Source organism: Coregonus lavaretus (genome assembly GCF_964263955.1).
Source record: "Coregonus lavaretus genome assembly, chromosome: 16".
NCBI classification, from domain to species: Eukaryota; Metazoa; Chordata; class Actinopteri; order Salmoniformes; family Salmonidae; genus Coregonus; species Coregonus lavaretus.
The window spans coordinates 7,685,586-7,757,674 of NC_140003.1; the positions used below are offsets into that span (position 1 = coordinate 7,685,586).

At 43.5% G+C, this 72,089-nt stretch overlaps 1 protein-coding gene across 1 annotated transcript; it reads left to right on the forward strand.

Annotated features, from left to right (window-relative positions):
- Positions 1-4,431: 4,431 nt before the first annotated feature.
- On the forward strand, positions 4,432-59,191 carry LOC311143338 (E3 ubiquitin-protein ligase HECW2-like; the record flags this gene model as incomplete). Its single annotated transcript, XM_084179180.1, has 29 exons — positions 4,432-4,825; positions 9,638-9,745; positions 16,893-16,987; positions 17,078-17,147; positions 19,294-19,463; positions 19,827-19,966; positions 20,190-20,290; positions 20,423-21,258; positions 22,201-22,501; positions 22,761-22,853; positions 23,614-23,764; positions 24,051-24,157; positions 24,328-24,452; positions 24,826-25,011; positions 25,185-25,319; positions 25,873-25,975; positions 26,064-26,160; positions 26,299-26,382; positions 26,555-26,640; positions 26,982-27,102; positions 27,243-27,356; positions 27,801-27,953; positions 28,154-28,252; positions 28,618-28,747; positions 51,936-52,082; positions 56,511-56,625; positions 56,873-56,958; positions 57,281-57,393; positions 59,080-59,191. The coding sequence occupies 29 exons, from the start codon at positions 4,432-4,434 to the stop codon at positions 59,189-59,191; spliced, it is 4,572 nt and encodes a 1,523-aa protein (XP_084035306.1).
- Positions 59,192-72,089: the final 12,898 nt, after the last annotated feature.

Here is a 72,089-nt window from a genome sequence, read left to right on the forward strand (position 1 = left end):
GGCCTTTCTACTGACTCTGAAAAACACCAAAAGAAAGATGCCCAGGGTCCCTGCTCATCTGCGTGAATGTGCTTTAGGCATGCGGCAAGGAGGCATGAGGACTGCAGATGTGGCCAGGGCAATAAGTTGCAATGTCCGTACTGTGAGATGCCTAAGACAGTGCTACAGGGAGACAGGATGGACAGCTGATCATCCTTGCAGTGGCAGACCACGTGTAACAACACCTGCACAGGATCGGTACATCCGAACATCACACCTGCGGGACAGGTACAGGATGGCAACAACAACTGCCCGAGTTACACCAGGAACGCACAATCCCTCCATCAGTGCTCAGACTGTCCGCAATAGGCTGAGAGAGGCTGGACTGAGGGCTTGTAGGCCTGTTGTAAGGAAGGTCCTCACCAGACATCACTGGCAACAACGTCGCCAATGGGCACAAACCCACAGTCGCTGGACCAGACAGGACTGGCAAAAAGTGCTCTTCACTGACGAGTTGCGGTTTTGTCTCACCAGGGGTGATGGTCGGATTCGCGTTTATCATCGAAGGAATGAGCATTACAACAAGGCCTGTACTCTGGAGCGGGATTGATTTGGAGGTGGAGGGTCCGTCATGGTCTGGGGCGTTGTGTCACAGCATCATCGGACTGAGCTTGTTGTCATTGCAGGCAATCTCAATGCTGTGCGTTACAGGGAAGACATCCTCATCCCTCATGTGATACCCTTCCTGCAGGCTCATCCTGACATGACAATGCCACCAACCATACTGCTCGTTCTGTGCGTGATTTCCTGCAAGACAGGAATGTCAGTGTTTTGCCATGGCCAGTGAAGAGCCCGGATCTCAATCCTATTAAGCATTTCTGGGACCTGTTGGATTGGAGGGTGATGGCTAGGGCCATTCCCCCCAGAAATGTCAGGGAACTTGCAGGTGCCTTGGTGGAAGAGTGGGGTAACATCTCACAGCAAGAACTGGCACATCTGGTGCAATCCATGAGGAGGATATGCACTGCAGGTCTTAATGCAGCTGGTGGCCACACCAGATACTGACTGTTACTTTTGATTTTGACCCCCCCCCTTTGTTCAGGGTCACATTATTCAATTTCTGTTAGTCACACGTCTGTGGAACTTATTCAGTTTATGTCTCAGTTGTCGAATCTTGTTATGATCATACAAATATTTACATGTTAAGTTTGCTGAAAGTAAACGCAGTTGACAGTGAGAGGACGTTTCTTTTTTTGCTGAGTTTAGTTGATATCAACAAAAATTTGAACCATGCCATTGGATTTAGGTTCAAAGTTGACTGAGAAAAAGTCAAACATTTTCAAAAATATTTTACGTTGATGACTGCTTTCAAATACAATCGTTTTCTATGGCTTTACAATAAGCTTGCTGTCCAATGAGCTCAAAATTGAACTAATTATTTATTTATAGGCCTAATAATACACTATGTTTCATGCATTTATAACCAGAATGTCAAGGCACCAGATGGAATCTGTGGGTCCCACTACATAAGAACATCCTTTTATTTTACCAACCTTTCGAACCTGCAATTTGTCCTAAACAGAAATGGCTACCATGGCCTTGTTATGCTCCTTTGAAAATGAATCCTTGCTTCCTTCTTTTCTTCTTAGACTTCAATAAAGCACATATCTCACATGACATGATGGATGAAAGCAGTGTAGTGGAAGCCTAGCTTTCACCTATCCAGTCATGTTAGATCAGTAATTATTTCAAGGAAGGGAAGAAGGATTTTCAGGTCAAGGCCCTGTGTGTAGAGGCAGTGAACAGACTCCTTCTCCCGTTAGCTCAGTGAGAAAGACAACCCAGACTTCTCCCACTCAAATCAGTGAAAACAATGGAACACAGACATGGAAAGAATTTGAGGACTGACCTCAAGAACAGTTAGATAACTACCATGCAAGTGTACAGACTTTTCTCTGTCTCTGTTTGTTTACTGATAATGCTCCTCTTTCCACAAGTGTGTTTGTTTGTGTGTGTGTGTGTACATGTAGCTGTGCACACATCTATTTGTGCCTGCGTGTGTGTCTGCCCCAATTGTATAGTCTGGTTGACTCAGGGACATCCATGCAGGCATCCCTTTCTCCAGTTTCAGCATCAGTCTGGAAGCACAGGCAATCATCACACACACACACACATATATATATATAGCATGCTTCTGTTATAGGAATGTCCAGGTGAATAAAAAGGAGAGCAGTCATAGGTAAAGTCAATCAAAAATCACTTGGTGTATTACAAACTGCATCAGGGAGACAACACCCAGCACAGAAGCAGAGAAAAAGTATATCTGGCTTTCTCTAAACAGGCCTTTAAATCCCAATCAGACAGGAAACTGTTTTGTCAGCATTAGCCCTAGGGGCTTGTAGGAAACCCAGTGTAGCAGTGACCTTTGTCTCCTGCTACATAGTTATAAACATCAGCTACAACAGAATACAGTAAGAGAGCGATCACAGTAGTCGGACGATCATCGGTAATCAATGACATCAAAGGGCAGTCATAAAGTAATCAGATCATCAAACAGTGTCCACATAATGTCATCAATACAATACAACAGTGAATAATCAGTGTGTCCTCGGTCCTTGTACTGGGACCTTCAGTAACTTGCTCTGGCGTCAATCACTACTTACAGATATGAGAACAATCTATAACATTAGGGCATCAAGTCTAGTGACCATCAACCCACACCCTAAGTGTCACAAATAGAACACTGGAAATCATGTGTACTACAGAAACATTACAGAAACATTCTGTTCATCACTCTAAACTAAAATGAACTTTAGTGATCATAAATTAATGTACCCATCACAGCTTCACTCTGCTACAACGTAGCTGCGGGGACAAGAACAGCAGAAAAGTTTAGCCTCACACTTCACACTCGTACTTCTTGCGGACTTTGGCCTGCTGTTTCATTTGTGCATTGCTGACTCTGATGAAGGCTGTCGACCTGGCTCCTAACATTACATGTTTTCTTTCAGATAGTTTAGGTGCTTGATTTAGCTCGCACCCCTTAAGCTCATCAAAGATCACCTCAATTTACAGAGGAGCTACAATACTATGCAATGGTCTGCATCACCCAGAACAGCTTAGTTGGCTAGAATAGTGCTGACCAGCCGATGAGACGAGCCCAGCATAGATCAGCCCAAATCAAAAATGACTTGCGCTAGCATTAGCTCAAATTATACCCAAGCCTCCAAAAAGCCTTGGTTATTGCTCAGCACATCTAAAATAAGCTCCCGTTGAATCATAGAGTCGCATGTCCCCCTTTTTCCTACTAAACGGCTGTGGTTCAGAATCGGACAGCCAATCAGACAGTCCTCCCTCCTGATATCCCCCTGCGGCCTTTGCTGATTTAGGAGCTTCCAGAGAGGCAGTTAAAGCTGTCGGTCTCTACTGGGTCTCCACTTGCCTTTTCTGGGGCAGTCAATCTGACAGACAGAGATTTCCTGATTCATTTGGAAGGTTGATTAAGAAGGAGAGAATGACACGGTGTGTAAATTGGAATGGCTAGGCCTAGTACTGCATTGGTGACTGGTTGCTTGATGACTCAAACTGAATTCTTCTGCTGCTCTTATCGTTCGCTACATACTTCAGTCTGAGGCTGCCATCATTGAAGTTGTTTGTGGTGGTGTCAAAATGAGGGTTGTTGTACAAAACAAAGTAATCAGTGATTGGATCATCTCTAACCAATCAGAGTATCAAAGCAAATGATTAATTTTCAAAACACTGCTTTACCCACATGTGGAACCAATCAGATGGTCTAGAATAGATTTCCATTCTAGATATTGTTGGAGAGGTACTCAGATCCAGACACATTGCGGAGAAGAAGGTAATGTCCGTGTGCGTGGCATAGCGTTTGGGGAGCCAGGCAAGGTGACTCGATCTTTGACAACACACCTGCTGGTGACAAATGCTTGTTCAGGGATCTCTTGATTGCATTTCACTGAAACTTGTCCAGTGTCCACTGCTTTTGCTGTGTGTGTGTGTGTAGTGAATCGGTTAAGAGTACTGACGTGTTTGTTTCTTTGTGTCTCTTCATCTGTCTGCCTCTGTCCCTCATTTTCCCCTCCATCTTGCCTTGTTCTCCTCTTTCCTAGCCTCGAGGTCTCTCTCTTGATCTTTGCTTGTCGGACAACGTCAATTTGGAGTAACGTAGTGGACAATGCTGGCTGTGTCTTCAACCCGTCTTTACTCCTGGATAAGGTCTGCAGCCTCCACATCAAACACTACTGCCACCACCATCAGAAAGCTAAAGCTGTAGCAAGCTACTATAGTTATTAAGTGGCCGAAGTAGACCACATCTTTGAAGCCTAACCCAACCACTAAGACCAAGGGTTTCCGGTTATCTGACCCCTTGCCAGCTCCCGTAACCCCGCCAAACGTTCCATTTCCTGCTTTGTCCCCTTCCCCGCAGCCACCATGCGTCCCTCACTCGCGGTCCTTCCCAGGACCCGTAACCATCCCCACACAGCCCACCCCCACAATGCACACGGATTGTCCGCACACGTCGGGCGGGACCACCTGTCGGCACCGCGGAGGCGCAGCCCACACCTGCGACACACGCTCAGCCCGGAGAACCTGCGGAGCCTGGCAGAGCGAGGCAATGCCGCCAGGGACACGGCTTCCGTGGTGAGCAGCCCCATGGGCCTCCCGAGGGCCAACAGCGACACAGACCTGGTGACGTCGCAGAGCCGCTCGTCGCTGACTGCGTCCACACTGGAGTTCACGCTGGGGAGGGGCCAGAACCTGGTCATCTCCTGGGACATCAAGGAGGAGGTGGACGCCACCGACTGGATCGGCCTGTATCACATCGGTGAGACACTCCGTATATTCATTTCATAATGGTGTAGTTCGTAACTAGGAAAGTTTAAAGTAGAAAACCTGTACTGGTTGCCCCCAGGGATACACAGTAATGTTATAGTCCTGCATTAACACAACCTGTTTCAACTACTCAACTAATAATATAGCCATTGATTTGTTGAATCAGGAGTGTTAGTACAGGCCTAAACAAAAATTAACTGGAGTTTAGAAACATTGTCTATTTACTGGTGGAGCATGGAATCAAAGGTTGAAAGAAATGTTAAACATTTATTGATTATATGACAGTAAAGTGTTTCTTTGAATTGTACAGACAAGGCTAACTTTTTAACTAATTGCACTGATCTGACTGAACTGATAGCTGCTCTGTAGGACTGGCTGATTCTAACTTGTAGAGCGCAAGTCTTTGGTGCAGGAGACTCCAGAGTCAATACTGAAACTGAAGCTGTTGAAGTTCCACAGAAGGGAAGCCTGAGTCAACATCAATACTTCTGTCTTGGTGTACTTTAAAGGCGCCGCATACTAGGTTCAGTTTGCTCCTAGCAGAACTCGGCTAGGTGAAGCGAACGTCTGTGCCTCGCATACCCCCCTAAAAGACCTACGCTTGAAAAACTAGAAAATAAGCAACAATATTACTGTTTGTCCCTCTTGAGATGCCATAGCAACAATATAGCAGGTATACACCTCCTCATATAGTCAGAATTAATCTAAGATAAATCAAGAAATCGTATTTATATTTTATTTTGCAGATTGTAATTGTCTGCATCACTTCCAATCCTTCGTTTTCTTTTCTCACAAATACTGTATATACGTATATACAGTGGGGAGAACAAGTATTTGATACACTGCCGATTTTGCAGGTTTTCCTACTTACAAAGCATGTAGAGGTCTGTAATTGTTATCATAGGTACACTTCAACTGTGAGAGACAGAATCTAAAACAAAAATCAAGAAAATCACATTGTATGATTTTTAAGTATTTCATTTGCATTTTATTGCATGACATAAGTATTTGATCACCTACCAACCAGTAAGAATTCTGGCTCTCACAGACCTGTTAGTTTTTCTTTAAGAAGTCCTCCTGTTCTCCACTCGTTACCTGTATAGATACACGCAATTATTAGAAAATGGATGAAGTTCAAGATGATGGTCAATCACCCTCGGTCTGGGGCTCCATGCAAGATCTCACCTTGTGGGGCATCGATGATCATGAGGAAGGTGAGGGATCATCCCAGAACTACACGGCAGGACCTGGTCCATGACCTGAAGAGAGCTGGGACCACAGTCTCAAAGAAAACCATTAGTAACACACTACGCCGTCATGGATTAAAATCCTGCAGCGCACGCAAGGTCCCCCTGCTCAAGCCAGCGCATGTCCAGGCCCGTCTGAAGTTTGCCAATGACCATCTGGATGATCCAGAGGAGGAATGGGAGAAGGTCATGTGATCTGATGAGACAAAAATTGAGCTTTTTGGTCTAAACTCCACTCGCCGTGTTTGGAGGAAGAAGAAGGATGAGTACAACCCCAAGAACACCATCCCAACCATGAAGCATGGAGGTGGAAACATCATTCTTTGGGGATGCTTTTCTGCAAAGGGGACAGGACGACTGCACTGTATTGAGGGGAGGATGGATGGGGCCATGTATCGTGAGATCTTGGCCAACAACCTCCTTCCCTCAGTAAGAGCATTGAAGATGGGTCGTGGCTGGGTCTTCCAGCATGACAATGACCCGAAACACACAGCCAGGGCAACTAAGGAGTGGCTCCATAAGAAGCATCTCAAGGTCCTGGAGTGGCCTAGCCAGTCTCCAGACCTGAACCCAATAGAAAATCTTTGGAGGGAGCTGAAAGTCCATATTACCCAGCGACAGCCCTGAAACCTGAAGGATCTGGAGAAGGTCTGTATGGAGGAGTGGGCCAAAATCCCTGCTGCAGTGTGTGCAAACCTGGTCAAGACCTACAGGAAACGTATGATCTCTGTAATTGCAAAGAAAGGTTTCTGTACCAAATATTAAGTTCTGCTTTTCTGATGTATCAAATACTTTATGTCATGCAATAAAATGCAAATGAATTACTTAAAAATCATACAATGTGATTTTCTGGATTATTGTTTTAGATTCCGTCTCTCACAGTTGAATGTTCCTATGATAAAAATTACAGACCTCTACATGCTTTGTAAGTAGGAAAACCTGCAAAATCGGCAGTGTATCAAATACTTGTTCTCTCCACTGTAGTTAACTTACAGCAGGGCCATAAAACAAATGGGGACTTCTCTTTGGTGTATGGGTTGCTCAGGTCTAGGATATAGGGTTGGGGACCGTTCCATCATGATAGGACAATAAAATAATAGATTAGATGTATACTTTATTTTTAAATGTATATCCCTCATCTGCACAAAATTGAAAGCTCTCTCTCACAACCCCTGCTCACAGACACACGTTGGTTCTGGGATATGCAACCATTTCCTTTCTCACTCACTTAACGCCACACTTTTCCAAACACAAAAATGCACACCACACCTTCCATCACAATACATCCACACATACCCACATACTGTGCCTTCTATGTCTTCTGTTTGCTATGTTTTTATCTCCACTATGTTGATTGAGTACTTGTGTTCTAATTAGTTATATTTGAAGATGTATTATTTAGCTTGTTATCCTTTCTTGTAATACCGTCTTATCCCTTTATAAAATAATATAAATACTATAAATGTGTTTTATTATTACAATCCCTTCCATGGCTAGTATTGGGTGTTCCATTATTCGACTCCTCTATTAGAACTTTCAGAATAGCCATGGAGTAGTCTTTGTGTCGCGGAACATTTGGTTGTCAGTCCCATGTAGCTCAGTTGGTAAAGCATGGCGCTTGTAACGCCAGGGTTGTGGGTTCATTTCCCACGGGGGACCAGTATGAAAATGGATGCACTCATTAACTGTAAGTCGCTCTGCATAAGAGCGTCTGCTAAATGACTAAAATGTAAAATGTAAAAATGTTTATCAACTACGAGAGCAACACACTTCCCTTTTATTCTATTTTCCTTGAAGATTGGGTACAGAACTTTGCGCGGTTCTTCAATCTCCCTCGGAAACTGATCATTCATGCCTATTTTCATGCCAGCAAGTCTTTTACCTAGGCTTTGAACCATTACTTTATCCTTAAAGAAAGCTAATTTGGCAACGATTGGACGCTCATATCTCTGTCCTCTTTGTCCGAAACGGTGTACACGTTCGAGTTGGATTTTATCGACAGCATCAAGTGGGATTTGAAGCGCTGTAAGAAAGTAGTTCTTCACCCTTTTTTTCGGTAACGTCTCCTTCTTTTTCTTGGATACCCGTAAGTACTAGATTTTCTCTCATCGATCTAGTCTCTGTCTAGTAAGGCTTCATTGAACAATCCCGTCCATAGTTCCCACTCCTACTAGCAGTAGTACTGTTGACCAATCAACGATGAAGGGGCGTAGACTTCGGCTACCAAATTTCAACTTGACTCAAGAAAATATGCTGTGCACACAAACAGCCGAAAAAAAAAAACTGCCGAACACCAAAATGAAGAAAAACGTCACACAAATGGTCATAATATATGCGCAAACTGTTTTGACTGGGAAGCATGCGATAGACTTTACACACATGCCATTACATATACCATGTACACCTAGACTATCCTGGGTGGTCTCCAACATGATAGCCCTGCTTAGTCAGGACTTTGATTGTAAACTATATTAAGCGGTACACTGCATAAGGCTACTAAGCCTAAATGTTGCAGTGAAAAGCAACTTATCTAACATATTCATATTTGTTCATAATATGAACCACATATTGTTTTGAAACTACAGTATGACCAATTTGGTTCTATGCAAGTATGCATACCCACTAGAGACATTCAGCCAACAAACTCTATAGTATTTATCTAACAGAAAGCTATAGCAACCACATTATGATTGACTCTAATACTCTCTAATACTAATTTACCGGTTTACCAATATACCAATTGGCTGTTGGATGAGTCAGTCGACCTCTAGAAGCTTCTGAATCCTCTATCCACCCGCCCCTTGACCTCTCTGGACTTCCCCCCTTCCTCATTTAAGGAAGAAGGATCCCAATGGTTCACTGTAAGGTAAAAATATGAGAGGCGGTAGAAAGCAGAGAAAGCATGCAGGGAGGGCACCAGGCCATGTGGCTATCGATCACGAGGCCATCATGCTCTTCATTACTAGCGTCAGGGTCTTTATCCCCCCCCGGGGTGCTCCGTCCTCTCCCACTTTCCTCGACTAAGCAGACATTCAATGATATCACCCACCTCCTCCTTCTCTCTCCCCCCTCATCGTGCTGCTTCGTGCTTGTTCAGTTCAGCCTGAAGTGGGGGGGGGGGGGGAGAGGTCACGAAAGTGCTACGTACAGCGGAATTCCCTGAGTTTTAACACCGTGGTAGGTTACAATTTCTTGTCCTTTGTGTTAGAGGTTGTAGAGAATGTATGTTAGGCATTACATTTACGGATTAAAGGAAAATTGTTTGAAGTATCTGTCATGGTTATATGACATGAGGCAAAACAGACATTATACATGGAACAACAGCTGTGATAAGGCTGCAATGTGGAGCGTAGATAAATGCTGTTCAATAAGCATCTGACCATAACATTATAATGTTATTTGGGGTCAACCATTTTCAAGGTTAGACAATAGTCCAGAAGTTTGTCTGTCACTGTCATGTCTTCATTGAACACAACACACACACTCACTCATTTAGAACCACACACACAAACTGAATGGACTGACGAAGCTTTCTCTCTGTTCCCCGGCCGGCCCAGATGAAACCAGCCCATCCAATGTGTGGGACTGTAAGAACCGTGGGGTGAATGGGACACAGAGGGGCCAGATCATCTGGAGGCTGGAGCCTGGGCCTTACTTCATGGACGGTGAGTGGAAGGAGAAGGAGAGGAGAGGATAGGAAAGGAGGGAGGGAGGAAAGGAGGGAGAGGATGGAGAGGAGAGAAATGAGAGGGAAGGAAAGAAAGAATCAGTGGGATTTATACAATGAGAAATATGATCAAGTATGATGTGGAAACTACGTTTCAAAAGGTCTTTGAGTAATGAGTGTGGTCCAATGGGACAGGATTAAGAAAGGGGGAGATGCAATACTTAATAATTGACATGGGTTTCGTTCCAAATGGCACCCTATTCCCTATGTAGTGCACTACTTTAAACTCTACTGAGTTTAAATGTATTTGGCTAAGGTGTATGTAAACTTCCGACTTCAACTGTGTATGTATGTGTATATATATATATATATATATATATATATATATATATATATATATATATATATATATATATATATATATATATATATATATATACATACACAGTTGAAGTCGGAAGTTTACATACACCTTAGCCAAATACATTTAAACTCAGTTTTTCACAATTCCTGACATTTAATCCAAGTAAAGATTCACTGTCTTAGGTCAGTTAGGATCACCACTTTATTTTTAGAATGTGAAATGTCAGAATAATAGGAGAGAGAATTATGTATTTCAGCTTTTATTTCTTTCATCACATTCCCAGTGGGTCAGAAGTTTACATACACTCAGTTAGTATTTGGAAGCATTGCCTTTAAATTGTTTAACTTGGGTCAAACGTTTTGGGTAGCCTTCCACAAGCTTTCCACAATAAATTGGGTGAATTTTGGCCCATTCCTCCTGACAGAGCTGGTGTAACTGAGTCAGGTTTGTAGGCCTCCTTGCTTGCATATGCTTTTTCAGTTCTGCCCACAAATGTTCTATAGGATTGAGGTCAGGGCTTTGTGATGGCCACTCCAATACCTTGACTTTGTTGTCCTTAAGCCATTTTGCCACAACTTTGGAAGTATGCTTGGGGTACAGTATATATATGTGTGTGTGTGTGTGTGTGTGATATATCTTTGTATACATACACACATACATATGTATGTGTGTATACAGTGGGGAGAACAAGTATTTGATACACTGCCGATTTTGCAGGTTTTCCTACTTACAAAGCATGTAGAGGTCTGTAATTTTTATCATAGGTACACTTCAACTGTGAGAGACGGAATCTAAAACAAAAATCCAGAAAATCACATTGTATGATTTTTAAGTAATTAATTTGCATTTTATTGCATGACATAAGTATTTGATACATCAGAAAAGCAGAACTTAATATTTGGTACAGAAACCTTTGTTTGCAATTACAGAGATCATACGTTTCCTGTAGGTCTTGACCAGGTTTGCACACACTGCAGCAGGGATTTTGGCCCACTCCTCCATACAGACCTTCTCCAGATCCTTTAGGTTTCGGGGCTGTCGCTGGGCAATACGGACTTTGAGCTCCCTCCAAAGATTTTCTATTGGGTTCAGGTCTGGAGACTGGCTAGGCCACTCCAGGACCTTGAGATGCTTCTTACGGAGCCACTCCTTAGTTGCCCTGGCATTGTGTTTCGGGTCGTTGTCATGCTGGAAGACCCAGCCACGACCCATCTTCAATGCGGCAGGTAGCTTAGGGCGGCAGGTAGCTTAGTGGGTAAGAGCGTTGTGCCAGTAACCGAAAGGTCGCTGGTTCTAATCCCCGAGCCGACTAGGTGAAAAATCTGTCGATGTGCCCTTGAGCAAGGCACTTAACCCTAATTTGCTCCTGTAAGTCGCTCTGGATAAGAGCGTCTGCTAAATGACAAAAAAAAAAAAAAAAAAAAAAATGCTCTTACTGAGGGAAGGAGGTTGTTGGCCAAGATCTCACGATACATGGCCCCATCCATCCTCCCCTCAATACGGTGCAGTCGTCCTGTCCCCTTTACAGAAAAGCATCCCCAAAGAATGATGTTTCCACAACCATGCTTCACGGTTGGGATGGTGTTCTTGGGGTTGTACTCATCCTTCTTCTTCCTCCAAACACGGCGAGTGGAGTTTAGACCAAAAACCTATATTTTTGTCTCATCGGACCACATGACCTTCTCCCATTCCTCCTCTGGATCATCCAGATGGTCATTGGCAAACTTCAGACGGGCCTGGACATGCGCTGGCTTGAGCAGGGGGACCTTGCATGCGCTGCAGGATTTTAATCCATGACGGCGTAGTGTGTTACTAATGGTTTTCTTTGAGACTGTGGTCCCAGCTCTCTTCAGGTCATTGACCAGGTCCTGCCGTGTAGTTCTGGGCTGATTCCTCACCTTCCTCATGATCATTGATGCCCCACGAGGTGAGATCTTGCATGGAGCCCCAGACCGAGGGTGATTGACCGTCATCTTGAACTTCTTCCATTTTCTAATAATTGTGCCAACAGTTGTTGCCTTCTCACCAAGCTGCTTGCCTATTGTCCTGTAGCCCATCCCAGCCTTGTGCAGGTCTACAATTTTATCCCTGATGTCCTTACACAGCTCTCTGGTCTTGGCCATTGTGGAGAGGTTGGAGTCTGTTTGATTGAGTGTGTGGACAGGTGTCTTTTATATAGGTAACGAGTTCAAACAGGTGCAGTTAATACAGGTAATGAGTGGAGAACAGGAGGGCTTCTCAAAGAAAAACTAACAGGTCTGTGAGAGCCGGAATTCTTACTGGTTGGTAGGTGATCAAATACTTATGTCATGCAATAAAATGCAAATTAATTACTTAAAAATCATACAATATGATTTTCTGGATTTTTGTTTTAGATTCCGTCTCTCACAGTTGAAGTGTACCTATGATAAAAATTACAGACCTCTACATGCTTTGTAAGTAGGAAAACCTGCAAAATCGGCAGTGTATCAAATACTTGTTCTCCCCACTGTATATATGTATAGATATATATGTATACATATATATATGTATGTGTGTGTATATATATATATATATATATATATATGTATATTTATATGTATATTTATATGTATATTTATATGTATGTATGTGTATACATACAGTGGGGGAAAAAAGTATTTAGTCAGCCACCAATTGTGCAAGTTCTCCCACTTAAAAAGATGAGAGAGGCCTGTAATTTTCATCATAGGTACACGTCAACAATGACAGACAAAATGAGATTTTTTTTTCAAGAAAATCACATTGTAGCATTTTTAATGAATTTATTTGCAAATTATGGTGGAAAATAAGTATTTGGTCAATAACAAAAGTTTCTCAAGACTTTGTTATATACCCTTTGTTGGCAATGACACAGGTCAAACATTTTCTGTAAGTATTCACAAGGTTTTCACACACTGTTGCTGGTATTTTGGGCCATTCCTCCATGCAGATCTCCTCTAGAGCAGTGATGTTTTGGGGCTGTCGCTGGGCAACACGGACTTTCAACTCCCTCCAAAGATTTTTTATGGGGTTGAGATCTGGAGACTGGCTAGGTCACTCCAGGACCTTGAAATGCTTCTTACGAAGCCACTCCTTCATTGCCTGGGCGGTGTGTTTGGGATCATTGTGATGCTGAATGACCCAGCCACGTTTCATCTTCAATGCCCTTGCTGATGGAAGGAGGTTTTCACTCAAAATCTCACGATACATGGCCCCATTCATTCTTTCCTTTACACGGATCAGTCGTCCTGGTCCCTTTGCAGAAAAACAGTCCCAAAGCATGATGTTTCCACTCCCATGCTTCACAATAGGTATGGTGTTCTTTGGATGCAACTCAGCATCCTTTGTCCTCCAAACACGACGAGTTGAGTTTTTACCAAAAAGTTCTATTTTGGTTTCATCTGACCATATGACATTCTCCCAATCCTCTTCTGGATCATCCAAATGCACTCTAGCAAACTTCATACGGGCCTGGACATGTACTGGCTTAAGCAAGGGGACACGTCTGGCACTGCAGGATTTGATTCCCTGGCGGCGTAGTGTGTTACTGATGGTAGGCTTTGTTACTTTGGTTCCCAGCTCTCTGCAGGTCATTCACTAGGTCCCGCCGTGTGGTTCTGGGATTTTTGTTCACCGTTCTTGTGATCATTTTGATCCCACGGGGTGAGATCTTGCGTGGAGCCCCAGATCGAGGGAGATTATCAGTGGTCTTGTATGTCTTCCATTTCCTAATAATTGCTCCCACAGTTGATTTATTCAAACCAAGCTGCTTACCTATTGCAGATTCAGTCTTCCCAGCCTGGTGCAGGTCTACAATTTTGTTTCTGGTGTCCTTTGACAGCTCTTTGGTCTTGGCCATTGTGGAGTTTGGAGTGTGACTGTTTGAGGTTGTGTACAGGTGTCTTTTATACTGATAACAAGTTCAAACAGGTGCCATTAATACAGGTAACGAGTGGAGGACAGATGAGCCTCTTAAAGAATAAGTTACAGGTCTGTGAGAGCCAGAAATCTTGCTTGTTTGTAGGTGACCAAATACTTATTTTCCACCATAATTTGCAAATAAATTCATTAAAAATCCTACAATGTGAATTTCTGGAGAAAAAAAATCTCAATTTGTCTGTCATAGTTGACGTGTACCTATGATGAAAATTACAGGCCTCTCATCTTTTTAAGTGGGAGAACTTGCAAAATTGGTGGCTGACTAAATACTTTTTATTTTTTGTATGTATGTGTGTGTGTGTGTATATATGTACAGTGAGGGGAAAAAAGTATTTGATCCCCTGCTGATTTTGTACGTTTGCCCACTGACAAAGAAATGATCAGTCTATCATTTTAATGGTAGGTTTATTTGAACAGTGAGAGACAGAATAACAACAAAAAAATCCAGAAAAACGCATGGCAAAAATGTTATAAATTGATTTGCATTTTAATGAGGGAAATAAGTATTTGACCCCCTCTCAATCAGAAAGATTTCTGGCTCCCAGGTGTCTTTTATACAGGTAACGAGCTGAGATTAGGAGCACACTCTTAAAGGGAGTACTCCTAATCTCAGCTTGTTACCTGTATAAAAGACACCTGTCCACAGAAGCAATCAATCAATCATATTCCAAACTCTCCACCATGGCCAAGACCAAATAGCTCTCCAAGGATGTCAGGGACAAGATTGTAGACCTACACAAGGCTGGAATGGGCTACAAGACCATCGCCAAGCAGCTTGGTGAGAAGGTGACAACAGTTGGTGCGATTATTCGCAAATGGAAGAAACACAAAATAACTGTCAATCTCCCTCGGCCTGGGGCTCCATGCAAGATCTCACCTCGTGGAGTTGCAATGATCATGAAAATGGTGAGGAATCAGCCCAGAACTACACAGGAGGATCTTGTCAATGATCTCAAGGCAGCTGGGACCATAGTCACCAAGAAAACAATTGGTAACACACTACGCCGTGAAGGACTGAAATCCTGCAGCGCCCGCAAGGTCCCCCTGCTCAAGAAAGCACATATACAGGCCCGTCTGATGTTTGCCAGTGAATATCTGAATGATTTAGAGGAGAACTGGGTGAAAGTGTTGTGGTCAGATGAGACCAAAATCAAGCTCTTTGGCATCAACTCAACTCGCCGTGTTTGGAGGAGGAGGAATGCTGCCTATGACCCCAAGAACACCATCCCCACCGTCAAACATGGAGGTGGAAACATTATGCTTTGGGGGTGTTTTTCTGCTAAGGGGACAGGACAACTTCTCTGCATCAAAGGGACGATGTACAGGGCCATGTACCGTCAAATCTTGGGTGAGAACCTCTTTCCCTCAGCCAGGGCATTGAAAATGGGTCGTGGATGGGTATTCCAGCATGACAATGACACAAAACACATGGCCAAGGCAACAAAGGAGTGGCTCAAGAAGAAGCACATTAAGGTCCTGGAGTGGCCTAGCCAGTCTCCAGACCTTAATCCCATAGAAAATCTGTGGTGGGAGCTGAAGGTTCAAGTTGCCAAACATCAGGCTCGAAACCTTAATGACTTGGACAAGATCTGCAAAGAGGAGTGGGACAAAATCCCTCCTGAGATGTGTGCAAACCTGGTGGCCAACTACAAGAAACGTCTGACCTCTGTGATTGCCAACAAGGGTTTTGCCAACAAGTACTAAGTCATGTTTTGCAGAGGGGTCAAATACTTATTTCCCTCATTAAAATGCAAATCAATTCATAACATTTTTGACATGCGTTTTTCTGGATTTCTTTGTTGTTATTCTTTCTCTCACTGTTCAAATAAACCTACCCTTAAAATTATAGACTGATCCTGTCTTTGTCAGTGGGCAAACTTACAGAATCAGCAGGGGATCAAATACTTTTTTCCCTCACTGTGTGTGTGTTTGTGTGTGTGTGTGTGTGTGTGTGTGTGTGTGTGTGTGTGTGTGTGTGTATGTATATGTATGTATATATGTATGTATATACATATGTGTATGTATGTGTATATATAATGTGTGTGTGTGGATATATATATCCCCAATATCAAATTGGTAGTTAGTCTTTTCCCATCGCTGCAACTCCTGTACGGACTTGGGTTAGGCGAAGGTCGAGAGCCATGCGTCCTCCGAAACACGACCTTGCCAAGCCACACTGCTTCTTGACACACTGCTCGCTTAACCCGGAAGCCAGCCGCACCAATTTTTTCGGAGGAAACACCATACAGCTGGCGACCAAAGTCAGCGTGCATGTGCCCGGCCGCCACAAGGAGTCGCTAGAGCGCGACGGGACAAGGACATCCCAGCCGTCCCAACCCTCCCCTAACCCGGACTACGCTGGGCCAATTATGCGCCGCCTCATGGGTCTCCTGGTTGCGGCCGGCTGCAACACAGCCGGGGATCGAACCCGGATCGGTAGTGACGCCTCTAGCACTGCGATGCAGTGCCTTAGACCGCTGCGACCCTCGGGAGTCCCGGTAGTGCACTACTTTTGAGCAGGGCCCATAGGGAACACAACCATAGTGCCATTATTATATGGGTAACTAATGGGAAGGTAATAACACTGCAATTACGTAGTACACTACTTTTAATTGAATTGTTTATTCTGTAATGCATGTAAATACAAGTAATTGTAAGCAAGATTTGTATGTTTTGCATTACTCCGTGTACGCACTTCCCTCTTACATAAGACTATATAACGAAAAGCATTTATTGAATATTAGAAGTCACGTCTCACAATTGAGATGCAGCCAGCCAAAGAGTGGGTGAAGAGGGAAAAAGAGGGATGATGTTCATCATGCATCTCTCTGTTTTCCCATAGCTGAGACCAAGATCTGCTTCAAGTACTATCACGGTGTCAGTGGAGCCCTGAGAGCAACCACCCCCTGCATCACTGTGAAGAACCCTGGAGTCCTGGTGTGTCTGTGTGTGTTTATGGTTTGTTGTGTGTGTGTGTGTGTGTGTGTGTGTGTGTGTGTTTACATTCAACTTCTCTGTGTCTCTCAGGGAGAAGGTCAAAGTGAGGGGCAGTCATCCACAGATCATCCTCGCACACTAATCAGCTTTACTTTGACAGGTGAGGTGTGGTTTGGCTAAAACCAGGAACATGTCCTCATTGACTCTGACTTTGAAAAGGTGCTCTCTCTAGTTCCGATTCAAATGATTTAATAGAAAATCATCTAAGTTTTCCATTATTGATTAACTTATTATTCTAATCTACAACTACCTCTTCTTTATTTGACCATTTATTTACATGTGTTATTCCCACTTGAAAATAAGTGGTTCTAACTTTGCAGTGCTCCTAACATCCGACATGCAAGCTGTTATACAGTCAGCCTCAATCATTGACTAAAGTTTCTTCCAATTGGCCTCAAAATTAACAAAAGCACTGATTTCTATTACAAAAGTAGAACCAACTTAGTATGTATGTATGTATGTATGTATGTCTGTATGTACAGTACCAGTCAAGAGTTTGGACACACCTATTCATTCAAGGGTTTTCCTTTATTTTTATTATTTTCTACATTGTAGAATAATAGATAAGACATCAAAACTAAAAATTAACACTTTTTTTTTAACAAATCAAAATACATTTTATATTTGAGATTCTTCAAATAGCCACCCTTTGCCTTGATGACAGCGTTGCACACTCTTGGCATTCTCTCAACCAGCTTCACCTAGAATGCTTTTCCAACAGTATTGAAGGAGTTCCCACACATGCTGAGCACTTGTTGGCTGCTTTTCCTTCACTCTGCGGTCCGACTCATCCCAAACCATCCCAAACCAGCCCTTACACAGCCTGGAGGTGTTTTGGGTCATTGTCCTGTTGAAAAACAAATGATAGTCCCACTATGCCCAAACCAGATGGGATTGCATATCGCTTCAGAATGCTGTGGTAACCATGCTGATTGTGTCTTGAAATCTAAATAAATCACAGACAGTGTCACCAGCAAAGCACCCCCACACCATAACACCTCCTCCTCCATGCTTTACGGTGGGAAATACACATGCTGTGATCATCTGTTCACCCACACCGCTTCTCACAAAGACACAGCGGTTGGAACCAAAAATCTCCAATTTGGACTCCAGACCAAAGGACAAATTTCCAACGGTCTAATGTCCATTGCTCGTGTTTCTTGGCCCAATCAGGTCTCTTCTTCTTATTGGTGACCTTTAGTAGTGGTTTCTTTGCAGCAATTTGATCATGAAGGCCTGATTCACACAGTCTCCTCTGAACAGTTGATGTTGAGATGTTTCTGTTACTTGAACTCTGTAAAGCATTTTTTTGGGCTGCAATTTCTGAGGCTGGTAACTCTAATGAACTTATCCTCTGCAGCAGAGGTAACTCTGGGTCTTCCATTCCTGTGGCAGTCCTCATGAGAGACAGTTTCATCATAGCGCTTGATGGTTTTTGCGACTGCACTTTAAGAAACTTTTTCGTATTGATTGACCTTCATGTCTTGAAGTAATGATGGACTGTTGTTTCTCTTTGCTTATTTGAGCTGTTCTTGCCATAATATGGACTTTGTCTTTGACCAAATAGGGCTATCTTCTGTATACCCCCCTTACCTTGTCACAACTCAACTGATTGGCTCAAACGCATTAAGAAGGAAAGAAATTCCACAAATTAACTTTTAAGAAGGCACACCTGTTAATTGAAATGCATTCCAGGTGACTACCTCATGAAGCTGGTTGAGAGAATGCCACGCGTCTGCAAAGCTGTCATCAAGGCAAAGGGTGGCTATTTGAAGAATCTTTGATTTGTTTAACACTTTTTTGGTTACTACATGATTCCATATGTGTCATTTCATATTTTTGATGTCTTCACTATTAATCTACAATATAACAAATAATAAAAATAAAGAAAAACCCTTGAATGAGTAGGTGTTTCCAAACTTTTTACTGGTAGTGTATGTATATCATCCTTCCCTTGCAATAAAAAAAGCAGAAGTTTCTGTTCACTCTCTGATTGCAATACGAGTTCAAATGGTAAGCTGCTCTCCACCCAATGGCCTCCTCTGGTTGGCAGTTTAGCCTCCAATTTTGTTTGGTCAAAGCCTCAGACGATGCACAGTGAAGCAGGATATGGGTCTGTCCTCCCCTGTCCATGTAGTCTTATTCATTGTGAGCTAAAAAGCTAAACTGATCCTGGGTCAGCAAGCCTACTCGGAGACTCTTGATAGATACAGCCCCTGATTTGATGACGGTCTTCCTCTGTGTAGATATGCGTGCAGTGGGGCTGAAGAAGGGTATGTTCTTCAACCCGGATCCCTACCTGAAGATGTCCATCCACCCTGGGAAGAGAAGCGGCTTCCCCACCTTCAGCCACCACGGACAGGAGAGACGCTCAGCCATCATCGCCAATACCACCAACCCTAAGTGGCACGGAGAGGTGATCTATATGCATGCATGTGCGCACACACACACACACACTTACACACGTGCACACACATACACACACTCATTCCACTCATAGATCACTGGTTCACTATAAATGTGTTCCCTATTATTTACAATATTGTAACGATTAAAGTTTGAAATCAATATGGCTGAAGAGTCTAGCTAAATATAGAGTTCATGGGGAGCCGAGCGAGCCTTTCCCTCTAGGCTTCTCCTGGTGCTGAACTTCAGACTTCCAATTAAGTTGCTGCCCACTTAAATTGGTGCTGATTCTCTGATCGCCGCAAATCCCTTTTACTTAGCTAAGCACCATCTGACCATCTTTCTAATAGTCTGTTTCTCCCTCTCTCTGTAGAAATACACGTTTGTAGCACTGATGACAGACATTCTGAACATCGAGGTGAAGGACAAGTTTGCCAAAAGTCGACCAATCATCAAGCGCTTCCTTGGTCAGCTGACCATTCCTGTGCAGAGGCTGATTGAGAAAATACCTGGGTAGGTAACGTAGAAAACGGACGCATGCACACACACACACACACACACACACACACAAAATGTGCTTTAAAACAAACAAACAATTTATACACACTCAAAGACGTATCTTACTGCTACTCAAGTAGACCCATGCTCATAATTATTGATTTTTCACTACACTTTATCATTGCGTGTTAACTATAGTTGAGTAATTGCATTTGGTTGTTTGTTTGTCTGTCCTCAGTGTCCAGCCTCTGAGCTTCTCTCTGTGTCGACGGTTGCCCACTGAGCACGTGAGTGGCCAGATGCAGTTCAGAGTGGAGCTCACATCCACTGGACCTGACGGTGAGGGCTATTGCCTGTCATTTATTGTGTTTGTAAACAACAATACATAATTAAAGTACACACTGATGAATTGTAATGGAATAAAAATCAAGGTATTACAAAATGATTCATCTTTATCTCGTTCATGCTCAGGGGCCTCTCCAGACTCTATCATTGGTGTGCCCAATAACGGGGCCCCGGGGACTCCGTCAGATGACGAGGATCTGCCCCACCTACTCCTGGGGGTGGTCACTGGAGGCCCCTCCCCTACTGGCTCCCTGGGCTCACAGAGGTCCTGGGAAGGCGGGGCCACAGCCTATCCAGTCTCAGACTACAGGGACTTCAGCGGTACAGAGAGCAGAACCACAGAGGGCGAATCCTACTCTGGCCCTCAACGGTTGCTGAGGTCCCTTAGCGAAGGCCTGGATGCCATCGAGGCCCCCAAGGGCCCCGGAGAGAGGCCCCTGGGCGCTGCCTCACCGAAGCTGCGCTCTAGCTTCCCCACTCATACACGCCTCAGTGCCATGCTGCACATTGACTCAGACGAAGATGAGGAGCGCTCGGGGCCCACCGACATCTATCCGGTGCCCGGGTCACCCCTGCTGCTCAACGGGGGTCCCGAGGGGCCTGAAGAAGAAGACGTCTTCCCTGAGCAGCTGGAACCTAGGGTGGAGGGGGATGAACAGGAGGTGGTAACGGGGGAAGACTGTGCCTGTGGTGGTGAATCCGATGTGGCCCCTGAGTTAGACCTGGCCCTCGACTTGGAGGACTCCTCAGAGCCTGATGTTTTCTCGGAGGTGGAGGAAGTTCCTTTCTTCTCAGAGGCGCTGTCCCAGAGTATTTTGGCTGAGGGCCTGGAGGGGCCAGAGGAGGGCCAGGGGCCCTCTGACGACCCCTTGTCGGAGATTGACACCTGCTTCATGGCAATGGCCCCACAGACAGTCTTCTCTTCCTCAGAGAGTTGCCCAATCACAATGTCTGCGGCTCAGGTGAGTGACTGGTGGTGCAGTAAGTAGATCTTACCTGTGGTTAAAAGTTATCTATACAATAATAAAATAGCCTCTAATATACAATATCTGTAGTAGTAAGTCAAGGAACAATCATGGAAACCCAGAACTAAAATCTTGCGGGATTGTGTCAGATGCTCGATTAAGTTCTGGGGGCAGACGTGTTAGAAAATATACTAGAATGAGGAGCGGAAGCAGGGCAGTAGCTCCACCCCCCTCTCTTTGCAAGTTACAGGCAAGTCTATGGGCCAAATGTCCCCTCCCCGTCTGAAATCAGAAAAATGCAAAATCAGGATTTGTCCAAATGATAATTGACAAAGAATCTGCGCACCGGAACAAAGTTCCTCGTTAATCGTCGCGTCCCACAGTCTGTTTACAGATGCTAGGATACCAGTTATGTTATGTGCGTCTGTCCATGAGATTAGTAAAGGAATAATTGAGTTAAAGGATTTAAAGCTATAAAGATGCTTGTTCACTGGTGAGTGGTCTTCCTGTTTCAGGATTGGTTCTCATTCTCAGAGGTTGAAAACAGAAATAATATAACACTACCTCAAAAACATCAAACAATGTTTCTAGCCAGGACCTTACTTTGTTTCAACAAACAAAATCCTCACAAAGAAAGGTATGAAAATAAAAAGCTGCAGCTCTAAAGCAATGAACCACAACCCGCCAATGGGTCCTAACCAGAGATGTAGTAGTGGTTAAAAAAAAGTGGGTAAACATGAACGCCTTTCGAGATGATGCTGGCAAATCCTAACAATGTCATTTTAGTGTAATAGGCGTGCACCAAAGCAAATAAGGGTGTGTTAACATCATTTATATTAATGCTCCACTACATCCCTGGTCCTGACCCATCATTTGGGAAACACTGTTCTGACCTCATTGAGCCCTCCTCATGTTGTCAGATGTCTTTGGGCTTTGTAGGAGTTAGAGGAGAGGGCAGAAGCTGCCATTGACCCAGGGGGAGACACCTTCACTGACAATCCACCCACCCACCAGCATGTAGACGACGAGGGGGGCGGGCAGACGCCAGCCATTGAGGTTGAAGGAGACGCTCCGTCAGCCAATGAGCTGGAGCCAGGGGAGGAGATTAGTGAACGGATGCGGAGCTTGCAGGTATCTGGGGGTGTTCCCCAGGATGAGGAGGCGGAGGAGCCAAGACCCGCAGGGGTGGCGGTATCTGTTGATTCAGATGCAGTTGACATGGAGACAGATGGAGAAGACGGTGTGTAACTACCACCTTTAAAATAATTACTTAATGCTTTATTTAACAGTCTAATATTTACGTTGTATTATCTTTGAAATTACATGGTGAAATTATAACTACATTTTTCTTCCTTGGGATTCATTAAAGCATCCACGTACTTCCCTACCTGAAATTATCATTAAATATTATTAATTAATTCATCCAGTCATGTAGAAACTAATAATGAATGACTATAAAAAGGCTAATGTGTTCTTCCTTTTCCTGAATGTATGCTCAGGTGCTCAAGTGAACGGTCACCCCGTGCACTCCCTCCCATCAGTGCGCCATGACATTCACCGATACCAACGAGTGGACGAACCCTTACCTCCTAGTAAGTGTCTGTCTGTACATACTACATCTGGATGTATTTGAGGTGAAGGAAGATGACAAAAAGGAGAGAAAGAAAGCTGCTTGATACAATGTGTGTATTTGTCTCCATAGAGGCTGATAGAGGGGGCTTATTTGTATATGTGCCTTAATGGCTTCTGTGACAGCATGGGCAGTGCCATTGAAGGCTTTCTCTAAGTATTCTTCTTCTTCTATTACTTCTATAAGTATCTAGACAAACTGAAAGGGTGCATACTGCCGCCTGGAGTGTGTTGTCTGAACATGTATAAAACAAAGGTTGGTGATTTACTGCCACATGCAGATATGGAATGTTTGATCAGGATTATAATTAATTGGCTGATCCTTTCCTTATGACCTGGATGTCTACTTCAAAATGGTGACAGTTTTCAATGGCACTGCCCATGCTAAAACAAGCTTTGGGGCACTAGAGCTGTCTATCTAAGTCTATGATTTGTCTTACATTTCTAACTGCTATGTACACAATGGTATACTATTTGACATACTGAATGTTTATGCTATTTCAAGGTGTCATGGTTGTGTGTCAGAACGCATCTGTGCATGTCAACCATGTGTGAATTTAGTTTGACTGTGGTTGTATCCCAAATGGCACCCTATTCCCTATGGCCTTTGGTCAAAAGTAGTGTACTATAAAGGAAATAGGGTGCCATTTGGGACAAAGCCTCTGACTCAAATGTTAAGTGTGTGTTTGCGACTGTAAAGCCATGTGTTTGTTCTCCTCACAGACTGGGAGGCGAGGATCGATAGTCACGGTCGTATTTTCTTTGTCGATCATGTGAACCGGACCACCACGTGGCAGCGCCCCACGGGACCCCCCGCCCCCCAGGGCCTGACCCGCTCCAACTCCATCCAACAGATGGAGCAGCTCAACCGCAGGTCTGTATCATGTAGAGACACACAGGCACACACACACGTACATACACACCATACGCTCATACACATATACACACACACTCGCACACATATATGTACGTACATATACACTCACACGTTCTCTCTCACTCACACACACACACAGACACACACGCACACACACACATGCACACACTTTTGTAACTTCAGTCCTCTACGTTTCCTCTTCTCTCCTTCACCCTTCACACCCTTCCTCTCTTTCTCTCTCACACTGTCCTTCTTTCCCTTTATTTCTATTTCTGTCTGTCAGATATCAGAGCATCAGGAGGACGATGACCAGTGAGAGGTCTGAGGAGAACACAGTTGACCTCCCGCCAGAGCCCACAGAGAGTGACCTTCTGCCCCAGACCATCCCTGGTGTGCTAGTACACTAACATACACACACACACTGATAACACTCACGAGATATGCACACACACACACTTGCGCGCATACAAGCGCACACGCACAAGCACACACACACACAAACACACACATCCTTCCCAACATATATTTAACTCTAACAGTTTGTGTTTTGTCTGTTGTAGAGTACAGGAGAGAGAGTGCGTTGGGTCACTCCAGCTCTCGGTCGCGTCTCTCTCTGCTGCTCCAGTCCCCAAGTGCAAAGTTCCTGTGCAGCCCAGACTTCTTCACCGTGCTGCATTCTAACCCTGTGAGTCTGGCTGCACAGGTGCTCAACTCTCACCTTTCACCTTCTTATGGATCACCTTTGATCCCTCAAGGTCTCACTTACCACGTCACATCTCTCAGTAGTTGATAATGATCTGCAAAGGTGTGTGGTAAGGGAATAGCTTTTTGGAATGAAATGCTATTTTCTAGTGTAAGTCAAATGTTGCCTTCATCAGGTTAATTGAAATATAACTACGAGCTATGCTACCTGTGTTTTCATTTTTGACAGAAATTCATAATTCTCACTTAATATGTGTTTGCTCAAAGTAATGACAACCCCATTTACAGAAGAGCCCAGCATTTCATATGTCCCTCTTTGATGTCCTCATCAGTCTGTTCCCTCCCTACCTCCCCAGAGTGCCTACAGCATGTTTACGAGCAACACTTGCCTGAAGCACATGATCAGTAAGGTGCGTCGGGACGCCCACCACTATGAGCGTTACCAGCACAATCGGGACCTGGTAGCCTTCCTCAACATGTTCACCAACAAACAGCTGGAGCTACCCAGGGGCTGGGAGATGAAGCACGACCAGACCGGCAAGGTCTGGACCACAGTATGTGGGGGGGAGGGAGTAGGGGTGTGTGTGAAGTGGGGTTGGGTGTAAGAGCAGCGTGTGTGTGTGTGTGTGTGTGTGGATATATGCACAGTACACCTTTATAAACTGTAGTTTGTTTATCTATCTTACTGTAAGTGTCTGGCTGTGTGTCTCCACAGCCCTTCTTTGTGGATCACAACTGTCGCTCCACGACCTTCATCGACCCGCGACTCCCCCTCCAGAGTGCACGCTCCACTAGCCTGCTAGCCCACCGCCAGCACCTTAGCCGCCAACGCAGCCACAGCGCAGGCGAGGTGAGAGACTACTGCTAAGTTCACATAGGCGAATCAAAAAAAGGTCAGACCAGACTGCATGACGGCATGCAAGCTAGTGGACTACCCTACAGTACATGTGGCTTGGCAGTTTGCCTGGCTAGCTGGTTTGAAGAACATGCTAGCTTACACATCCAAAATAGAAAATACCACCACAGTGGATGGTATTTTCAGTCAGCCTCAACGGAATTTGCCGTCATAGTCTCAGTGAAAACATGTAGATTAATCTTGCCGGATTCAGTCGCTTATGTGAACGCAGGAAACTACTGTACTACTGCACCACTAGTACAGGCCCGAGGTCAGCTCTAAATACAGTCTACTGCACCCACTGCACCACTGACACACTGGCCTGAGATCAGCACTAAATCTAGTCTATTATACCCACTGACACACTGGAATACAGGCCAGAGATCAGCACTAAGACGTTACATAAGCTGCTTTAACAAGACCAATATCAATCATAATGCTTATAGCAAAACAAATAATAATGCAGGTTAATGGAATGGACTAAAATGAGTGTCCCCTTCTGTTGCAGGTGGTAGATGACACAAGACACTCCAGCCCACCTGTCATGCCCCGTCCCTCCAGCACCTTCAGTGGGTCCACTCGCAATCAGTACCTGGACCTGGTGCCTGTGGGTGAGTACACTGGCTTATACACACACACACACACACACATGCAGTTACAGACCCAGGAATGTTGATATTGACACAGGTTTCTCCCCAGCCTACAATGACAAGATTGTGGCATTTCTACGGCAACCCAACATCATTGAGATCCTACAGGAGAGGCAGCCAGAGCTTGTCAGGAACCACTCACTCAAGTAGGTCACCCCAATCACCATGGGAACCCTTTAACCAGATATTTAACCTTTAATCCTAACCCTCTAAGTGTATTATGTTTGTGCCAAACAGCAGTATCACGAATGTTAACCTGTGTGTGTGTGTGTGTGTGTCTGCAGGGAAAGGTTACAGTTCATTCGCAGTGAGGGTGTTTCTGGGCTTGCTCGTCTCTCTAGCGATGCTGACCTAGTCATTTTGCTCAGGTGTGTCTTTAGGGGTTAATGTCTGTTTGTGATTAGTGTGTGTTTGTGTGTGCGAGATGGTATTGAGTGTGTGTGTGTCAGTGTGTGTGACTGTGTGTGTTTATGTATGTATGTATGTTTGTGAGTATTGTGTTTGTGAGTGTGTATTATTAAGCACCCCTCTCTCCCTCAGCCTGTTTGAAGAGGAGGTGATGTCTTATGTGCCACCTCATGCCTTACTGCACCCCAGCTACTGCTCCTCCCCTCAGAGCTCCCCCGGTGAGAGCACACACACACACGCGCAAAGCCGCACGCGTGCACACACACACTTTCCTCTCATCTTCTCCTCACGCCCTTCTTCTTCTTCCCATAGCCTTGCTTCTAATCCAAACTATCCATCCAAAGCAGGGCAAGATAATGAGATAAAGCCTTGAGTGGTAAAAGTTGCTTAGCGCACTCAATCAGTAAAGTTTAGTGTTTTATCTGAACTAATTATATTCTAATGAAAGTTGTAATAATGAGATACACGTTACTTATCATAAACGTATGTATTTGTTGTATATTTTTCATCCCCCTCTTCCTCCTTTCTGCTCTTCCTCCTTCTTCCGCCCCTCTCTCAGGTACTCAGCGAGCTAATGCACGCGCCCCTGCCCCTTACAAACGTGACTTTGAGGCCAAACTGAGAAACTTCTATCGCAAGCTGGAGACGAAAGGCTACGGCCAGGGACCTGGGAAAGTCAAGTGAGTACTGTTGCTGTTTGATGACGTCATTCAAAAGGTTGAGAGAACAGCTAAATATCAGCCATACCCTGTATTGTTTAATCCTAACCTGTGTGTGTGGTGTGCGCATTCGTGACTGTCTGTGTTTCTCCTTCTTCCAGATTGATCATTCGTAGAGATCACCTATTGGAGGATGCCTTCAATCAGATCATGTGCTACTCCCGCAAAGACCTGCAGAGGAGTAAGCTCTATGTCAGCTTTGTGGGCGAGGAAGGGTGAGTGTTGCCGTTGGGGTTTAGGTCTTTCATATATGCTACACATTTCCTTAAAGTTTGCTCATATGTATCGGCTGTTATGTCAAGGTCAGATACGTGGGTGCTTATATTTGTCCTGTTCCACACACACAAGTGTTTTACAAGTGTGTTGGTGTGAAATGGAAATATGTTTTTTGCATTTCCCAGCTCCCCCTGAGACACCTTCGGAGAGTGGGGTCACGGCCAGGGATCAGCCATTATTGACGGTGACCCTGGAGCAATTAGGGTTGAGTGCCTTGCTCAAGGGCCGATTGACAGATCACCTTGTCGGCTCTGGGATTCGAACCAGCAACCTTTCGGTTACTGGCCCAACGCTCTAAGTGCTAGCATACCGCTGTGTACGTTATGTGTATATTTTCCATAATCTTAATACATGGTTTACAAAAATGTGTGTGTGTGTTATAGACTGGACTACAGCGGCCCCTCAAGGGAGTTCTTCTTCCTGGTGTCGAGGGAGTTGTTTAACCCTTACTATGGCCTGTTTGAGTACTCAGCCAACGACACCTACACTGTGCAGATAAGCCCCATGTCTGCCTTCGTGGACAACCATCACGAGTGGTGAGTGACAAGTTTACATTACCATGATTAGGATGGATGGGTTGTGGGTGGGTGGATGGATGGAAGGACGGATGGACGAATTTAGGAGGACAGACAGACATGCTGTAGATCAAACAAAGAACAAAGACCCAGAAAATCTGACTTGTCATCATAAACATACTGTACTGTACACCTAGCAGTGATGTTGCTCTGTGTTCAAGGTTTCGTTTCAGTGGGCGTATCCTAGGCCTGGCTCTGATCCACCAGTATCTGCTGGATGCCTTCTTTACCCGCCCCTTCTACAAGGGCCTGCTGCGCATGTGAGTGTCTCAATCAGGCCCTCTCAGCCAGCAGCTGGCTAGGGCTCCTATTGTCACGAACACTGCATTGTTAATAGGTTTGGGAACACAACCACCATGGCAAATAGCCAGTTATGCTTTAACGTAAATATTTTATATAAAACTACTGAACTGGTGGAAGCTGAACTGACAGGAATTGTTGAAATGGATTTGACTTTAGTTATTCAGTTACCATGCTTTCATTAAGTGGTTGATATACACTCTGGAGAAGAACATTCTAAATGACTAAAATGCCAACGTAAGACTTAGTCATTGTAGAGTTATGAGTTCTATCTTTGACCTCTATTTACCCTTGTTGTCCTCTTGTTGACCTTTGTCCCCTGCAGCCCGTGTGACCTGAGTGACCTGGAGTTCCTGGATGAGGAGTTTCACCAGAGTTTACAGTGGATGAAGGACAACGACATCGAGGACATGCTGGACCTCACCTTCACCGTCAACGAGGAGGTCTTCGGACAGGTATGTGTGTGTGCGTGCATGTATGCATGATTGTGTTTTGAATAATGAATATATTATATGTATCTTCAATGGTTTTTAGACTATATACTATTGCAATGTGCTGTCCTTGTGGCTGAATCCTAACTTCCACTTAAGTCAAATTTTTACTTAGTCATGCATTGATGTCAATGGGAAGGTAGGATTCACCTAGCCTGGGTATCAGTTTTTTTAGCTAACATTCCACTCCTTGCCACTCCTGTCATTTGCCAACGAGACTGGCCTTTCGGCAATCTCAACGTGCAGCTTGATTTCCGCAGGAGTTGCTCGTTGGTTGTTGGAAATATGTCTTGAGGAGTTCCCACATATGCTGAGCACTTGTTGGCTGCTTTTCCTTCACTCTGCAGTCCAACTCATCCCAAACCATCTCAATTGGGTTGAGGTCGGGTGATTGCGGAGGCCAGGTCATCTGATGCAGCACTCCATCACTCTTCTTCTTGGTCAAATAGCGCTTACACAGCCTGGAGGTGTGTTTTTGGTCATTTTCCTGTTGAAAAACAAATGCTAGTCCCACTATGTGCAAACCAGATGGGATGGCGTATTGCTGCAGAATGCTGTGGTAGCCATGCTGGTTAAGTGTGCCTTGAATTCTAAATAAATCACAGACAGTGTCACCAGCAAACCACCCCCACACCATAACACCTCCTCCTCCATGCTTTACGGTGGAAATACACATGCGGAGATCATCCGTTCACCCACACCGCGTCTCATAAAGACACGGCGATTGGAACCAAAAATCTCAAATTTGGACTCCTGAACAAAGGACACATTTACATTTTACATTTTACATTTTAGTCATTTAGCAGACGCTCTTATCCAGAGCGACTTACAGGAGCAATTAGGGTTAAGTGCCTTGCTCAAGGGCACATTAACGTCATTTAGCAGACGCTCTTAGCCAGAGCGACTCGCAAATTGGTGCGTTCACCCTATAGCCAGTGGGATAACCACTTTACAATTTGGGGGGGTTAGAAGGAACACTTTATCCTATCCCAGGTATTCCTTAAAGAGGTGGGGTTTCAAATGTCTCCGGAAGGTGGTGAGTGACTCCGCTGTCCTGGCGTCGTGAGGGAGCTTGTTCCACCATTGGGGTGCCAGAGCAGCGAACAGTTTTGCCTGGGCTGAGCGGGAGCTATGCTTCCGCAGAGGAAGGGGAGCCAGCAGGCCAGAGGTGGATGAACGCAATGCCCTCGTTTGGGTGTAGGGACTGATCAGAGCCTGAAGGTACAGAGGTGCCGTTCCCCTCACTGCTCCATAGGCAAGCACCATGGTCTTGTAGCGGATGCGAGCTTCAACTGGAAGCCAGTGGAGTGTGCGGAGGAGGGGGGTGACGTGAGAGAACTTGGGAAGGTTGAACACCAGACGGGCTGCGGCATTCTGGATGAGTTGTAGGGGTTTAATGGCACAGGCAGGGAGGCCAGCCAACAGCGAGTTGCAGTAGTCCAGACGGGAGATGACAAGTGCCTGGATTAGGACCTGTGCCGCTTCCTGTGTAAGGCAGGGTCGTACTCTCCGAATGTTGTAGAGCATGAACCTGCAGGAGCGGGTCACCGCCTTGATGTTGGCGGAGAACGACAGGGTGTTGTCCAGGGTCACGCCTAGGCTCTTCGCACTCTGGGAGGAGGACACAGCGGAGTTGTCAACCGTGATGGCGAGATCATGGAACGGGCAGTCCTTCCCCGGGAGGAAGAGCAGCTCCTTCTTGCCAGGGTTCAGCTTGAGGTGGTGATCCGTCATCCATACTGATATGTCTGCCAGACATGCAGAGATGCGATTCGCCACCTGGTTATCAGAAGGGGGAAAGGAGAAGATTAGTTGTGTATCGTCAGCGTAGCAATGATAGGAAAGGCCATGTGAGGATATGACAGAGCCAAGTGACTTGGCTCTGTCATATGGAAGACTTGCTCGTGTTTCTTGGCCCAAGCAAGTCTCTTCTTATTATTGGTGTCCTTTAGTAGTGGTTTATTTGCAGCAATTTGATCATGAAGGCCCCTTACACTTCAGTGTAGTGACGCAACAATTCTAGCAAAATGCATAGCGCATAAAATTAAAATGATATTGTCGGATATTATTCATCCTAATCAGATATATTATCTCCAATGTATCATCCATGTAAATAACCTAACACAAGTACTGGAAACTATAGAACATTATGAATAATCTGGGAAACCAGGCCTGGTATTCATAGCAGACTTTGAAAATGCTTTTGATAAAGAATGACTGGAATTTATATACAGTGGGGAAAAAAAGTATTTAGTCAGCCACCAATTGTGCAAGTTCTCCCACTTAAAAAGATGAGAGAGGCATGTAATTTTCATCATAGGTACACGTCAACTATGACAGACAAAATGAGAAAAAAAAATCCAGAAAATCACATTGTAGGATTTTTAATGAATTTATTTGCAAATTATGGTGGAAAATAAGTATTTGGTCAATGACAAAAGTTTCTCAATACTTTGTTATATACCCTTTGTTGGCAATGACACAGGTCAAACGTTTTCTGTAAGTCTTCACAAGGTTTTCACACACTTTTGCTGGTATTTTGGCCCATTCCTCCATGCAGATCTTCTCTAGAGCAGTGATGTTTTGGGGCTGTCGCTGGGCAACACGGACTTTCAACTCCCTCCAAAGATTTTCTATGGGGTTGAGATCTGGAGACTGGCTAGGCCACTCCAGGACCTTGAAATGCTTCTTACGAAGCCACTCCTTCGTTGCCCGGGCGGTGTGTTTGGGATCATTGTCATGCTGAAAGACCCAGCCACGTTTCATCTTCAATGCCCTTGCTGATGGAAGGAGGTTTTCACTCAAAATCTCACGATACATGGCCCCATTCATTCTTTCCTTTACACGGATCAGTCGTCCTGGTCCCTTTGCAGAAAAACAGCCCCAAAGCATGATGTTTCCACCCCCATGCTTCACAGTAGGTATGGTGTTCTTTGGATGCAACTCAGCATTCTTTGTCCTCCAAACACGACGAGTTGAGTTTTTACCAAAAAGTTATATTTTGGTTTCATCTGACCATATGACATTCTCCCAATCCTCTTCTGGATCATCCAAATGCACTCTAGCAAACTTCAGACGGGCCTGGACATGCACTGGCTTAAGCAGGGGGACACGTCTAGCACTGCAGGATTTGAGTCCCTGGCGGCGTAGTGTGTTACTGATGGTAGGATTTGTTACTTTGGTCCCAGCTCTCTGCAGGTCATTCACTAGGTCCCCCCGTGTGGTTCTGGGATTTTTGCTCACTGTTCTTGTGATCATTTTGACCCCACGGGGTGAGATCTTTCGTGGAGCCCCAGATCGAGGGAGATTATCAGTGGTCTTGTATGTCTTCCATTTCCTAATAATTGCTCCCACAGTTGATTTCTTCAAACCAAGCTGCTTACCTATTGCAGATTCAGTCTTCCCAGCCTGGTGCAGGTCTACAATTTTGTTTCTGGTGTCCTTTGACAGCTCTTTGGTCTTGGCCATAGTGGAGTTTGGAGTGTGACTGTTTGAGGTTGTGGACAGGTGTCTTTTATACTGATAACAAGTTCAAACAGGTGCCATTAATACAGGTAACGAGTGGAGGACAGAGGAGCCTCTTAAAGAAGAAGTTACAGGTCTGTGAGAGCCAGAAATCTTGCTTGTTTGTAGGTGACCAAATACTTATTTTCCACCATAATTTGCAAATAAATTCATAAAAAATCCTACAATGTGATTTTCTGGAATTTTTTTCCTCAATTAGTCTGTCATAGTTGACGTGTACATATGATGAAAATTACAGGCCTCTCGCCTCTTTTTAAGTGGGAGAACTTGCACAATTGGTGGCTGACTAAATACTTTTTTTCCCCACTGTATAAATGCCTGGAATATTTCAATTTTGGAGAATCTCTTATACAATAGGTTAAAGTTATGTGTAGTAACCCTAGGTGTACAATAGTAAATAATGGCTACTTCCCAGAAAGTATTAAACTGTCAAGAGGAGTAAAAAAAGGTTTTCCTCTATCGGCATATTTATTTATTATGGCCATCGAAATATTAGCTATTAAAATCAGATCCAACAATAATATCAAGAAGCTAGAAATCCAGGGCTTAAAAACAAAGGTGTCATTGTATGCTGATGATTCATGTTTTCTTTTAAATCCACAATTTGGATCCCTCCACAGCCTCATAGAGGATCTAGATAATTTTTCTAACCTCTCTGGATTACAACAACATTTTTATAAATGTACTATATTACGTATTGGCTCACCAAAAAATACAACTTTTACATTCCCATGTAGTTTACCAATAAAACAGTCTGACGGTGAAGTAGACATACTCTGTATTCATATCCCGAAAGAAAGAAATGATCTCAATACAATACATTTTAATCAAAAGTTAGCAAAAATAGATAAGATCTTGCTACCATTGAAAGGAAAATACCTGTCTATTTGTGGAAAAATCACCCTGATTAACTCTTTTGTCATATCCCAGTTCGACAAAAAAAAAAAAAAAAAAGTATTATATGAGCAAAAAATATTAGATTTTATTTGGAATGGCAAGCCAGACAAAATGTTATATAATGAATATGATTTCAGAGGGCAGAAATAAAATATTAAAGCATTAGACCTCTCACTAAAGGCTTCAGTCATACAAAACTGTACTTAAATCCTAACTGGTTCTCTTGCAGATTAGTAAGAATGGCTCACCCCGTGTTCTAGAACGGCCTTTTTCCATTTATTCAGATTACAACCTCACTTTAGGTTATTTTAAAATATCTCAATTTTTTTTTTTTATATATATATATTTTTTTTAAGCCATAGAAGGTTGGTTGCAATTTCAGTTTAATCCACCAGAAAAGACAGAACAAATATTATGGTTAAACTCAAATATACTAATTGATAAAAAAGTTTATTTTTGTAAAAATAAATGAATGAGCCATTCACAGTATTATTGTACCAGCCATGTAAAAAAAATTGGTGAAAAAAATTGTGATAAATAAAAAAGTATACCAGTTTCATTTAAGGACCAAAAAATTGACAGCTGTGCCATATAGATTGCAAAATAGCTGGGAAGACTGATGCACAAAACGATGCCTTATTCTAAACTTTGTTTTTCAATTTAAATTATTATACAAAATTCTTGCAACCAATACAATGTTAAATACAGTGCATTCCGAAAGTATTCAGACCCCTTCACTTTTTCCACATTTTGTTACATTACAGCCTTATTCTAAAATGGATATTCTAAAATTGATTAAATTGTTGTTTTTTCCTCATCAATCTACACACAATACCCCATAATTTGCAAATGTATAAAAAAGCAACAACTTCAATATTACATTTACATAAATATTCAGACCCTTTACTCAGTCCTTTGTTGAAGCACCTTTGGCAGCGATTACAGCCTCGTCTTCTTGGGTATGACGCTACAAGCTTGGCACACCTGTACATTTTACATTTACATTTTAGTCATTTAGCAGACGCTCTTATCCAGAGCGACTTACAGGAGCAATTAGGGTTAAGTGCCTTGCTCAAGGGCACATTTACGTCATTTCATTCTTCTCTGCAGATCCTCTCAAGCTCTGTCTGTCTGGTTGGATAGGGCGCGTCGCTGCACAGCTATTTTCAGGTCTCTCCAGAGATGTTAGATCGGGTTCAAGTCCGGGCTCTGGCTGGGCCACTCAAGGACATTCAGACATTCAGAGACTTGTCCCGAAGCTACTCCTGCATTGTCTTGACTGTTTGCTTAGGGTCATTGTCCTATTGGAAGGTGAACCTTCGCCCCAGCCTGAGCTCCTGAGCGCTCTGGAGCAGGTTTTCATAAATTATCTCTCTGTACTTTGCTCCGTTCATCTTTCCCTCAATCCTGACTAGTCTTCCAGTCCCTGCCGCTGAAAAACATCCCCACAGCATGATGCTGCCACCACCATGCTTCAGCGTAGGGATGGTGCCAGGTTTCTTCCAGACGTGACGCTTGACATTCAGGCCAAAGAGCTCAATCTTGTTTCTCATGGTCTGAGAGTCCTTTAGGTGCCTTCCGTCTGGCCACTCTACCATAAAGGCCTGATTGGTGGAGTGCTGCAGATATTGTTGTCCATCTGGAAGGTTCTCCCATCTCCACAGAGGAACTCTAGAGCTCTGTCAGAGTGACCATCGGGTTGTTGGTCACCTCCCTGACCAAGCCCCTTCTCCCCCGATTGCTCAGTTTGGCCGGGTGGCCAGCTCTAGGAAGAGTCTTGGTGGTTCCAAATTTCATCCATTTAAGAATGATGGAGGCCACTGTGTTCCTGGGGACCTTCAATGCTGCAGACATTATTTGGTACCCTTCCCCATATAGACAGGTGTGTGCCTTTCCAAATCATGTCCAATCAATTGAATTTACCACAGGTGGACTCCAATCAAGTTGTAGAAACATCACAAGGATGATGGATGGAAACAGGATGCACCTGAGCTCAATTTTTAGTCTCATAGCAAAGGGTCTGAATACTTATGTAAATAAGGTATTTCTGTTTTTAATTTTGTATACATTTGAAAACATTTCTACAAACCTGTTTTCACTTTGTCATTATGGGGTATTGTGTGTAGATTGATGAGGAAAAACATTTATTTAATCCATTTTAGGATAAGGCTGTAACGTAATAAAATGTGGAAAAAGTCAAGGGGTCTGAATACTTTCCGAAAGCACTGTAGATGGGAGGGGTTGAGGGAGCTGACTTACTGGACTAAAAACAAACAAAAGATAACTAATGTAAAATATACTGTGTCCGTAAAATGGATATAATATGTATAAGCTGGAAGTAGAATCCTAAGTGTTGTAGTCCATTAGTTTACTCCAATAAGGGGGGGGGGGAAATATATACAAAAACTGAACAAAAATACATGTAAAATGTTAAGTGTTGATCCCATGTTTCATGACCAGAAATGTTCCATATGCACAAAATACGTATTTCTCTCAAATTATGGTGCACAAATTTGTTTACATACCTGTTAGTGAGCATTTGTCCTTTGCCAAGATAGTCCATCCACCTGACAGGTGTGGCATATCAAGAAGTTGATTAAACAGCTTGATCATTACACAGGTGCACCTTGTGCTGGGGACAATAAAAGGCCACTCTAAAAGGTGCAGTTTTGTCACAAAACACAATGCCACAGATGTCTCAAGTTTTGAGGGATTGTGCAATTGGCATGCTGACTACAGGAATGTCCACCAGAGCTGTTGCCAGAGAAGTTAATGTTAATTTCTCTACCATAAGCCGCCTCCAACGTCTTTTCAGTGAATTTGGCAGTATGTCCAACCGGCCTCACAACCGCAGACCATGTGTAACCACGCCAGCCCAGGACCTCCACATCCGGCTTCTTCACATGTGGGATCGTCTGAGACCTGCCACCCGGACAGCTGATGAAACTGAGGAGTATTTATGTCTGTAATAAAGCCCTTTTGTGGGGAAAAACTCATTCTGATTGGCTGAGCCTGGCTCCCCAGTGGGTCAGCCTGGCTCCCAAGTGGGTGGGCTTTTGCCCTCCCAGGCCCACCCATGGCTGCGCCCCTGTCCAGTCATGTGAAATCCATAGACTAGGGCCTAATGGTTTTATTTTATTTCACTACTTTTCTAATAAGAACCTTAACTCAGTAAAATCGTTGAAATTCTCACGTTGTACTTGTCTCATCGCGCTCTAGCGACTCCTTGTGGGGAGCCGGGCGCATGCACGCTGACTTCGGTCACCAGTTGTACGGCATTTCCTCCGACACATTGGTGTGGCTGGCTTCCAGGTTAAGCGAGACGTGTGTCAAGAAGCAGTGCGGCTTGGCAGGGTCGTGTTTCGGAGGATGCATGGCTCTCGACCTTCACCTCTCCCGAGTCCGTACGGGAGTTGCAGCGATGGGACAAGACTGTAACTACTAATTGGATATCACGAAATTGGGGGGAAAAAAGTGGGGGGAAGTACACAAAAAAAATGGCATTCTCACATGTTGCGTTTATATTTTTGATCAGTGTATATATTTATTTAAAAAATATATATGGGGGATTGGAAATGATGCAGACAATTACATTAAATTAAGCCACAATCTATTCGCAATATTAAACCTGATCCACCCCCTAAAGAAAAAAAATATATAAAACATTTATAGGTAGATATATTAAACTTTTTATCGCATTACTCAACAATATGAAAGCAGATCTATTTAAATGGAACAATTTTCCTATAAATCTTACAGGTAGAATAAACCTCTTCAGAATAGCATGGCTCCCTGTCACACCCTGGCTCGGGGACTCATTATGTTGAGCCAGGGTGTGTTCATTCTATGTTTTCCGTTTCTTTGGTGGGTGTTCTAGGTTGTCTATTTTCTATGTTTGCCGGTGTGACTCCCAATCAGAGGCAACGAGTGTCAGCTGTCGGCTGGTTGTCTCTGATTGGGAGCCATATTTAATCTGTCTGTTTTTCTTTCGGGTTGTGGGATTTTGTTCGTGTGTGTTCGTGTTGTACCATAGACGTCACGCATTCGTTGTTTATTTGTTTTGGTTCGTGTGATCATTTAAATAAATAGAATATGTTCACTCGCAACGCTGCGCCTTGGTCTCCCTCATTAGACGATCGTGACAGAAAATCCCACCTAAACCAGACCAAGCAGCGTGAAGAGGAGAGAGGAAGGACCTTGGATCAGGGGAGTAGGAGTTTCGGCTGGGCCACGCTAAGTGAAGAGGAGAGAGGCTGGTCTATGAAGCAATGGATCGAGAGTCTGGCGAGAGCTAGGGAGGCCTGGTCCACGGGGAGGAGAGAACCCCAGAAATTTTTTAGGGGGGGGCTCACGACGTGGACGACGGGGCAGCAGGAGGCCGCGATGGAGCGGTCCAGCGGGTGTGAAGAGGAGGCCGCCAGGTTAAGGGGGCCACTGGTCACAGAGGAGAGGGAAAGTGTGGAGGCACGGCGAGAGGTACTGGGGTGTGTTACCAGTCCGGTCCGGCCCGTTCCTGATCCCTGCGTAGGGCCAGTGGTGTGTGTCCCCAGTACGGTCCGGCCTGTTCCTGTTCCTCGCATCGAGCCTGTGGTGCGTGTCGTCAGCCCGGCCCGGCCTGTTCCTGCTTCCCGCATCGAGTCTGTGGTGCGCGTCGCCAGCCCGGCCCGGCCTGTTCCTGCCCCCTGCACCAAACCTGTGGTAAGCGTCGCCAGCCCGGTCCGGCCCGTTCCTGCTCTCCGCACCAAGTCTGTGGTGCGCGTCGCCAGCCCGGCCCGGCCTGTTCCTGCTCCCCGCACCAAACCTGTGGTGCGCGTCGCCAGCCCGGCCCGGCCTGTTCCTGCTCCCCGCACCAAACCTGTGGTGCGCGTCGCCAGCCCGGCTCGGCCCGCTCCTGCTTCCCACACCAAGCCAGTGGTGTGCGTCGTCAGTCCGGCACGGCCCGTGCCTGTTCCCCGCACCAGGTCGGGGGTGCGCTTCGACGGCCCGGCTCGGCCCGCTCCTGCTCCCCACACCAAGCCAGTGGTGTGCGTCGTCAGTCCGGCACGGCCCGTGCCTGTTCCACCGGTGGCTGGTCCGGCACCGGTCAGAGGCTTCACGTCGGAGCTAGAGCAATCCGCTCCACCAGTGTTCAGTCCAGCTCCGGCCAGCAGGGCCAGACCGGACCAGGGGTACTTTGGGGGGTTCGAGAAGGAGTCGGGGTCAAGCCCGGAGCCGGAGCCGCCGCCGAGGAGGAATGCCCACCCAGCCCTCCCCTGTTTTTGCTCTTATTTAGGCGCGGTCGCAGTCCGCGCCTTTAGGGGGGGGTACTGTCACACCCTGGCTCGGGGACTCATTATGTTGAGCCAGGGTGTGTTCATTCTATGTTTTCTGTTTCTTTGGTGGGTGTTCTAGGTTGTCTATTTTCTATGTTTGCCGGTGTGACTCCCAATCAGAGGCAACGAGTGTCAGCTGTCGGCTGGTTGTCTCTGATTGGGAGCCATATTTAATCTGTCTGTTTTTCTTTCGGGTTGTGGGATTTTGTTCGTGTGTGTTCGTGTTGTACCATAGACGTCACGCATTCGTTGTTTATTTGTTTTGGTTCGTGTGATCATTTAAATAAATAGAATATGTTCACTCGCAACGCTGCGCCTTGGTCTCCCTCATTAGACGATCATGACACTCCCAAAGTTTTTATATTTATTCCCGGTAATACCAATTACCCCACAGAAGACATTCTTTAAAAAAGAAACAGACTTTATATGGGAAAATAAAACTCATAGAATAAAAAGGAAAGTTTTACATCTCCCTAAGTCTGAGGGTGGTTTTAACTTCCCAGACTTGGAATTGTATCAACTCGCCACCCAAGGCTTTTACTTAAATGCACTGAAGAGAGAGTATGAAAAATGTATGCACTCACTAACTGTAAGTCGCTCTGGATAAGAGCGTCTGCTAAATGACTAAAATGTAAATGTAAGAGGAACAATGGATCATTATTGAAGATGCGGATGCTCACCCCCAGAATCTTTTCGCGTGTCTATTTTCAAAGGATAAAGCTAAGAACATTAACAACTTCATAGTTAAGAACACTATAACAATATGGAAGAAAATTCAACAGATTCTACAAGAACCAATATCACTCCTAAAAAAGAAAACCAATGGAAAATTAAAGGTATAGAAACCGTAAATGAATTGGTAATAGGAAAAAAAAAAAATCCATGAAATAATTCAAAAGCAATTTTGGACTGACCAATGTAGATATTTTCAAATAAATATCAAATTCATATCATAAAATGTCGATTTGAAATATTTTGGACATCGGAGCAATCTTACAATACAAATGTAATTGTATTAATTATGAATCCCCATTGGCAGCAGCTACACTTCCTGGGGTGCAGCAAAATTAAGTCAGTTATACAATTTTTTAAACATTACAATACATTCACAACAGATTTCACAACACATTAAGTGTATGCCTTCAGGCCCCTACTCTACTACCACATATCCACAACACAAAATCCATGTGTACGTGTGTGTATAGTGCATATGTTATCGTGTGTTTGTATGCATGTGTCCATGTTTGTGTTGCTTCACAGTTCCCGCTGTTCCATAAGGTGTATTTTTATCTGTTTTTTAAATCTAATTTTACTGCTTGCATGAGTTACTTGATGTGGAATAGAGTTCCATGTAGTCATGGCTGTATGTAGTACTGTGCACCTCCCATAGTCTGTTCTGGACTTGGGAACTGTGAAGAGACCTCTGGTGTCATGTCTTGTTGGGTATGCATGGGTGTCTGAGCTGTGTGCCAGTAGTTCAAACAGACAGCTCTGTGCATTCCACATGTCAATACCTCTCACAAATACAAGTAGTGATGAAGTCAATCTGTCTTCCAATCTGTCTTGAGCCAGGTGGGATTGACGTGCATATTATTAATGTTAGCTCTATGTGTACATCTAAGGGCCAGCCATGCTGCCCTGTTCTGAGCCAATTGCAATTTTCCTAGTTCCCTCTTTGTGGCACCTGACCACACAACTGAACAATAGTCCAGGTGTGACAAAACTAGGGCCTGTAGGACCTGCCTTGTTAATAGTGCTGTTAAGAATGCAGAAAAGCGCTTTATTATGGACAGACTTCTCCCCATCTTAGCTACTGTTGTATCAATATGGTATACTCCAAGCAATTTAGTCACCTAAATTTGCTCAATTTCCACATTATTTATTTCAAGATTTAGTTGAGGTTTAGGGTTTAGTGAATGATTTGTCCCAAATACAATGCTTTTAGTTTTTGAAATATTTAGGACTAATTTATTCCTTGCCACCCATTCTAAAACTAACTGTAGCTCTTTAAGTGTTGCAGTCATTTCAGTCGCTGTAGTAGCTGATGTGTATAGTGTTGAGTCATCCGCATACATAGACACACTGGCTTTACTCAAAGCCAGTGGTCCTCTGTAGCTCAGCTGGTAGAGCACGGTGCTTGTAACGCCAAGGTAGTGGGTTCGATCCCCGGGACCACCCGTACACAAAAAAATGTATGCACGCATGACTGTAAGTCGCTTTGGATAAAAGCGTCTGCTAAATGGCATATTATTATTATTATTATTATTATTATTATTATTATTATTATTATGTTGTTAGTAAAGACTGAAAATAGTAAAGGGCCTAGACAGCTGCCCTGGGGAATTCCTGATTCTACCTGGATTATTTTGGAGAGGCTTCCATTAAAGAACACCCTCTGTGTTCTGTTAGACAGGTAACTCTTCATCCACAATATAGCAGGGTGTAAAGCCGTAACACATATGTTTTTCCAGCAGCAGACTAACAAAACAGCCCCCACAATCTTTTATCATCAATTTCTCTCAGCCAATCATCAGCCATTTGTGTAAGTGCTTGTTGAAGGTCCTTCCCTATAAGCGTGCTGAAAGTCTGTCCATTTGTTTACTGTAAAATAGCATTGTATCTGGTCAAACACAATTTTTTCCAAAAGTTTACTATGGGTTGGTAACAGGCTGATTGGTCGACTATTTACTATTCTTAGGTAGGGGAATGACTTTTGCTTCCCTCCAGGCCTGAGGGCACACACTTTCTAGTAGGCTTAAGTTGAAGATATGGCAAATATGACTGGCAATAACGTCCTTTATTATCCTCAGTAACTTTCCATCCAAATTGTCAGACCCCGGTGGCTTGTCATTGTTGATAGACAATACTTTTTTCACCTCTTCCACACTCACTTAATGGAATTCAAAATTACAATGATTGTCTGTCATAATTTGGTCAGATATACTTGAGTCTGTAGTGTCAGCGTTTGTTGTTGGCACGTCATGCCTAAATTTGCTAATCTTGCCAATGAAAAAATTATTAAAGTAGTTAGCAATTTCAGTGGATTTTGTGATGAATGAGCCATCTGATTCAATGAATGATGGAGCGGAGTTTGCCCTTTTTCCCAAAATTTCATTTAAGGTGCTCCAAAGCTTTTTACTATCATTATTTATGTTATTTATCTTATCAACATACTAAAAAACAATTTTAGAAAGTTATTCGTTATCATCTTATCTCATAGATACATTTTCACCGGGCCTCCCGAGTGGCGCAAGGCACTGCATCGCAGTGCTTGAGGCGTCACTACAGACCCAGGTTCGATCCCAGGCTGTGTCACAGCCAGCCGTGAACGGGAGACCATTGAGGCAGCGCACAGTTGGCCCAGCGTCGTCCGGGTTAGGGGAGGGTTTGACCAGCCAGGATTTCCTTGTCCCATCGCGCTCTAGTGACTCCTTGTGGCGGGCATGGCACCTGGACGGTGTTTGGTGCGGCTGGCTTCCGGGTTAAGCAAGCAGTGTGTCAAGAAGCAGTGCAGCTTGGCAGGGTCGTGTTTCGGAGGACGCATGGCTCTCGACCTTCGCCTCTCCCGAGTCCTTAGGGGAGTTGCAGCGATGGGACAAGACTGTAACTACCAATTGGGGAGAAAAAGGGGTAAAAGTAAAAAAATAAGATTGATTTTCATCATGTAATTCTCAACCTATCCCTAAAAACAGCACGTTACAATGTTTCCCTTTCTTTACACTGTGTGAACGTTCGTTGGTCCTGTCACCATGACTACGACAGGCTAGCTTGACTGGAGCTAACTTTAGCCAACGTTAGCTTCTATACTAACGGACTTATAAATTAATTAAACTATCAAAACATCATTAAAAGAAACAGCTATTATATCATTACACTCTGCTGCTTAACTTGGTGTTTCATATCTTTCATATATAGCTTTATAACTCGCTCACCGGGAAGATAACGTTTAAAATATGTTGTTTATCTGGTACTTCTCTCTTCTGTTGGCGCTCTCATTCAACTGACTCACTTACTAGGTAGGTTAGTGAGAGAGCGTGAAGCAACCACTAGAGCGAACGGATCCCTCAGCGGGCCAAACCAAGCGCAACAGCCCTTGACTATAAATAATGTAAATTACAAAATGCCAAAGATTAAGCTACCATATAAATTATATTACATTCTACCACATTTCAGGTTGGCAACAAAGGGAACCGAAACATGAGCAAAAAACTGTACTATTAATACAGGAAGTATGACCTATTTTTTACAGCATCTATTCCCCTTTTTCTTTGATGTTACAGATTGTTGGTTTGAGGTTTTATTTATTCGCACCAAAGAAAATAAGTGAAAGACAAAACAGAATAGAAAAATAAATAAAAAGAAACGGTGTGCAGGTGAGGTTGGAAGCCCAAAAGGGCTTATATGAAAACCACACCACAAATATAAGTACCAAACATTTTTTTTGCAATCAGTTAAACAAAGCATTAGAATTGTACATGGTATATTCAGTATACAAGAAAAAACATGTTTGATTATGTGCGTATGAGTGTGAGAGGTAGGCTACATGGAGGGGAATATTGGGTAGTTTGGTTCATCAGGCTGACCCCCAGTCTTTGCTTGAAGTTATTGAGGGATGATGAGGTGTTGGCAATGTTAAGATAAGAATTCCAGAGTATGGTACCTCTGTATCAATTCTGTAGAGAATTGACTGTGAGGTGCTGCAGTGGGGAGGGTGAAGGTTACCATAGTGTCTTGTGTCTTGTGTTATATAGATGGATTTCAGAATTAACCTGGAAGAATCCACTGAAGGGTTTAGGTAAACTGTCTGGGAGGTATGAGTATTTGTAGATGAAAGTGCATAATTGGCATACATTAATGTCATAAATAGACAAGATATTGAGTTTCTTAAACAAAGGTGCAGATGGAGCCAGGTAATTAGAGGAGGTGGCTAGTATTGCACATTTATTTTGTATGATGAGTAATTTGTGTAGGTAGGAGGCATATGTACTGGCCCAGACAATATTACAGTTAATGAGATATGGGTAAATTAAGCTATAGTATAGAGTTAGGAAGCAAGCCTGATGAAACAAACCACTAATCTTTCTGATGATACCAACAGATTTCATCACTTTGCTACAGAGAAATGTAACAGGATCTTTCCAGGATAACTTTTCATCAATTAGAACTCAGAGGAATCTAGTGGATGTGACTTGTTCCATTTCATTCCCACCAACTGACACTTTGGCTCTTAATTAATATTTTTAAAATGTATTTGTAAAATATTTTGTAGTCTTAAAGTTGGATTTTTTTTACATGTAAAAATAATTGGTTTATCTGAAACCATTCAGAAAATTTGGCCATACCAGAGTTGGCTTCATTAATTAGTGAATCAACATTTATTGTGTCATTGTCACGCTCTGGCTCCGGGACTTTGTATGTTGAGCCAGGGTGTGTTCGTTTCGTGGTGTTCTGTTTGGTTGGGTTGTTCTATGTGGTTGTATTTCTTTGTGTGAATGAGTGACTCCCAATCAGAGGTAACGAGTGTCAGCTGTTGGCTCGTTGTCTCTGATTGGGAGCCATATTTATACTGTCTGTTTTCACCTTGGGGTTGTGGGTTTTTGTTCCGTGTTCGGTCAGTGTAACCGTTTGGACTTCACGAGTCGTGTTTTGTTTGTTTGTTAGAAACTTTAATATAATAAAGTCATGTTTCTTTCACACGCTGCGCCTTGGTCTACTTCGCTACTAGACGTTCGTGACAGAAAAACCCACCATACAACGACCAAGCAGCGTGTCCAGGAACACACGCAGGAGGTGACTCTGGTGGATGTCCTCCTCGGTTGGGGGCAGATTACCGAGGAGGAGGCCGTCCGGTACCGGAGGGCAATGAAGGGGGAGACCCAGGCAGGAGAGGAGCAGCGGCGTCAGCAGTGCCATCGTCGGATGGACGAGAGGCACCCCCAATAATTTTTTAGGGGGGGTCACACGGCATGGGCGACTGGGCAGCAGGAGGCTGCCACAGGGCGAAATAGGAGAAGAGGAGAGAAGGCCACCGGGTTTTGGGGGCCAGAAGGCAGGTTGGCGGAGCCTGGATGGAGAGCAGAGCCAACTCCCCGTACTCAGGCATGGCAGCATGAGACTGGGCAGGTTCCGCGGTATGCGGAGCTGCGCACTGTGCCACGAGTGGTCCGGCATAGTCCGGTACGTCCTGTGCGAGCATCCCGCACGTGTTGTGCGAAGGTGGGCATGCAGCCAGGACGGAGTGTGCCGGCTCAGCGCTCGGGGCCTCCAGTGCCTCTCCTCGGTCCCGGATATCCTGCGCCAGTATCACGTGCAGTTATGCAAGTACGGGTACACAGCCCTGTACGTCCTGTGCTGATGCCTCACACAGAGTGTGTGAAGGTAGGCATTCAGCCAGGACGGGTTGTGGCAGCTCTTCACTCCAGGTCTCCTATCCGTCTCCATAGCCCAGTCCGGCCTGTCCCTGCTCCACGCACTAAGCCTACGGTGTGCGTCGTCAGCCCAGTCCGGCCTGTCCCTGCTCCACGCACCAAGCCTACGGTGTGCGTCGCCAGCCCTGCCCGGCCTGTCCCTGCTCCACGCACCAAGCCTACGGTGTGGGTCGACAGCCCAGCCCGGCCTGTTCCTGCTCCACGCACCAAGCCTACGGTGTGCGTTGCCAGCCCTGCCCGGCCTGTCCCTGCTCCACGCACCAAGCCTACGGTGTGTGTCGTCAGCCCAGCCCGGCCTGTCCCTGCTCCACGCACTAAGCCTACGGTGTGCGTCGTCAGCCCAGCCCGGCCTGTCCCTGCTCCACGCACTAAGCCTACGGTGTGCGTCGACAGCCCTGCCCGGCCTGTTCCTGCTCCACGCATCAAACCTACGGTGTGCGTCGCCAGCCCTGCCCGGCCTGTTCCTGCTCCTCGCACCAAGTCTACGGTGTGCGTCGACAGCCCTGCCCGGCCTGTTCCTGCTCCACGCACAAAGTCTACGGTGTGCGTCGACAGCCCTGCCCGGCCTGTTCCTGCTCCTCGCACCAAGTCTACGGTGTGCGTCGACAGCCCTGCCCGGCCTGTTCCTGCTCCACACACCAAGTCTACGGTGTGCGTCGACAGCCCTGCCCGGCCTGTTCCTGCTCCACGCACCAAGTCTACGGTGTGCGTCGACAGCCCTGCCCGGCCTGTTCCTGCTCCACGCACCAAGTCTACGGTGTGCGTCGACAGCCCTGCCCGGCCTGTTCCTGCTCCACGCACCAAGTCTACGGTTTGCGTCGACAGCCCTGCCCGGCCTGTTCCTGCTCCACGCACCAAGCCTACGGGGTGCGTCGTCGGCCTGGTCCAGCTCGTTCCTGCTACTCGCACCAAGCCAAGGGTGCGAGTCGTCAGCCTGATCCAGCCCATTCCTGCTACTCGCACCAAGCCAAGGATGCGAGTCGTCAGCCTGGTGAGGTCCGTTCCGGCTCCACGCACCAAGCCAAGGGTGCGTATCGTCAGCCAGGTCCGGTCCGTGCCTGCCTCACGCGCCAAGCCAGGGGTGCGCGTCGTCAGTCCGCTGCCTGATCAGGTCAGCTACTCCACTACGGAGTTTGAGCAATCCGCTCCGTCTATGTCCGGTCCAGATCCAGCCAGCGGGGTCAGACCGGACCGGGGGCGCTACGGGGGGATTGTGGAAGGGTGGTGGTCAAGCCCGGAGCCGGAGCCGCCTCCGAGGAGAAATGCCCACCCAGCCCTCCCCTGTTTGGGGTTTTGAGGCGCGGTCGCAGTCCGCGCCTTTAGGGGGGGGTACTGTCACGCTCTGGCTCCGGGACTTTGTATGTTGAGCCAGGGTGTGTTCGTTTCGTGGTGTTCTGTTTGGTTGGGTTGTTCTATGTGGTTGTATTTCTTTGTTTGAATGAGTGACTCCCAATCAGAGGTAACGAGTGTCAGCTGTCGGCTCGTTATCTCTGATTGGGAGCCATATTTATACTGTCTGTTTTCACCTTGGGGTTGTGGGTTTTTGTTCCGTGTTCGGTCAGTGTAACCGTTTGGACTTCACGAGTCGTGTTTTGTTTGTTTGTTAGAAACTTTAATATAATATAAAGTCATGTTTCTTTCACACGCTGCGCCTTGGTCTACTTCGCTACTAGACGTTCGTGACAGTCATAAAATCAAATTGGTATCATCAGCAAAGAGAATGGGAAGTATGGTAGAAGACACAGCAGCAAGGTCATTGATATATATTAGGAAAAACAAAGGTCCAATTATCAAACCCTGTGGCGCATCACAGGATACCTTGGCCCTGTAGATGCACAGCTATTTGCATAAACAAATTGTTCTCTATCGTAAACATAACTATATAACCAATTATATGTATAATCATGAAAACCGTAATAATTCAATTTAGAGAGTATATTTTATGATCAACTGTGTCAAATGCTTTGGATGAATCTAAAAAGATAACAAGAGCGTATTCATTGTTGTTAAGGGCTGTAAAGATTTTATCCGCAAGTCGCAAAAGAGCCGTATCTGTGGAGTAGTTTTTACACAAACCATATTGGTGATCATATAGAATACAGTGTTGATTTAAATGTTTCAACTTTCTCTTATACACCAATTTTTCTAGGATTTTAGAAAAACATGGTAGTACCGATATTGGGCAATAATTTGTAAAAGATCTTGGATCCCCAGATTTATAGAGGGGGATAACTTTGGCAATATTCAAATTTTTAGGAATGATACCTGTTTGCATAGATTTGGTGAAGATCTGCGTTAGAGGCTCATTAATCGACGAAGAAACTTATTTCACCAAAGAGGCACCAATCTCATCATGACCTGCTATCTTTGTTACCAATTTCATCCATTACAGCAGGACGATCAAACTGAAGCAGAGAAGGGAAATGTCCCTTAATGTAATCCAAGGGATTCCCATCAGTTTTCTCAATATTCTTTGACAGAGAGGAACCCACATTCACAAAAAATATATTAAATTCACATGAAATAACATCAGGATCACTATTGGACTTATTTCCAACAATAAATTGAGATGGAATAGTTGTAGATAGCTTTTTCTTATTCAACAGTTGACGTTATATTATTTAAGGATTCTTGGAATTTGTTAGTAAAATACATTTTTTGGGATATCCGAAGTAGGTGAGTAAATTTGTTCTTCTACTTTTTGTAATTTGCAGAATTCAGGAGAGGGATTTGTGAGAAACATTTTATACAACTTGTTTTCTTATTACAGAGGTTTTTTTTAGGTTTCCAGAACCCTTCTGCTGCTTTCTTATGTGGTTTAACTAAGGGAAAGGAGAATAACTAAGACCAACAATAGTAGCCTGCCTCTGTCTTTATCAGAAACTTGCTCATACTGATATATAAATTCATCAGTATAATACCAATTAACCAGTGGCGTGTATTCATGGACGACAAGGGAAGCCAGGCTTCCCCAAAAATTGTAACTTAAAAATAAAATCAAAGTCTTATAATAATTGATCTTTCATCTCTGTATTTCATAATTTTCCTTACATTCCGCCTCTTGGGAATTTATCTCACAGTAGAAAGCATCCGAGCGAGCGAAACAGCACCCCTCTGTCTCTCTAAGTGTAGGCCATATACAGTGGGGGAAAAAAGTATTTAGTCAGCCACCAATTGTACAAGTTCTCCCACTTAAAAAGATGAGAGAGGCCTGTAATTTTCATCATAGGTACACGTCAACTATGACAGACAAATTTAGAAAAAAAAATCCAGAAAATCACATTGTAGGATATTTAATGAATTTATTTGCAAATTATGGTGGAAAATAAGTATTTGGTCAACTACAAACAAGCAAGATTTCTGGCTCTCACAGACCTGTAACTTCTTCTTTAAGAGGCTCTTCTGTCCTCCACTCGTTACCTGTATTAATGGCACCTGTTTGAACTTGTTATCAGTATAAAAGACACCTGTCCACAACCTCAAACAGTCACACTCCAAACTCCACTATGGCCAAGACCAAAGAGCTGTCAAAGGACACCAGAAACAAAATTGTAGACCTGCACCAGGCTGGGAAGACTGAATATGCAATAGGTAAGCAGCTTGGTTTGAAGAAATCAACTGTGGGAGCAATTATTAGGAAATGGAAGACATACAAGACCACTGATAATCTCCCTCGATCTGGGGCTCCACGCAAGATCTCACCCCGTGGGGTCAAAATGATCACAAGAACGGTGAACGAAAATCCCAGAACCACACGGGGGGACCTAGTGAATGACCTGCAGAGAGCTGGGACCAAAGTAACAAAGCCTACCATCAGTAACACACTACGCCGCCAGGGACTCAAATCCTGCAGTGCCAGACGTGTCCCCCTGCTTAAGCCAGTACATGTCCAGGCCCGTCTGAAGTTTGCTAGAGTGCATTTGGATGATCCAGAAGAGGATTGGGAGAATGTCATATGGTCAGATGAAACCAAAATATAACTTTTTGGTAAAAACTCAACTCGTCGTGTTTGGAGGACAAAGAATGCTGAGTTGCATCCAAAGAACACCATACCTACTGTGAAGCATGGGGGTGGAAACATCATGCTTTGGGGCTGTTTTTCTGCAAAGGGACCTGGACGACTGATCCGTGTAAAGGAAAGAATGAATGGGGCCATGTATCGTGAATTTTTTAGTGAAAACCTCCTTCCATCAGCAAGGGCATTGAAGATGAAACGGGGCTGGGTCTTTCAGCATGACAATGATCCCAAACACACCGCCCGGGCAACGAAGGAGTGGCTTCGTAAGAATCATTTCAAGGTCCTGGAGTGACCTAGCCAGTCTCCAGATCTCAACCCCATAGAAAATCTTTGGAGGGAGTTGAAAGTCCGTGTTGCCCAGCGACAGCCCCAAAACATCACTGCTATAGAGGAGATCTGCATGGAGGAATGGGCCAAAATACCATCAACAGTGTGTTGAAAACCTTGTGAAGACTTACAGAAAACGTTTGACCTGTGTCATTGCCAACAAAGGGTATATAACAAAGTATTGAGAAACTTTTGTTATTGACCAAATACTTATTTTCCACCATAATTTGCAAATTAATTCATAAAAAATCCTACAATGTGATTTTCTGGAATTTTTTTCTCATTTTGTCTGTCATAGTTGACGTGTACCTATGATGAAAATTACAGGCCTCTCTCATCTTTTTAAGTGGGAGAACTTGCACAATTGGTGGCTGACTAAATACTTTTTTTCCCCACTGTATCTGATGCTGTCTGGTCCAAACGAGTATGACATCGTTGCCGCCCGTAGCATTGAATGCAAGAGAAGCCAGCGAGCATTTGGCGTGCATTGACAAAAAAAGTATAAAACGTTAGCCAATCAGCGTTGAGCTAAACTGAGCGAGCTCAACTGTGAATGGTCCTGGTAAAAAAAGAAAGGTGTCAAGGGAAGCAAGATTAGAATTGATGTCTCTCCTATCAAATCGCTTTGAGAGCACACGTCATCAACAGAAACAACTTGAATTGTTTCTCATGAATGGGAGTTAGGCTAGCGAACAAGCATTTTAGCCAGATAGCCTAGGACAACAAAAAATAAAAGCGTGTACTGTATGACAGAGTGATAGACCGTTTCGTCAACATGAAAGAGAGGAGGATGGTATTGGCATTTCTCTACAAGTAGGGTGAGTCAACATGTTTTTCTAAATGCTTGGCTTCTCCAGTGATTTTACCCACACACTGCTACTGCAACTAACCTCTTTTGACCTTGAGCGGTTTATTTATTTAATGCATTATACTGCCATTGTGCTATGGTAACGCACAATTAATAAACATGGTACAATATGATAATTATTGATACCATTTATCATAATTGTGCATTACCATGGTAGAATATATAATGCAGGTTAAAACCATGGTATTTCCATGATCCACATCTACCATGGTATAAATGATGCAATACCATGGTCATATTTAGGTACAATGGCAGTAACATGGTACTACCATCATACTGTAAAGCAAAACCATGGTACATTTCCATGATTCTGAATATACCATGGTATAAGTGAAAGTACCATTGTAATATTTAGGTACAATGGCAGTAACATGGTACTACCATCATACTGTAAAGCAAAACCATGGTACATTTCCATGATTCTGAATATACCATGGTATAAGTGAAAGTACCATTGTAGTACCATGGTATGAATGAAAGTACCATAGTAGTACCATGGTACATATTTGTAAGTGTCGCTTCGCCTCTTCCTCTCTGCCTTAGTCCTGCTTGCAACCAAAGTCTTTCAAAATATGTTCGCCCTCTGGTTGGTATTGTCATCGGAAAAACGTAGTCCCTTTTTAACAGACTAAGGTCGATTTGATCTACTTGACAATCATTCCATACAATAACAAATAAAGTATTTCCTCGTTTACCATGGCAAATATACTGTTGCAATTTACCTGACACTGTATGAATGGAAACTAATGTTGGTGTAGCATACTGTTATTATTTTATTTGTTTCCTATTTATGTTATCCAAAAGTGTCTGGTATGGTCATTACTTAAATTATCCCTGGTCTGTCCATTTTTGTAATGTGTAACTAAATCAAGTCAATCAGGGGCATTGAGTTATTTGTGTCAGAACGACACGATAGGCCTATATGTGCGGGCTGAAGGCAGCGACCCTAAATCTAGACCACCCCTGGCAATGATTGAACAAAATCTTGACAGGTCATTCGTAACCTTAGGATACACTCCACACTTGTATGTCGTAGCCTAGTGGAGACCAATATCTATCTTCTGTTATTAAGCTATATAAAACAACGGTTGATGATGTGTATGGCTGCATTTCAGATAAATTTTTGTACATTTGAATGTTCCGGTAATAATACCCAGGCCTAGCATTTGAGCGAGCAAAATATAATATTATTTTGATAGCAGACCCAATGACTCAACTGCCCCCCCATGGAGAGAAAGAGAACTGCTCATTTTCAAGGAATCACTAGGCTCATTTGAATTTCTTGAAACAACAGGAACATTCTCAGTGACAAAAGAGTAATCAAGTTAACATCCAACATCTGTATAAAAGTCAAAAACCAACATTTAGCTGTTAGCTAGGCAAGTTGCTGTATGATATTTGTGGTTGGAATTGCAGTATGTATTTAATTTGAGAATTTAGATGTGCGCTAACAACTTCTGACAGACTGGTTTTCCTCTGGACAACTAAAATCAGTTGCTTAACAACCAAACTCCAACGGATCTGTGGAGACCAAAGAGTACCAATATTTGCATAACCTTTGTGATTGGAGGATAGCTATGAGGGTTATCTAATCAGGATCAAATCCTCTGATCTCCTCAAGCTCATTAATGATAGAATGTTCATATTTGAAGATTTAAGAAAGGCCAGTCTCTTTGGCAAATGACAGGACTGTCAAGAAGTGGAATGCTAGCTAAAAAGACTGGTACCCAGACTATGATTCACCCGATATTGTGTATCAATCTCTACGGCCCTTTAGATCACAGAGAGAGAGCTGAAGCCAGGCGGGGCAGGTATTCCAGTGTCAGAGAAGAATAAGAAGGAGTACATCGAGGGCATGGTTAAGTGGCGCATCGAAAGGGGTGTTGCTCAGCAGACGGAGAGCCTTGTGCGAGGCTTCTATGAGGTAGGGCCCTGTGTTTTGCGCAATCATGTGACATACAGTCGTGGTCAAAAATTTTGAGAATGACACAAGTATTGGTCTTCACAAAGTTTGCTGCTTTTTGTCAGATGTTACTATGGTATACTGAAGTATAATTACAAGCATTCCATAAGTGTCAAATGCTTTTATTGACAATTACATTAAGTTTATGCAAAGAGTCAATATTTGCAGTGTTGACCCTTCTTTTTCAAGACCTCTGCAATCCGCCCTGGCATGCTGTCAATTAACTTCTGGGCCACATCCTGACTGATGGCAGCTAATTCTTGCATAATCAATGCTTGGAGTTTGTCAGAATTGGTGGATTTTTGTTTGTCCACCCGCCTCTTGAGGATCGACCACAAGTTCTCAATGGGATTAAGGTCTGGGGAGTTTCCTGGCTATGGACCCAAAATGTCGATGTTTTGTTCCCAGAGCCACTTAGTTATCACTTTTGCCTTATGGCAAGGTGCTCCATCATGCTGGAAAAGGCATTGTTCGTCACCAAACTGTTCTTGGATGGTTGGGAGAAGTTGCTCTCGGAGGATGTGTTGGTACCATTCTTTATTCATGGCTGTGTTCTTAGGCAAAATTGTGAGTGAGCCCACTCCCTTGGCTGAGAAGCAACCCCACACATGAATGATCTCAGCATGCTTTACTGTTGGCATGACACAGGACTGATGGTAGCGCTCACCTTGTCTTCTCCGGACAAGCTTTTTTCCGGATGCCCCAAACAATCGGAAAGGGGATTCATCAGAGAAAATGACTTTTCCCAGTCCTCAGCAGTCCAATCCCTGTACCTTTTGCAGAATATCAGTCTGTCCCTGATGTTTTTCCTGGAGAGAAGTGGCTTCCTCGCTGCCCTTCTTGACACCAGGCCATCCTCTAAAAGTCTTCGCCTCACTGTGCGGCAGATGCACTCACACCTGCCTGCTGCCATTCCTGAGCAAGCTCTGCGCTGGTGGTGCCCTGATCCCACAGCTGAATCAACTTTAGGAGACGATCCTGGCGCTTGCTGGACTTTCTTGGGCGCCCTGAAGCCTTCTTCACAACAATTGAACCTCTCTCCTTGAAGTTATTGATGATCCGATAAATGGTTGATTTAGGTGCAATCTTACTAGCAGCAATATCCTTGCCTGTGAAGCCCTTTTTGTGCAAAGCAATGATGACTGCACCTGTTTCCTTGCAGGTAACCATGGTTAACAGAGGAAGAACAATGATTTCAAGCACCACCCTCCTTTTAAAGCTTCCAGTCTGTTATTCTAACTCAATCAGCATGACAGAGTGATCTCCAGCCTTGTCCTCGTCAACACTCTCACCTGTGTTAACGAGAGAATCACCTGACATGATGTCAGCTGGTCCTTTTGTGGCAGGGCTGAAATGCAGTGGAAATGTTTTTTTTGGGATTAAGTGCATTTTCATGGCAAAGAGGGACTGCAATTAAATTCAATTCATCTGATCACTCTTCATAACATTCTGGAGTATATGCAAATTGCCATCATAAAAACTGAGGCAGCAGACTTTGTGAAAATTAATATTTGTGTCATTCTCAAAACTTTTGACCACCAGTGAGCTCCAAAAAGTATTGGGACAGTGACACATGTTTTGTTGTTTTAGCTCTGTACTCCAGCACTTTGGATTTGAAATGATGCAATGACTATGAAGTTCAAGTGGTGAATGTCACAGACGCACAAATATACCCCCAAGACATGCTAAACTCTCACCATTACAGTAACAGGGGATGTTAGAATTTCTTGGGAGGTATGATACAGTATTTCTGCATCTAACTTTCTCACTCATTATCCAGAATTTATTCAGGATTATCTGTAATCATACCCCCAAGACATGCTAACCTCTCACAATTACAATAACAAGATTCAGTCAGAATTATCAGTAATCATGGTAGCATCCACATTCATTTAGAAGTGTTTAGAAACATATACTATTCTTATTTACAATAAAAGTGAATCTAAAATGACACAATAAATTGTTTACCATTCATTTCTAATAATCTGAAACACAACCAAAACAAACAGCAAATGCATCCAACAAATTTGTAGAGTCACAAGCTTGATTGTGGACTATGAAATGGGACCAAATACTTAACTTTTGGCTACTTTTAATACACATATAAGTGAATTTTGTCACAATACTTTTGGTCCCCTAAAATGGGGGGACTATGTACAAAAAGTGCTGTAATTTCTAAACGGTTCATCCGATATGGATAGAAATACACTCAAATTAAAGCTGACAGTTTTACATCAACCTCATAGTCATTGTATCATTTCAAATCCAAAGTGCTGGAGACAGAGCCAAAACAACAAAAAATGTGTCACTGTCCCAATACTTTAGGAGCTCACTATAGTATGATTTTATCCTGTATTTTAAGCCTTATCCTGAAATTAGTTGCACCAAAAATGAAAGCAATTGTCAGAGGATGGTGCTGGACCATCTGAAATATAAAGATAAGGGGACAGTTTGATGAAAAAGCTTTAAATAAAGGTTCAAATCTAGGTCATGTGACATGATTGTACAAAACACAGGGCCCTATCACATCACACACATCATCAATAATGGTCCATCATTGTGATATGTATTGGTCAAGTGATATTGTATCTGCAATAGATAATGTTGCACAGTTACATTGTGGTAATGTACAGTATGTGTATTGTGTAATAGATAACGATGCAGCAGGTGGTAATGTATCTTAAATACAGTGTGGGAAAAAAGTATTTGATCCCCTGCTGATTTTGTATGTTTGCCCACTGACAAAGAAATTATCAATCTATCATTTTAATGGTAGGTTTATTTGAACAGTGAGAGACAGAATCACAACAACAAAAATCCAGAAAAACGCATGTCAAAAATGTTATAAATTGATTTGCATTTTAATGAGGGAAATAAGTATTTGACCCATGGGGGAGCACTCTTAAAGGGAGTGCTCCTAATCTCAGCTTGTTACCTGTATAAAAGACACCTGTCCACAGAAGCAATCAATCAATCAGATTCCAAACTCTCCACCATGGCCAAGACCAAAGAGCTCTCCAAGGATGTCAGGGACAAGATTGTAGACCTACACAAGGCTGGAATGGGCTAAAAGACCATCGCCAAGCAGCTTGGTGAGAAGGTGACAACAGTTGGTGCGATTATTCGCAAATGGAAGAAACACAAAATAACTGTAAATCTCCCTCGGCCTGGGGCGCCATGCAAGATCTCACCACGTGGAGTTGCAATGATCATGAGAACGGTGAGGAATCAGCCCAGAACTACACGGGAGGATCTTGTCAATGATTTCAAGGCAGCTGGGACCATAGTCACCAAGAAAACAATTCGTAACACACTACGCCGTGAAGGACTGAAATCCTGCAGCGGCCGCAAGGTCCCCCTGCTCAAGAAAGCACATATACAGGCCCGTCTGAAGTTTGCCAATGAACATCTGAATGATTCAGAGGAGAACTGGGTGAAAGTGTTGTGGTCAGATGAGACCAAAATCGAGCTCTTTGGCATCAACTCAACTCGCCGTGTTTGGAGGAGGAGGAATGCTGCCTATGACCCCAAGAACACCATCCCCACCATCAAACATGGAGGTGGAAACATTATGCTTTGGGGGTGTTTTTCTGGTAAGGGGACAGGACAACTTCACTGCATCAAAGGGACGAGGGACGGGGCCATGTACCGTCAAATCTTGGGTGAGAACCTCCTTCCCTCAGCCAGGGCATTGAAAATGGGTCGTGGATGGGTATTCCAGCAAACAATTACGGAAAACACACGGCCAAGGCAACAAAGGAGTGGCTCAAGAAGAAGCACATTAAGGTCCTAGAGTGGCCTAGCCAATCTCCAGACCTTAATCCCATAGAAAATCTGTGGAGGGAGCTGAAGGTTTGAGTTGCCAAATGTCAGCCTCGAAACCTTAATGACTTGGAGAAGATCTGCAAAGAGGAGTGGGACAAAATCCCTCCTGAGATGTGTGCAAACCTGGTGGCCAACTACAAGAAATGTCTGACCTCTGTGATTGCCAACAAGGGTTTTGCCACCAAGTTCTAAGTCATGTTTTGCAGAGGGGTCAAATACTTATTTCCCTCATTAAAATGCAAATCAATTTATAATATTTCTGACATGCATTTTTCTGGATTTTTGTTGTTGTTATTCTGTCTCTCACTGTTCAAATAAACCTACCATTAAAATTATAGACTGATCATGTCTTTGTCAGTGGGCAAACGTACAAAATCAGCAGGGGATCAAATACTTAATTCCCTCACTGTAGATATAATGAAATAGATAATCATGCAGGCCATTAACATTCCATGTGGTTACTCTGAATTAATTAGGGGTGTATCAGTATTGCAATATGTATTGGCCAGGTGGCAATGTCTCTGTGATAGATAATACATTAGTATTGTGACATGCATTGGTTAGGTGGTGGACGTGCGGCTGGTATCGGTGTTTGATGCCCGGGAGCTGGAGCTGGTGATCGCTGGCACTGCAGAGATCGACCTGGCAGACTGGAGGAACAACACCGAGTACAGAGGAGGTAGAGACAGGGGAGCTGTGGTGGGCCTGGGAGGGTCAGATGTTGTGGGGGCAAGCTTTTTCTAATTCTGCTAATCTTAGTCTTCAAAGATTAGATCATGACTTTGATTAGTGGAATCAGGTGTTACTGCTTGGCCCCAAACAACCCACCCAGTTTACAAACAAGTGCAGGGGCAACACTTTTGACTGGACATGAACGTTACAGATTGTACTTTTTAAGAACAGGAGGCTTCCATCTTTCTCCCAAGGGTATCATGACAGCCACATAGTCATCCGCTGGTTCTGGGCGGCAGTGGAGAGGTTCAACAATGAGCAGAGACTGAGACTGCTGCAGGTACTACTTTTCAGGGGAAACTCCAACAGATTTTGATACTTACGAAAGGCTGAGCTCCCCAGTCTTAACTTACAATAACTCTTTATTTTACAGCCCTGTTACCACTGGTATTTATCTGGTATTGAATGTGAATTTACTTGCTTAAAATTGGTACTTCCTGTTACAATTAATCTCCTAGTGACCCAGAAGTAATTTCTGAGAAAAATGGATGTAATTGCCCTTTTTTACATGTATTTTCTAGGTAAATACCTGGTTATTAGGTCCTGTAAAAAAAAGAAGTGTTACCTAAATTGGATTGTTAACATTGTGTATTTCTCCCTAGTTTGTGACAGGAACATCCAGTATTCCCTATGAGGGCTTTGCCTCCCTCAGAGGTAGCAATGGACCACGCAGGTTCTGTGTGGAGAAGTGGGGCAAAATCACCTCCTTACCCAGGTACAGTACACCTGTCTGTCTGTCCATATTTGCCTACCTGTTTGTGTGAGCTATTCTACATTTTCCGCTTCTGTCGCCATTTTCTTGTGTGTACTGTGTGTGTGTGTGTGTGTGTGTGTATGTGATGTGTGTGCACATCAGTGGATGCTCCTCAGAGGAGGAAGGGCAGGACCATCCTCCTCAGTGAATTTAATAAAAGTTTTAATAGTGAAACATAAAAAAATTAAACTATCATTTTTAGATACAACTATACTAAATATATTCACGTCACCAAATAATTGATTAAAACACACTGTTTTGCAATGAAGGTCTACAGTAGCCTCAACAGCACTCTATAGGGAAGCACCATGAAGTAGCTGGAAGACAGCTCGTTTCCGTCCTCCTCTGACTTGACTTCAATACAAAACCTAGGAGGCTCATGGTTCTCACCGCCTTCCGTAGACTTACACAATAATTATGACAACTTCCAGAGGACGACCTCCAACCTATCAGAGCTCTTGCAGCATGAACTGCAATTTTGTCCACCCAATCAAGGGATTAGAGAATTAATCTAATACTGAAAGCATAAGCTACCGCTAGCTAGCACTGCAGTGCATAAAATGTGGTGAGTAGTTGACTCAAAGAGAGAGAAAGACAATAGTTGAACAGTTTTGAACAAATAAATGTCTTCTATTTTTTCACTTTCACTTACTTAGCTAGCTAGTTTAGCCTACTCAAACAGCTGGCTAAAAACAGAGGGATGCTACAGTATGTTAGCTAGCTGGCTATTGCTATCCAACACTGGAACGCTTTCGGTTTTATTAATTTATTGCCACCGGGCGTGCCGGTGTAACTGCTAAAGTGCTTGCTGACTGTACACTGTACTGCATGATTGTAGCGGGTTTACTAATGCGTTTAGTTCTATTAGCTATGTTGACAATTACGTGAGATGGTGACAATGATGTAGGTTGTGTGTCGCTTTTATAATATGAATGTTTGGCTTGGAAAGCTTTTTTCGCCTGGTCACAGATAGCTGATGTGTTGTGCACTGAAGTCCACAAGCGAAGTGAAAAGGTGAGAGAGGAGAGCGCGTAGATGCGAGAATGAATTACAACCAGCAAAGTGATCATGCTGTTTGTATGTGGCTGCTATGAAAGTGAACTGTGTTTGTGTGTGATTAGGGGTATATTCATTCCGCCGATTCTGTTGAAAAAAGTATCTTGAATGGAAGCAAAGGGAACGAAACGGGGATAAACATACCTGAATTTGTCCAATAGAAACTCTCATTTGCAACCGTTGGACTAATGATTACACCCTAGATCTGCTAGATTCAGGCAAGAGTGTGCAAAGTGGTATTGAATGTGTCACTGTCTGTCCACTTGATTATTAAAAATTATCTCGACCTGTGCACCTAAGGAACTTTATTTTATAGGTTGTAGCAACCTAGGTATAGGGAAATTCAAGTATCATGTAGTAGCCTAAATCTATCGATGTTACATTGAGTTGGGTGAATGGAATATGAATGACAGTCATCCAATATGCTGTAATAGAAATAAGGCCATGCTCCTAAAAAAATAAACGGCATCCTCCATTTTAAACGGCACCGACCGCCACTGTTGCACAATATAAAGTAGAATGTGTGTGTATATTAAGCACATAGTACACGCATGGGTGTACTCCTCTCACTATCGGTCTGTCTCTCTACAGGGCTCACACATGCTTTAACCGTCTGGACCTCCCGCCGTACCCATCGTTCTCCATGCTCTACGAGAAAATGCTGACGGCCGTGGAGGAAACCAGCACCTTTGGCCTGGAGTAACCTCTCCAAAATGTCAGCCGCAGCCAGGGGTTGAATTGGGAAAAAACTATGGTAGAGAGGAAATCCCACCACCACCTTAGCTTGAGGCGAGACAGTACTCACAGTACACAATGGAAACTGAATAGACATCTACAATAAATTATCATTGAAACAAACTTTTGGGGACAATTCCACCACCAAGACAATCCCAATTTGACCCCCCTGGCTTTGCTATACCTCCCTGCTCCATGATCCCATACTTCCTGGAATAACGTTACTGTTCTTTTACCTGCACTGATGCCCTCCGTTCGATTCCTGCGTACAACAACCACAATTGTGCTTTATCTCTTATCAGTTTAATGGCCTTGGTTACTGTATCTCCAGTCCTTCTTATTCCTCCAGGGGTTCAGCCTGCACTTCAAGCCCAGATAAACCTTATCCTAATCCCATATGCTTCCTCCTGGAGTGACCTTGTGCTCTGGACCTCAGAACTGTGTCAATTTCTACTCTGGGGCTGCAGACTTTGCACACTATAATACATTATGGACTAATGCCTTGGCTTCTAGCATACACACACACACATGCACTCACACACGCACACAATTTCAAGATGACTCTCATGAGTAAGACTGTTATAATTTTTGAGGGGATGAAATTGTATGTCAGAGCTCCTAAGGGGCACCAAAGGCATTGTCACACTCCAAAACACACTGTACTTATCTTCTTATGTTAGACTACATGAGCAAGGCTTTAAAACTGACACACACTGATTTACGGATACAAATACAATTGTAGGGTAACTCTTTTTCCAAATAGATGAGATGCACTTTCTCATAGACGCATGTAGCTCCACACGCATGTACACACACACACACGCTGAGACATTGCCAAACAAAAGGCTTTATTTCTCACTGATGTAATTTTTCTCCCATTCAGTGAACTGATGAATGTATCACATAAAAGAGTGAATGTATGAACCTCCAGCTTACTGTAGTAGGAGGACTGAGGAGCCTTCAAAGAAGAAGAAGAAACATCGGAGCCGAACGAGGAAGTGTAGCTCATACTATTTGACTGTGGTTGATTGAGGAATATGGAAGCCGAGACTCAAAGTGGCATCGGACACGTGCCTTGACATGAGAGACACTTTCACTCATTGTTTTGCGAAGGGTTGCGTCCATTTCCTATTGGATCACAACTGAAAACTGAGTTGTAACGAGAGACTTTGTATTGTTTATTTGGTTAGTCAAAATGACATTCAAAAGGCTTTAGGTGTGTCACACACAAAAAAAATACAGAGCCACAACTCTTAAAGCTAGAATCCTTAGTTGCGACCTTTATCCATTTTTAGACCTATAAATTAATGATATATACCCATTGATTCTTGAAGAATATAACTTATAAATGCATCATGAACTTAGTTCAACTATTGTACCCCATCAGAACTTAAAATATAAACTTGTTTTACTCCAATGTTTGTAAACAATGTAAATGTAAACAAACTGTATAGCCTCAAAACTGGATGTTCAGTCCTTGCATCCATAGCTCTGTCTATGATTTGAGAGGGGTTACATTTCTCCAGGCCCATCCCTCAGCTTTTTACAAAAACAGAGGCGGGGTGCCCTTTGTTATTCTTTCAAGTAAGGATTCTAGCTTTAAGTGTATTCCAAAACAGTTACAGGATGCAAACACAAGAGGGCAGCACATGATATATGGGTACTTACTTCAGTACCGTTGACACAGCAATAGAAGCATCTTTAAGCTCGGGGCATACACTACACACCAACAGAGATGCTTACGATTTCTTGAAAGCATGTGTTCATCATGGTTTTGGACTTCTCAGTGCATAACCCCTACCCAAAGGATTTATTTAGACACACACACACACACACGTGTACACAGACACGTATACACATGTTTTCTATGGGGTGCACACACTACTGTACAGAGGTCTATGTGAGCTAGACAGACAACCCGGGCTGGAGTAGAGAGTAATAGAAGCCCCACTGTGATGCTCTGTGGAGGCAGCCTTCATATCTCAGCCTGGCTCGATACTGCATGCAGGGTCCATCTCAGCAACTCTGTGAGCTGCACTGAGTCCGGAACCCCTAGATGGTGTTGTGTTATAGCTCGATATTTGCATGCCAAAATAGTGCAACACAAGTTTGTCCTTATTAGCTTTTGCATGAGGATATCACTATCGATGTGGAGAAAAGGGCGGGAGGAGCCGGATAGTACTTTAGGGTATGTTGCTATAATGTGTTCGTTGCACTGTTATAAATACGTCCAAAGACGTGACGAGGGATACATCAAATAAATCTCTACGTTTTGTGCCCCATTGTGCATGGGTTCAGTAACTATGAAATGTTATAACATGCATTATGTTGTTTATATGACAGGTTATGACGAGTGTTACTGAAGTACTATGCCAGCACGCTTTAAGGGGATTTGGATTTGTTTAGTTACATTCAAGTGTTCACTTGTCGTGATGATATGTCAGAGGTTAGAGGTTAAAGGTCATGGTTCATGGCTACATGGAGAACCAATATGGCTGTAATGAATGACGACGAGGAAGTGAGAGCACCTGTATACAGTGGGGAGAACAAGTATTTGATACACTGACGATTTTGCAGGTTTTCCTACTTACAAAGCATTTAGAGGTCTGTCATTTTTATCATAGGTACACTTCAACTGTGAGAGACGGAATCTAAAACAAAAATCCAGAAAATCACATTTGTATGATTTTTAAGTAATTGATTTGCATTTTATTGCATGACATAAGTATTTGATCACCTACCAACCAGTAAGAATTCCGGCTCTCACAGACCTGTTAGTTTTTCTTTAAGAAGCCCTCCTGTTCTCCACTCATTACCTGTATTAACTGCACCTGTTTGAACTCGTTACCTGTATAAAAGACACCTGTCCACACACTCAATCAAACAGACTCCAACCTCTCCACAATGGCCAAGACCAGAGAGCTGTGTACGGACATCAGGGATACAATTGTAGACCTGCACAAGGCTGGGATGGGCTACAGGACAATAGGCAAGCAGCTTGGTGAGAAGGCAATAACTGTTGGCGCAATTATTAGAAAATGGAAGAAGTTCAAGATGACGGTCAATCACCCTCGGTCTGGGGCTCCATGCAAGATCTCACCTCGTGGGGCATCAATGATCATGAGGAAGGTGAGGGATCAGCCTAGAACTACACGGCAGGACCTGGTCAATGACCTGAAGAGAGCTGGGACCACAGTCTCAAAGAAAACCATTAGTAACACACTACGCCGTCATGGATTAAAATCCTGCAGCGCACGCAAGGTCCCCCTGCTCAAGCCAGCGCATGTCCAGGTCCGTCTGAAGTTTGCCAATGACCATCTGGATGATCCAGAGGAGGAATGGGAGAAGGTCATGTGGTCTGATAAGACAAAAATATAGCTTTTTTGTCTAAACTCCACTGACCGTGTTTGGAGGAAGAAGAAGGATGAGTACAACCCCAAGAACACCATCCCAACCGTGAAGCATGGAGGTGGAAACATCATTCTTTGGGGATGCTTTTCTGCAAAGGGGACAGGACGACTGCACCGTATTGAGGGGAGGATGGATGGGGCCATGTATCGCGAGATCTTGGCCAACAACCTCCTTCCCTCAGTAAGAGCATTGAAGATGGGTCGTTGCTGGGTCTTCCAGCATGACAACGACCCGAAACGCACAGCCAGGGAAACTAAGGAGTGGCTCCATAAGAAGCATCTCAAGGTCCTGGAGTGGCCTAGCCAGTCTCCAGACCTGAACCCAAAGAAAATCTTTGGAGGGAGCTGAAAGTCCGTATTGCCCAGTGACAGCCCCGAAACCTGAAGGATCTGGAGAAGGTCTGTATGGAGGAGTGGGCCAAAATCCCTGCTGCAGTGTGTGCAAACCTGGTCAAGACCTACAGGAAATGTATGATCTCTGTAATTGCAAACAAAGGTTTCTGTACCAAATATTAAGTTCTGCTTTTCTGATGTATCAAATACTTATGTCATGCAATAAAATGCAAATTAATTACTTAAAAATCATACAATGTGATTTTCTGGATTTTCGGCAGTCTATCAAATACTTGTTCTCCCCACTGTATGTACCATGCGTGCTCTTTTCTTTGTATATACTTGTACATGTACTGTATGTCTGTCCCTGTTGTGTGTATACATATATATTTTGCACTGAATGTACCAAAAGTTTGGGGCTCGCATAGTCAACCATGTCTCCCTATTTCTGTTTAACGGAATGACCCCAGCCTCGAACGTCCACACATCCCCACATCACCTCGAGTTTAGAGGGGCAGCTTCGTGGCATGGGCAGTAACCTTTCACAATGGGGTTCAAATAATTTCTGCCAATCAAGACATTTTCCACACTAAGGCTTTTTATTCTGCTGCAAATGTCCAATAAGAATAAAGTCAGTTTGCTTCTCGCCCAATGAGGACAAAGCTCACCGCCACCACCACTCCCCTTGCCTGATCAATTACCATTTTGTAATTGTAATTTGTGATTGGACATCCCAGTGTCAGAACTCCACTCTATGCAAAAGCTCCTGTATTATTCATTTTCACCCCAATGATTGTATTAAAAGACAATGACACATGGCAAGTTTTAATTAGCAATACATGAATGTGTGTTTTCTTTCAATGTGTTTTATTTTTTAAGTGAAGCAGGGACTCAGCCAGTGGGGCACAACACTTAGAGAGCAGCATATAGAGATGTACAGCATACCATGGACATGGTTTTTTATTCTATGAGATGAAAAATATATCTCCTTCTATCCTAGACATTTCTTTCACACGCACATCTTATTTTAACTCTGCATTCCATAACAAACTAAGTATATTGGAAAATATGAAAATGCCGAGGCCCAGCGAAACAATTATCTTTTTGGACAATACATGTGAGAATGACCCTGTCATAGGGAGATAGTTTTTCTGGGATCAGATAACACAAAAATTGCCCCCAGACGGCATCAGAGGCCACAGGTTCACGTCGAATGATCTGTTTGAGAAGCCCCTCATCATAAGTATGGGTAACTAAGGGTAACTTAGGGTAACTGCATATGTGGAGTGTGTCTGAAAGTGGGCGTGTCAACAGAAGTGGGAGGAACAGCAGTGATAGGAGTTACACCAGAGCTCTGTAATTGGTTAGACGGTTTTGATTGAGTGTGTTGTTTTTAGTTTCTTAACACATTTTTATTGGTCAGTTCCTGACCGTGTGAAACAAGACTGGGAGATCTAAAAGGCACTCTATTCTTGATAGAGAATCATACTGTGCCATTGAAATGTTAACAAAACACACAACAAACACCTCACGTATAGTCTAAATATGAAAATAAAAGTAATGACGTCAGTTATTAGTCTACCAGTTTTTTATTTATTACTAATAATAATAATTACTCTTGTATAACTGGGCAGCAAACAGCCTACTGGTTTTTAATTTACCAATAAATCTATGTTTGATTATTATAACTCATGGCATCTATTTGACCTATCATCAGATGATGACAATAAAATTGTGTTTGGCTCAATGTAATAACTCTTGTAGAATTGGGCAGCTTAAAATCAAGAGTATTAAAGGACCCCTATCAGCTTGCTTACAAATACAAACGTGGCACTGATGAAGCAATCCTCATCGTAGTGCATCTCATCCTGCAACATCTGGAGAACCCCAAAGCCTATGTTCGACTGCTATTTGTGGATTTTAGTTAAGCATTTAACATCTTGCAGCCACACATCCTCCTCAGTAAACTCAGACAGATGTCAGTCAAACCCTATACTGTCAGGTGGTATGACTCATTTCTGACCAACAGGATCCAGCACGTCAGAGTGAATGAGACACTGGCTGAGCCCAAGGTCATTCAAGTGCCCCACAAGGCTAAGAGTTCAGTTATCCTATTCACACTATATACCAATGCATGTACAAGTAGGCACCCTGATAACTATATTGTCCAGTTTTCTGATGATACTGCCATTCTGGGTCTAATGTATAGACACTGACACTACTGTATAGGTTAGAGATACAGAGGTTTGTGCAGTGGTGTGATGACCACCACCTCATCCTAAATGTCAAGCACACTGAGGAAATGGTTTTCAACCCCAAATCTGTTGGTGACCACTCACCTGTGGTGGTCCATAATGTGGACATTACTCAGGTCCACTCTTACAAACGCTCTAGGGTCTAACAACGCCTTTATTTTCTGAGTAGGTTTCAGGGTTTTTGGAGTCAAACAGAAGGGCATGCTCCTATTCTATCATGCTGTCATAAAGAGCATTCTATTCTATGGCATTTCAGCCTGTTTTGGCAACTTGTCAGTTACCTTAAAATCACAAATCAATCACCTGGCCATGACAGCCATGAAGGTGATGGGTGTGAGGTAGCACCCGTCACTGCAGACTGTGTTTATGAACAAACAATCATGGGACAGGCCAAGAAAATAGTCAGACCCCTCCCATGTACTCCACCCAGAGTTTCAGCTTCTTCCCTCAGGCAGACGCAACAGAGATCCTCAGTGTAAGCTGAACAGATATAAGCACTCAATCATCCCCCTGTCAGTCCAACTCCTAAACAGCAGTATGTAGGGGGAGACCATGTGCAATGTGATGTACAGTGAGCGCCAACATTATTGGGACAAGTGACAAATGTTTTGTTGTTTTGGCTCTGTACTCCAGCACTTTGGATTTGAAATGATACTATGACTATGAAGTTCAAGTGCAGACTGTTCGATGCATTTGCTCTTTGGTTGTGTTTTAGATTACTTTGTGCCCAATAGAAATGAATGGTAAATAATGTATTGTGTCATTTTGGAGTCACTTTTATTGTAAATAAGAATATAATATGTTTATAAACACTTCTACATGAATGTGGATGCTACCATGATTACGGATCATCCTGAATGAATCGTAAATTAGGATCAGTGAGAAAGTTACATACGCACAAATATCATACCCCACCAAAATGCTAACCTGTAATGGTGAGAGGTTAGCATGTCTTGGGGGTATGATATTTGTGTGTCTGTAACTTTCTCACTCATCATTATTCACGATTCATTCACGATTATCTGTAATCATGGAAGCATCCACATTAATGTAGAATTGTTTGGAAACATATTCTGTTCTTATTTACAATTAAAGTGACTCCAAAATGACAAAATACATTATTTACCATTCATTTCTATTGGGCACAAAATTATCTGAAACACAATCAAAACAGACAGCAAATGCATCCAACAAATTTGTAGAGTCACAAGCTTGATGTAGTCATTGCGTGCTATGAATATGGGACCAAATACTTAACTTTTTACTACTTTAATACACGTATAAGTGAATTTGTCCCAAAACTTTTAGTCCCCTTAAATGGGGGGACTATGTACAAAAAGTGCTGTATTTCCAAACGGTTCACCCTATATGGAGGAAAATACCCTCAAATTAAAGCTTACAGTCTGCACTTCAACCTCATAGTCATTGTATCATTTCAAAGTGCTGGAGTACAGAGCCAAAACTAAAAATGTGTCACTGTCCCAATACTTTAGAAGCTCACTGTATATGGACTGTATGTAGGTCTGATTAAATAATCTATGATTTGGTGGGCTATGTATGATAGTGCAATGTTTGTGATTTAATGTACTTTCATGTTTGTATTGTTAGTGTATGCAGCAGCTATGTGTGTCCAAGACAAATTTCCCCTTGGGGACAATAAAGTAAATCTTGAATCTTGAATTACCTTTTATCTGTCCTGAATGATATGCCTACATATTATTCTGATACATAGACTATTCATCTTGGCAAACATTAAGCTTTACACCTGATGAAATGTTGTTAAAATGTGTCTGTATGTCCTGATATATGGTTTTACGGTGCTGAGGAGTATTTCTGTCTGTAATAAAGACCTTTTGTGGGAAGAAAAACTCATTCTGATTGACAGGGCCTGGCACCCCAGTGGGTGGGCTTATGCCCTCCAAGGCCCACCAATGGCTGCACTCCTGCCCAGTCATGTTAAATCCATAGATTGGGGCCTAGTTCATTTATTTTAATTGACTGATTTCCTTATATGAACTGTAACTCAGTAAAATCTTAGAAATTGTTGCATGTTGCATTTATATTTGTGTTCAGTATACTTAATGTTTTCATGTTTATATGTTCACCTGCCCGGGGACTGCAGATGTAAATTACCGACCAGCTAAATCTGGTGCAACACATCACTTCTCAAATTCGGAGACTTATATGTTTAGTTGTACATTGTCCCTGCCAAAGAAACCTAATAAATAATACATATTGCCTATTCAGCTCAAGCTAAACAATCCTGAACCACAGATTTTAGATGCAGTACCAGTAATGATAGATGGACTCTCAAAATCACACAAATATTTAGCATGGTCCAATGGTTTCCCATGTGAACAGCATCCACACTTATCATGTAGGACAATAATGAAAGACAGAATGAAATAATGAAATAGAGTAATTTAAATGTGAGATATTCATCTAACTAAGTACGTCATGGAATATCACGAATATCATGGATTTACTGGAACTAGTGGATATATGGAGGCTTAAATATCCTGACCTAGTGAGATGTACGTGGCGGAGGCTCAATCAACCTAGTCGTCTTGACTACTTTCTCATGTCATTTTCAACATTTTGTTTTACGCTACAGCCTTATTCTAAAATTGATAAAAAAAGATATACAAAATCCTCAGCAATCTACACACAATATCCCATAATGACAAAGTGAAAACAGGTTTGTAGAAATCTTTGCAAATTTATAAAAAATAGAAAAACAGAAATACCTTATTTACATAAATATTCAGACCCTTGGCTATGAGACTCAAAATTGAGCTCAGGTGCATCCTGTTTCCATTGATCATCCTTGAAATGTTTCTACAACTTGATTGGAGTCCACCTGTGGAAAATTTGACATGATTTGGGTCCCACAGTTGACAGTGCATGTCAGATCAAAAACCAAGCCATGAGGTCGAAGGAATTATCCGTAGAGTTCCGAGACAGGATTGTGTCAAGGCACAGATCTGGGGAAGGGTACCAAAACATTTCTGCCACGTTGAAGGTCCCCAAGAACACAGTCGCCTCCATCATTCTTAAATGGAAGAAGTGTGGAACCACAAAGACCCTTCCTAGAGCTGGCCGCCCGGCAAAACTGAGCAATCGGGGGATAAGGGCCTTGGTCAGGGAGGTGACCAAGAACCCGATGGTCACTCTGACAGAGCTCTAGAGTTCCTCTGTGGGGATGGGATAACGTTCCAGAAGGACAACCACCTCTAAAGCACTCCACCAATCAGGCCTTTATGGTAGTGGCCAGACGGAAGCAACTCCACCTAAAGACTCTCAGACCATGAGAAACAAGATTCTCTGGTCTGATGAAACCAAGATTGAACTCTTTGGCCTGAATGCCAAGCGTCACGTCTGGAGGAAACCTGGCACCATCCCTATGGTGTAGCATGGTGGTGGCAGCATCATACTGTGGGGATGTTTTCAGCAGCAGGGACTGGGATACTACTCAGGAACGAGGCAAAGATGAATGGAGCAATGTACAGAGAGATCCTTGATGAAAACCTGCTCCAGAGCGCTCATGACCTCAGACTGGGGCGAAAGTTCACCTTCCAACAGGACAATAACCCTAAGCACACAGCCAAGACAACGCAGGAGTGGCTTTGGGACAAGTCTCTGAATGTCCTTGAGAGGCCCAGCCAGAGCTCAGACTTGAACCCGATCTAACATCTCTGGAGAGACCTGAAAATAGCCTAACAGAGCTTGAGAGGATCTGCAGAGAAGAATGGGAGAAACTCCCCAAATACAGGTGTGCAAAGCTTGTAGCATCATACCCAAGAAGACTCGAGGCTGTAATCTCTGCCAAAGGTGCTTCAACAAAGTACTGAGTAAAGGGTCTGAATACTTATGTAAATGTGTATTACAGTTGTTGTTGTTTTAAACATTTTCTAAAAACCTGTTTTTGCTTAGTAATTAGGGGTTATTGTGTGTAGATTGATGAGGGGAAAAAAACAATTTCATCCATTTTTGAATAAGGCTGTAACGTAACAAAATTTGGAAAAAGTCAAGGGGTCTGAATACTTTCTGAATGAACTATATGTTCATTTAAATATATCTAAGTCTGTTATGATGAGTTTCTCGGGTATCAAGTCATTCATGATGCAAGAAGATATTTAACACTTAGATGGAGAGTTGATACAAATATTTAAAAGACACAGTACCGGGTTCATCTAAGAAAAGGTGAGTGCTTTGCCTCTTGCCATTCGAACTACTAGACATAGAAAACCTCTCAGTTGATATACGTCATGTTACGCATTTCTTCAACAACATCTGTTAACCATAAGTGGGCACTCTCTTCTTTGATGCTATTACCTTGTACCCCAAGTCAGTATATTATGTCCATCAATCATTCTAAGATAAACCTCAGTACTCTCCCTCGACATACTGGAATCCTTGGCCTCCAAACTGTGTGGCACCAAGAGTCACTTATCTCATAAATGTAACCTTGTTCCCACAACACTATGACAAGACATCATAACAATCCTTCATTTTTTTCTTTCTTTCTGGTAAGTAACATTCCTCAGATATAACATTACTTAACTTCAACAATTCACATATAACTTCATATGAAATAAAAATGTATCCAATCAGTCGTATAGATATATGATTAGAGTCTAAACTATGCTAGATAACTGAGCATTCATCCCCTTCTACCTTCTACAGTGAGGGAAATAAGTATTTGACCCCTCTGCAAAACATGACTTAGTATGTGGTGGCAAAACCCTTGTTGGCAATCACAAAGGACAGACGTTTCTTGTAGTTGGCCAACAGGTTTGCACACATGTCAGGAGGGATTTTGTTCCTCTCCTCTTTGCAGATCTTCTCCAAGTCATTAAGGTTTCGAGGCTGACGTTTGGCAACTCGAACCTTCAGCTCCCTCCACAGATTTTCTATGGGATTAAGGTCTGGAGACTGGCTAGGCCACTCCAGGACCTTAATGTGCATCTTCTTAAGCCACTCATTTGTTGCCTTGGCCGTGTGTTTTGGGTCATTGTCATGCTGGAAAACCCATCCACGACCCATTTTCAATGCCCTGGCTGAGGGAAGAAGGTCCATCATCCCTTTGATGCGGTGAAGTTGTCCTGTCCCCTTAGCAGAAAAACACCCCCAAAGCATAATGTTTCCACCTCCATGTTTGATGGTGGGGATGATGTTCTTGGGGTCATAGGCAGCATTCCTCCTCCTCCAAACACGGCGAGTTGAGTTGATGCCAAAGAGCTCGATTTTGGACTCATCTGACCACAACACGGTCACCCAGTTCTCCTCTGAATCATTCAGATGTTCATTGGCAAACTTCAAATGGCCCAGTATATGTGCTTTCTTGAGCAGGGGGACCTTGCGGGTGCTGCAGGATTTCAGTCCTTCACGGCGTAGTGTGTTACCAATTGTTTAGTTGTAGTTCTGGGCTGATTCCTCACCGTTCTCATGATCATTGCAACTCCACGAGGTGAGATCTTGCATGGAGCCTCAGGCCGAGGGAGATTGACAGTTATTTTGTGTTTCTTCCATTTGCGAATAATCGCACCAACTGTTGTCACCTTCTCACCAAGCTGCTTGGCGATGGTCTTGTAGCCCATTCCAGCCTTGTGTAGGTCAACAATCTTGTCCCAGACATCCTTGGAGAGCTCTTTGGTCTTAGCCATGGTGGAGAGTTTGGAATCTGATTGATTGATTGCTTCTGTGGACAGGTGTCTTTTATACAGGTAACAAACTGAGATTAGGAGCACTCCCTTTAAGAGTGTGCTCCTAATGTCAGCTCGTTACCTGTATAAAAGACACCTGGGAGCCAGAAATCTTTCTGATTGAGAGGGGGTCAAATACTTATTTCCCTCATTAAAATGCAAATCAATTTATAAAATTTTTGACATGCGTTTTTCTGGATTTTGTTGTTGTTATTCTGTCTCTCACTGTTCAAATAAACCTACCATTAAAATTATAGACTGGTAATTTCTTTGTCAGTGGGCAAATGTACAACATCAGCAGGGGATCAAATATTTTTTTCCCTCACTGTATACCTGAATCCAACCAGATTCTCAATATATTTAATCAACAAAGGTATACATTCTCAGTCACTTAGCTCATGCACTATCAAACCTCTCAAACCTTCTATGGACTCAGTCTGAGTAAAATATAGATACATGATTAACTACTATATATTCATGCTAAAAACCTATGTAGTCAAAACCTTACTGATATATAAGGAAATAATCCTACATAGACCATCCCTATATAGACACCCTTGTATACATACTTTTCAAATATACCCATCCTCTTAGACATGCTACCAAGAAAAACATACATAGAAATAAATTCTTAACATTATGACATCATCCACACAAATACAATGATACATGACACTTTGTAAGTTACATGGATATTATAATATATTCAAATGAATATATCCCAATAAAAATAACTTCAGTCTTCTTCATCAATGTTCATTCAGATGAACCCCAAGCTTTTCTATGGTCACTTGGGGTGCTATCTGATCGACTGAGTTAGTCTTGTTTCCACATCTTCAAGCCTGTAAACCCTAAATTCCACGTTAAACAGTTCCAACTTAACATTCCCCATTCCTCAATCAACATTATCAATGGACTCTACACTGGAATAACATGATATAGATTAAGAATTAGTACCCCAAGTCAGTGTATTATGTCCATCAATCATTCTAAGATAAACCTCAGTAATCTCCTTCGACATACTGGAATCCTTGGCCTCCAGACTGTGTGGCACCAAGAGTCACTTATCTCATAAATTTAACCTTGTTCCTATGACAAGACATCATAACAAAGTCTCTCTGTGTCTATCTGCCCTTTACTTGCTGTGTTCGGTCCTCTCCTTT